Source organism: Chionomys nivalis, chromosome 6 (genome assembly GCF_950005125.1).
Source record: "Chionomys nivalis chromosome 6, mChiNiv1.1, whole genome shotgun sequence".
NCBI lineage: Eukaryota > Metazoa > Chordata > Mammalia > Rodentia > Cricetidae > Chionomys > Chionomys nivalis.
In genome coordinates this window covers 26762283-26834371 of record NC_080091.1, presented here as the reverse complement: position 1 = coordinate 26834371, position 72089 = coordinate 26762283, and the positions used below count along the sequence as shown (strand labels likewise).

Sequence of the window (72089 nt, the reverse complement as noted above, 5' to 3'; positions counted from 1 at the left end):
GAAATACCAGTGACTGTCCTTCTATAGGGAATTCTCAATAGCCCCACATTGTGCCAATACTTTGTAAGTCAGCCATTGGAAATAATACATAAAAAAATTCCTAAATCTATAATTTACCATTACATGGATACCATTTTGCTATCTGATTCAAACATGGATACTTTAGAAAGAATGTTTGAAGAAGTAAAGAAAGTTTTGCCAAAATGGGGGTTGCAAATTGCTCCTGAAAAAATAGAGTGTGGAGAGTCTGTCAATTATGTAGGTTATATAATAGGTCTACAGAAAAATTAGAACACAAAAGGCACAAATTAAGAGAGGCTGGTTGCAGACTCTTAATGACTTTCAAAGATTGTTAGGAGACATTTCTAGTCTATGACCTGCTATTGGGATAACACCTGATCTAATAGTTCATTTAAAGAAAACCTTAGATGGTGATAAAGACTGAATAGTCCCAGAGAATTAACAGTTGAAGCAGAAAAGGAATTGACAATTGTTGAGGAGAATTTACAGGAGGCACATGTGGATAGGGTGACTCAAAATCTTAATTATGTTCTAGTTATATTGCCTTCCAGAAATTCTCCTACAGGAATTTTAATGCAGAGGGAAGATATTATCTTAGAATGGATCTTTTTACCACTTAAACCAAGAAAAAAATTAAAAACTTATGTTGAAAACATCTCTGAATTAATTATAAAAGGTAAATTGAGACTTTGTCAATTAGCAGGGAAAGACCCAGCAGAGATTATAGTGCCTTATGCCATTGATGAAATAAAAAGGTTATAGGAAGACAATGAACCATGACAAAGAGCTTGTGCTAATTTTGGGGGAGAGATTAATAGCAATTATCTCAAAAGTGATTAACTTAACCTTATAAAGAGAACTTCTTGGATTCTTCCCCGAATTGTACATGATGCTCCAGTTACTGGAGCCTGTACATTTTATACTGATGCAAATAAATCAGGGAAGACAGGTTACAAATCAGAAGAATTAAGTAACATGGAACAAAGCCCTTATAATTCTGTCTAAAAGGCAGAATTATATGCTATTCTCATGGTGCTAAGGGATTTTAAAGAAGCTCTTAATATAGTTACTGATTCACAATATGCAGAAAGAGTTGTTTTGCATATTGAAACTGCTGAATTTATATCACATGATACAGAGTTGACTTCATTATTCATACAGGTTCAAGATATAATCAGGAATAGGCTTTCTACTATATACATAACACACATTTGATCCCATGTGGGTCTGCCAAGTCCTCTAGCACAAGGTAATGCAGAAATTGATTGATTACTGATTGGAAGTGTGTTGAAAGCCTCAGAATTCCATAAGAAACATCATGTCAATAGCAAAGGTCTAAAGAAAGAGCTTTCTATTACAGGGCAACAAGCTAAAGAGATTATAAAGAGATGTCATTTTTGCTCTTTCTATAACCAAACACCACTACCTGCAGGGACTAACCCAAAAGGTATTCAAAGCAATAAAATCTGGCAGATGGATGTGTTCCATTTTGCAGAATTTGGAAAATTAAAATATGTCCACCACACCATTGACACTTATTCAGGTTTTCAGTGGGCAACTGCTTTAAGCTCAGAAAAGACTGATTCGGTAATCACACATTTATTAGAAGTTATAACCATCATGAGTATACCTGCACAAATAAAAACAGATAATGGTCCAGCATATGTCTCTAAGAAAATGAAACAGTTTTTTGCTTATTATAATATAAAGCATATTACAGGTATGCCATACAATCCTACATGTCAGGCAGTTGTAGAAAGATCAAAGTGAACTATAAAGGATATGTTAAACAAACATAAAGGGTTGGAAAGTATCCCCAGAAATAGATTACATAATGTTTTATTAACCTTAAATTTTCTTAATGCTAATGAGAAAGGGACAACAGCAGCAGAGAGACACTGGATATGTCTCTCTTGGTTGAGGGTTGGGAGAGAAATTATGTAGGCTCAGGAATCTCTTTGGGAAAAAAGGGGGAATTGGATAGGATAATAGATTAGTGTGAGCTTACTCACACTAATAATAATAGTGAGTAATGGAATGAATACTTGTGAGCTACTATTTATAGGCAATTTACATTGTCATAGATTTTTGTATATTGCTAAAAGCTTAAATTATATTGAATATGTTCCTTTTGTCATCTACAATATTTGTATACCTAGAAAAAGTTATTTTCTCACACTGTATGCATGCATGATTCTACCTCTGCTTAAGACATTTTGTATATTAATACAATTTTAGGATATATTTATCATATTGTAATAAATGTTTCTACCTCTGATCAAGATACTTATACATTGTTTACATTTTGAGATTACTGTCCTCATTTGTTGCACAGTTGTTTAAAGATTGTTTAATATTCTAATATGAATTTGTAGTCATTAATTTATATAGATATTAAGATTCATAGGTCAATAGTCATCTATGTTTGTCATACCTATAGTTAGACTAATCAGGTTCTTTAGATACACAGAGATTGTATTCTACATAGATAGGTAATCTTCAACCACTTCAACAAGCTGTAGAATATGGCATTTAAATAACTTAGGGTTCTGTTGGAGAAGACATAATTGTTCCTGGCAGCACCAAACTATTCCTGAAAGAATGTTGATCACTGAAGACACTCCACTTGGAGCTTGTTTTTTTCTTGGCAAAAAATGGCCTTTGGGCAAGGAACTACCCATGTATTGACCACTGACAAAAATGCACGATGTCTGGACAGGACAAGCAGGATACAAGAAAAAAATACTGTCAAATCTTGCCAAGACAGGATAAGACTGTTTTGAAAATTTTCCTCCCTCTAAAAATGGTCTGTCAGTTACTCTAGGTCTTAGCCAAAGCTGGTTGCTCCAACATTACAAATGAGAATTTGGGTGATTGCCCAGGTAGCCAGTTGTCTCTGTCATTTGTTATACATTTTGGAAGTTGCTTGATTGCACTTTCTGCTTACTCAATAATATTATTTCCCTTCTTAGGTCTGTGATGGAGTTGAAGACTAGATAATTCTAGTTACTTTCCTCTCATGACTTGGTCAAGTTAATTATATACAAGACTTAAACTCATTAGGATAGGATAATTAATGAAATAGTTATCACATGTTTCTTGCTTTATATTGTTTATGCTGGTTGTAATACTAATTTTAAGATATCTGATATTTCTTCTTATTGTATATAACTTTGTATTAGGCTTACAACTTTCTAAACAAAACGGGGAGTTGCTGTAAGAATTTCTACCACCAGTAGCCTTTAAGTTACCTGCCCACTTGGGTGTGGCCTCTTAAGCTATTTATGCTGATGCGAAGCATGCATCTGGACTCTTTTCCAACTGCAGGATTCAATTGCTGTTCCCCATCCCAGCAGAGGACTGTATCTGTGAGTTTACCCCCTAAATAAATAATCTTTTATTATATGAAATTCTGAATTAGTGTAGGATTTCTTTTTTAGAGTCCTTCTTCACTGCAGATCAACCTATGTTTCTATTTTTGTGAAAATAAATGTTTGGTGACAATATTTAATGATAATAGGATAATACTACCACAAACTAATCCCTGAAGAATTAGAAAAGATATTAACATAGAAGGATCTTTGTTGTAGGACACCAATTACAAAGACACTAGAAATTGAATGGATGATTATTTTTGAAAGTATTACCAATCTACACAAGTACAGAAAACAAGCAAAACATTAGCTCTTGCATGACTCAATGCATTACACACACCAAAACAAACATCCTCTCACTATGCTCAGATACAGTAAAATTAAAATCAGGGCCTCCTTCCACATTGGAGTCATTCCAAAGCATTTTGTTCAATGTAACTTTGTTAGAACATAGATAAATCAAATATAAAACTCAAATAGTTTCTTTGGTCCCTTTCTCATACATATCTCAGGAACACAGTATCAAGAACCTACAGCAATTCTTATTTAGGCTTGTTTTAAACTAGCTCTGGTTTGTCTACAGATGTCACCACTTTTTGCTTCCTATTGATAAGAAAGCATGTTTCATGAAAGAGTATGTATATCTCCCTTGGGCTTCTCTAATCAATCAATGCTTAGGGCATAAAAGAGACACCAATGGCATCATGATGGAGGCTTATGGAAAGCAATTCATAGTCAAAATTTCGCTCACCTCAGTTCCCACATAGGATGTAGCCCTACCTTCTGTGCTACAGGGAGTCCATCCCCAGGATGGTTAAACATTCTTCACTTATGCTATACTTTCAAGTAATCTCTACTAAGGTAAACAAGATTGTCTCCTCCGATAAGTCCTCTCTCTTGCATGCATATGCACAAATAGACACCCACCCATACCCACAAATGCACAAACAAACATATATAATCCATCCTTTTAAAATCATTTTTTTAAAAAATGGCATAATGTCTTTAGGAGCTTTACTTACCATGGCTGCATTCTAACTTCAAAATATTGTAAACTTCAAATCATGGTACTTGGACCATAAACCACCTGTGATTATATGAAACTCTTGCAGTTCCATCTCAAACACAAAACATGTCTTTATTTTAAGATGATCTTACTTATTTGGTGCTTTACCACTGAACAAAATACCTCATGACTCACCATCATCCCTTAGGTACTTCAGCTAACAGATAAACATCATGCTTTAAAAATTCTATTTCTGAGGAGAGCCAAGGTACAATCCACAACCCCTGAGAGGGTAGGTAACAAGGAGGACAGTAAGAGAGTCATGCATCTATGCCCCTGAAAAGGGGAAATAGATAAAGATCTCCTGAGAAAATTGGGAGCACATGGGGAGAGGGGTGATGAAGGGAATGGAGGAGAAGAACATGAGGGAATGGGATGATTGAGTTGAGGAAGGGGCAGAGAGGGAAGGTAAGGAAAGAGGTATCTTGATAGAGGGGGGCATTATAGGGTTAGGGAGAAACCTGGTACTAGGAAAACTCCCAGAAATCCACAAGGATGACCCCAGATAAGACTACTAGCAATAGTAGAGAGAGCCAGAACTGGTCTTCGCCTGTAATAAAGTTGATGACCATCCTAATTGTCATCATAGAGCCTTCATCCATTAACTGATACAAGCAGATGCAGAGATCCACAGCTAAGCACTGGGTCAAGCTCCTGGAGTCCAGTCAAAGGGAGGAAAGAGGGATTATGTGAGTGAGGCAGTCCAGATCATGATGGGAAAACCCATAGGGACAATTGACCCAAGCTAATAGGAGCTCCTGGCTAAAGATTGACTGCTACATACGGAACCTGCATAGGACCAAACTAGGTCCTCTAAATGTGGGTGACAGTTCTTTGGCTTGGGCAGTTTGTGGGACCACTGGCAGTGAGATCAGGATTTATCCCATATGCATGAAATGGATTTTTGGAGACCATTTCCTATGGAGGGATACCTTGCTCAGCCTGAATACAGGGGAAGAGCTTTTTCCTCGACTTGATATGCCAGACCTACCATTTCGGAGGAATGGGGGTGGGTGGGTTGGGGAGATGTGGGGAGAAACAGGAGGAGGGGAAACAGGGGAAACTGTAGTTGGTATGTAAAATGAATTAAAAAATCAAAATTAAATAAAAATTTAAAATTCTCAAAGCTCAAAATGTGAGGGTTTTTATAATCTAAAGTGAACATATTTCAATTTTAGACTTCATTGTCTCCTTATGTATTTTGATATTACTTAAAGTTGTTACACCATAAAACAAACTCTCTTAGAAACTACCTCACACTCTTTTGTGTTTAGAAGATGTTTTACTCTACCACTCCCAAGACATTAGTCACTCGACTATTTCACAAATTCCATTTTCTACTCTGACACTTCCAAATGTGCTATCTCAGCCCCCTTTTCTCTCCCCTCTCAAACTCTGAGCCAGAGTGATTTTACTTCAATTTGTCTTCACCTCACTCAATGGGATTCCCTAAGTTTCTAAGCACACCTATTCTCCTAATACCCAGAAACATGAAAAGGTTAACCCATATACCTATTATCTATGCACCCTTGACCCTGTGAGGTCCTCTGTTGGGAAGACTATGGTGGCTCACAATTGTAATTTCTCCATATCCTGTTATTTACTCCTCTCTCCCCCTTCCATTACATGTGTGAAATTGATTGATGAAGCACACCATGCTCCCTCCTTCTCTCTCCCTTCCCCTCCCCTTTTCTCACTTTTGAGCAGAAAGGAGTCTACGCTTTAATGTCAGCAATCAAACTCTCCAAATACAGAGCAGGCTCCCGGAACTTCTCAAAGCTTCCATTGCTATTTTTTTTCACCTTTTTAAATTGCAGTGCATTTCCCAGGTTTAGTTTCCGATATTCACATTTCCCAAAATTCAGCGTGCTTTTGCTCCTTCTTAGCAACTATCAAGACTAAATTGATGATTCAGCCCAAACATCCACAGCTACTCCCACAGGGCCTAGTGGGCTCTCCAAAGAGAATGCGAACTGACTCTTACTCTCTGAATATAGAATAGTCTTGCTGGGATCAAACTTTCCTTTCATCCAACCTCAAATAGCCTCACACTACTGAATCCTGACCTATTCAAGCGGCCTTGCATTATCTTTCAGCTGTACCTTGCAAGCTTGCCTGTCGTGATCCTTAGCTTAATTCATCTAAGGCCCTCCCATACCTCTTTAACAAGTACAGTTATACTATGTTTTGTCCAAAACACACTGTACTCTGAAGCAAGGTGCCACTTCCTAAGGTGCTGGGACAGTTGCCATGAGTCAGGGCCTTTTCACTGGGTTCCCAATATTTAATCAACCTGAGATTCCAACGACAGTCCCTTAAATCTGGGGCTTTTAGAAGTTTAAGCACTTACAGTTTGATGAAGTATAGACCCTTATCTAAGTCACTGTTTTCCCATTTATCACCACATCAACTTTAATAAAGCTCATTAGCAAACAGAATCACTTAACAGCTGTTTACCTACATCCCTGGCTTGGATTTGGGGTAGGGGTTATGATGCCATTTATACTAAAGTTACACTAACACCCCTTCCCAAGAGAATTTTATTCTTGAATATGACTAAACTAACCATGCAATTGCATTTTAAGGGTTTTCTTTTATCTACATCTCGTGAATACAGTCTCAAGACCCAAGCAAAATTTATTTAGTCTATTTGTTTGAGCTAATTTCTGGTTTTTCTATTATTCAAATTCTTAATTACTACAGTACCAATAGAATATAATTTCCTTGTGTGCTTCTGGGACAGCTCAGAATATTCCTATATAGCACTCCTAAAGATGCCCCTCTGTAGTGCAATGAGACTTCTTTCATTTCATAGGAGTTGTATAAAACCTCAGATTCATGAGTATTTTTGAATAGCTCACACTTAGTTTTATTTTTTAATTAAAACAATATAATGTATTAGGTATCTTTATAATATCTTTGAACCAAGTGTGTTTTAGTAGGCCCATTCCCTTCTACTAAAAGAGCCCAATTTAAAATCTGAAATGATAAAACTATTAAAAGAAGAGATAGGAAATGAACTTTAAGGTATAGGTTTAAGCAAAAACGTTCTGAACATTACTCCAGTAGGACAGGGACTAGCTTCAAGGATGAAAAAAATAGGGTAAGCCGGGCGATGGTGGCGCACGCCTTTAATCCCAGCACTCGGGAGGCAGAGGCAGGCGGATCTCTGTGAGTTCGAGACCAGCCTGGTCTACAGAGCTAGTTCCAGGACAGGCTCCAAAGCCACAGAGAAACCCTGTCTCGAAAAACCAAAAAAAAAAAAAAAAAAAAAAAAAAAATAGGGTAAAAAACTATTAGCAGAGCAAACATACAACCCACAGAATACTAAAAAACTTATCTGTTATTTACAAAGCACTGCAAAGAATAAACGCACACACACACACACACACAAATACCAAAACTGTCATCCAAGATATAGGTTAATAAAATAAACAGATAATTCTCAAAAATCCAAATATTAATGGCCAATGATTTTTTAAGGTGACCAACATTTCTAGTTATCCCACCTGGGATAGAACGGCCATCGTCAGGAAATCTGACGTCCTAATGTATGCACTGTAATAAATCATGACCATAGTGTGCGGTATCCCATTGTATCAGCCCAAACAGTGAAACTAGAACTTTTCTTTGCAGGGAATGTGGTCCAGAGAGTTTATGTTGCTTGTTAAGGTTATAAAAGAACACATATTAAGAAAAACTTAATGCCAGATCTCTGACATTCAAAATGCATATTTAATTAGAAAACATACAAACGTAAAATATTCGACTAGTTAAATTCTACAAATTGCTTTTTCTTAAAAGTCGTTCCATAAACATACTTAAAACTTAACTGTTTATTTTCATCCAAATTGTAAACATTGACATAGAGTCATGGAAAAGCTTGGAAATTATGGATTCTACCAAAAACAATTCTTTTTTTCTTTGCTTTCATTTCCAGATAATTATCTGTTTCTCAAAATTAGGTGCATATTCTGGTTACTCACATATAATCAAACCCGCTGAATTTGAAATGAAAACCAAAAAACAACAGGGTTTGAGCTAGTAAATATTGAGTACAGTTCTGAGCTTTTACTAAAGAATAATTCTGAAGTGGAAACTCTCCTGAAAGAGTAACTTCAGAGGCAGAATCCTCAGCTTTTTTCCCCCTGCTAGCTAAAGGTGTTCTGAAGGGAAGATGTTAGTTCTTAACAGACATAACCTATGCTCCTATAAAAACATTTTAAGGAAAAGAAAGTGAATAGGAGGGGCTATGAAGAAATAGATTAATCCAGGCATGACATTTATATGGGGCAGCTAAGCAGACAGTGATGGTAACATTTAAAGAAAATGTGACTCAGTTGTTTGCTTTTTCCAGAGGTCACCTGTAAGCCAGACGTTACAGTTCTAAAATGACATAAGACGACCTCACGAATAATTTGTATTCTAATGTCATGAACTTCAATTACAAAGTTAAACAGAATTTCCCAGCGCAAAAGCCAGCTCTATATTTTGGTCATGTACAAGAGGGAGAGATAAAGGGGAGTACACCACCTGGGGGATCGGAACGAACAGTAGCTGTGCAGAAGCTGTGCAGTAGGCAGTTGGCATCCTTGAGCCACCGGTGCCATGCTTAGTCTCTTCCAGAGTCCACCCGTTATTCATGCTTCATATACTGTTCACTTTACAATGCGCAATCCACAAGGCAACATGAAGCTGTGTTAAAGAAAACTATCCCTGTCTTGAATGCCAAGTGACAAGTTAAGAATCTTGCTGTTTCTAAAGGTCTTTTCTCAGCTAACCTATAGAACCAAACCCATTTCGGACGTTTGAGATCTTGGCATCTTAGAGAAATAAATCAAGTGTTTGTTTTTGTAACACAGCCATGTCTTAGGACCAGTCCAGCAGGAAATGTTTGGAATACACAAAAGTTCAGAAGTAGACCCGGGTCTAATGATGATATGACCTGCTCATGTGCAGAAAGAGAAGTCACATTCCTTCTGTCATTACCATCCATTCCTAACTTCATAACATTTTTCCATTTCAACATACCAAGAAGATTTAATTGCAACATGACTAGGTTTGTGTAGTTCAGTGGAAATCAAATTTTTGAAGCTCATTTTTGATAACTCTCAGTTAGTGACTTTCCTCTTGATTCTTATTTTCTTCAGTTGAAATAAAATTTCTCTGTAAAAAAAAAAAATTTATCACGCTTCAACATTCAACCTTTGTAATACTTCCTTTTAGTTTCCCAAGCAAGAAATAAATGAATGCAAGCATAAGATTGTTAGAGAAAACATTTCTCCAGCAGCTTCATTGTCTCCAAAGAAAGTGTTCAAAAACACCATAGTGATGGCCCTCAAGGGTGCAAACTAAAAAGCTTGTGTACCCTGTTCAACTAAGTCAGGAAGATGCCAGCAGGAAGGCAAAAGAAGGCTTATCTTCTTGAATCCACAGGGATTAAGTTTGCTTCTACACGTGGCTATTTTAAATGTTTAAAAGACTAGTTGTGAAGAAAATGTCTATTTGTCTGTTATTAAATCATTCCAATTTTTTTTGCAAAATTTCATTTTGTACCCAGGACTCAGTTTAGGGAAAAAAATAACTGTAAGTATAAAATGGAAAATAAGTGCATCATGTGCCTATGAGAGCAGAATGCGGAGAACCCTTTCATGTACACTATGGAAAACTACCCTACATACCTTTCAGGATGAAGAGATTACATGGTTCCCTAGCCATAGGGTTCTTAGACCTTCCTCTCCTTTGGAGTCTCACTGATCAATAGCTCTAAAAGCTTATGCAAAAAAAAAAAAAAACCTTGTTTGAAAGACAAAGTTAAGCAAATTTGGATTTACAAAAAGAACATGAATGTAACCTAAATAAAAGGCTAATGCAAAACAGTAGAAAGATGTTCCAAGGATGCACACATTCCGATAATCTTCCATGGTGCAAACTTTGGAGAGAAGGACAGTTGTGGTAATATAAATGATTAAATATTTAGAAAGCAAAATAGTGACTGTTAAGTGACCTTAAGAGGACACTTCCTGTCATTTCTGTAAGACTACACATTAGCCATCTTTTTCAAGAGGAAGAATGGAAAAGAAATGCTCATTCCACACCTTGATTCAGGAAACCAGCCTTTCCTACAGTCTTGTAAAATACGGCATACTACAGTGACTGTTTCAGAGTGTTCATTTGTTCTACTAGTAACATTTACTTTTTAACAACAGCTTTCGTTTTTAATTCTCTAACATGTATTTTGTCTCTTATAAGGTAAATGATCATATTGAATGAAGCAAAGGTGTTTGTCAGCACTATTTATACTCTTTGTGAAGCAGGGATAAATATTTTAAAAATGCTTTGGCCTACACTGGAAAAACTGAAAATAAAATATCTATGAGGCAATTGTCTTAGAAGAATCTAATGTTTTTCCAGTTTTACCATTTTTCTGTTCTTTGCTCCCTCCCTCTTTACATAATATGAGTGCTATAACTTCTTGTTCATGAAGTTTGATGCTTTGTCAGTCTAATAATAGCTCTTTTCTTTCTTTGCATCTTCAAGCTTTTCCCATTGAACTTTTCCAGTTCCAGTGATCAGTTTCTCCATTTAAAGCTATGTGCCTTGCTAAACTGGTTCAGACCTCCTCCTTAAAATGGGTGCTCTTGACTGGTACTGGAAACTATTTCAGCAGCAGATAACCTTGAAGTTGGGTCATACCCAGAACACATTAAACTGTTTATGTTAAATGCTGTAAAGAAAGCTAAACCCCTGTAATTCCTTTCCACACGAGAAGTTAGGTAAAACATTTAAACTAGAAGATGACTTGCCAGATGAACGCTTAATATCTGCAATATATTGTTTGCTTTCAAAAAAAGAAATATTAGTTGGTATGGAGGAGGTGTCCTCACCTGTGTTGAGTTTCTGAATATACAGCACCTTCTTCAAGACAGAACTTTAGAACCAAAAAAGCTTTTTTTTTTCTTCAAGTATTACAAAGTTCAAAATCCTCTTTCCTCACTGATTGCAAGGCAGATGCAGAAAGAACATAAACAGAGGGAAAATGTCCCCCAAGTCTGTCTGTAACACTCCTATTCTGCCTCCATCCACAATGGCAGCAACTGTATCTTCACAAATTAAATCGTATTTCTATGAAGGCCTTGTGCCTTAGTTTCTTAATAAAGTTTCTACTGCATTTAGCTGTAGAAGACAAGTGGTTTTAAGACCCTACAGCCACGTTAGGGTTAAGTTTTTGTGGCAGGAAAGTAATCAGCCAAGTACAAACACAACTTCCAGAATGAAAATACATTAACTTCATTGGCTTTCTGGTAGCACTGTAAAACTAATACATATTTCCAATTAATACTGAAGAACTGAGGTATATATCTAAGTGGTAAAAATACTGAAAATATTTTACATTATTCTATGCTTTTTAATGAAAAATAAATCTTAAGAAGTAAGGTCATTAATTAATGGTTAGGTTTAACAAGAATTGATAAGAGTTTTTCAGATTTTGTTTGTTTGTTTAAGATCCTTAATTTTAAAAATACAGTATACATCTCAAGGTTTCCCAAGACAAATGACTAGTCTTGTTCCAAGCTCTGAAACTTACTGAAGATTTCTGCTTTGTTTGGGAGGGGGTGCTTAAAATAATATTCTTTATTCATATAATCCTACAGACTATTGTGTAATTACTATTATGCTAAAGAAATTGAACAAAACAAAAATAAATCTTGTAAAGAGAACCTTATTTATACTCTCTGAGAAGCGGGATTTGTAAAATGATTTGCGAAACCCCTCCCCCACCCGAAATACTGTGCGAAGAAGGCAAAGCAAGCAATGGGTATAAGAATAAAAAAGATGCTGCACATTGCATGGCAGAGTTTTCCTTCTGGAATATTCTCTCAGTACACGACTTGAGTACTTTTGTGCCTTCCCTTTGCCAGCTGGAGTGATCCGGTGCCTGAACGAATGGCCTCTGCTGGGCTGCAAGCTGCTCACAATACATCCTGGTGAAATAATAGCATGTGATCGCTCTAGTTGGAGCAGTTAATAACTGGTTAAGCAGCATTTCCCTCCAAGGGCTGTGTTCATCGCCCCAAAGCAGTCACTCCCAACCCATCCCATCCCTCCTCCGTCTTTAACAATGCCTCAACTTCCTTCTCAAATCCCTTGCTCCTATCCCTGAGCAAACGCCAAGCCCCTGTATTTGTCCTGTCCTCTTTGCACAAAGCCATCTGCTCCGGCGAAGCCCAAGCCCGCTAATGGGGATAAAAGCGGACGGGAGCGCAGTGGTCTGGCAGGGCCTCCCGGCCGGCAGGTGCGCAACCCCGGCGCGCACAGAGTTAAAGGCATCATCGCAGCCATTAGAGGCAAAGTTGGGCGCCGCGCGAGCCCAGTCCGCGCCGCCCCGCGCCCGCTCCACTCGCCGCCGGCTCGCTGGGCGTGGGGAGGGCGGCGAGCACGCAAGCCGAGCGGCTGACGTGGGACGAACTGCCAGGTAGCGGAAGCAGCCAGCCGCCGGCGGAGACACTTCGCAGCGTGGCAGCCCGGGTCTGCGCCTGAAGCCTCAGGATCCCAGCCAGCTTGGTCCAACCCTCGCCAGTCGCAATCCCCTGTGCCCAAGCCAATCTACGCTGAGAGCGGCAGCATGCATGCAGTGTCGCGCCCCGGGCTCTGAAAGCAGCCCGTGAACAAGCTTGGTTGCCTGTCTTTTTAGGTTTTGGGGCTCTTGGCTACACGGATGTGCCTCCCTCCCTTGGCATGATGGGGATCTTTTTGGCGTCTGTTGGATTTGTGTTCTTTTCCGTGTTATATGTACAGCAAGGGCTTTCTTCTCAAGGTAAGTCCGTTGCTTGTAGTGTGTATGTGGTGCTGTGTGTGTGTGTTTGTGTGTGTGTGTGTTGTACCAACTAGAAGAATGGACAGAAGGTTTGAGAGTGGCTCAAAGCAAGCCAACAGTGTTAGGTAGTATGACTAGTGTTCGGCTTGGCTTTTTTTTTTCTTTAAATTTCCTTCAAAGTTTATTAAATCGCAAGCTAACCAGGTTTCAAAGAAAATCTAATAGACACCAGACTGGCAATGGGGTGAGTTCCTTGGTGAGCACATACACAGGTGTGTGTGTGTGTGTGTGTGTGTGTGTGTGTGTTCCATGTGCATGAACAGGGCGATCACTCATGCACATACAGTCATTACTAATGCAGAGCTGCTGGTTGGAAGGGGCTTCCCTGTAGGCAAAAAGCTTTAGTCCCCTTCTCTGGTCCCTGTGACTTCTTTCCAATGCCTATTTACCAGAGTCCACAAGGAGGTCCTAATTGCATCATAAGCAGCAGCTGCCTGCTGGGCCCAGTTGTTCAGGACTTTGCAGGCTGCAGTGGTTGCTTCAGCACCATGAGCAGATCACAGTTTTGGCCTCCTGAAGACTGCATCACTTCTGTGAGCAGAAATAACCCCACTTTGCTGGCCGATGTGAGCAGAAAACCCTATTCAGATAAGCTGCCTTCTGATAGTGTCTATTCCCTTGAAACATAATCCGTCCCCTTTGGGATTTCATAAAATAGTGAAAAGAGACATCCAGATTCACTGTCTTTAAGTAATGAAGAAAAAGTGGCTGAAACCATTCCTGTCATCCTTTCAGCGACCCTCCTTTCATATGTGTGCCTTGTGGTTGTGCCCTTCTATCAACCACAAATAGAAAGCTCCTTCTAGAGAGCCATCAGCTCTTTGCAAAGTGCCCCTTAGACAGGCTAAGAACAGTCATCTAGTTAGCAAGAAAAACATCATCCCATGTTCAAGGAATGCCCTAAGGAGGAAGGGGCGGTTTATTTTTATGACTCTCACAAGAATCTATTAATCTTCCAAGCTGGCAGTGCCAAGGTTAGCCAAAGGGTCAGCCAGAGTCTCTATAGTGTCTTTCAAATCATCTTTGACCTGAGCTAAACACGGATGTATGATTTTTATGTTCCCTGACATATGTCAATTTATATGCCTTGAAGGGAACAAACGTGAAGGTTAACTTGCAGAGATAAAACCATACGCCTCTTAGGTAGTGTGCAACTTGTTTCCCTACTTGGGCTCCAGAACAAAATTTCTAACCACTATTTTGACATTTACATACCACCCATTTCTAACATGGAACACCTGGTTAATCATAGAGGGTTTAGAAACTTAAGAATCCAGAGGCTTTCTGGTATGTCAACTGGAAAGACGGTCTAAATTGCACCTCCCTGGATCTCTCAGTAAGTTTTAGGTAGTGCTGCAATCTGACAAAAGATGTTTGGCTCTAACTCTGGGCAACTTGGCTAGCAGAGGAGAGCTATTGGCAAGCTCGTTAACCTTTCCATTATCTGCACTTGATCAAGAACAAAGTGATGTAGGCATGATACCAAGAACAAGGCACGCAGAGGCAAAGCAATGGGGGACGGGGAGCCCTGCAGAGATGTCGGAAGGGTTGTTATTGCTGTTTTTATTTTCACCTTTCAAGGCCCACGAATAAAAGGCCAAACAAACAAAAACTTGTGTCGAGTTCTCCAGGAAAGATACATTGGCAAAGCTGGTAATATATAGATATGCCAAAATGATGCGTTTCTGTCTTGCAGCAAAATTTACCGAGTTTCCGCGGAACGTGACTGCGACCGAGGGACAAAATGTGGAGATGTCCTGTGCATTCCAAAGCGGCTCCGCTTCAGTGTACCTGGAGATCCAATGGTGGTTCCTTCGGGGACCAGAGGACCTGGAGCATGGAACCGAGGCGGCTGGCTCTCAGGTAGCCATGATGTAAAGCCCACAGAGCCTCTGCACGTTGGTTTCTTAGTTCTGTGCATTTCTCACCAGCTCCAGGGCCCAGGAGTCCAAGGGAGCCTTCCCTGATCTATGAGAGTGAGCAAGACTAAATTTGTCCTGGTTACAGTAAGTTAAAAGCACCTAGGAAGTCACACTAGAGGCGTACTTTTCCGATTTAGACCGGAATTAACCAGCTCTTAATCCCCGGTGCTATGGAACTGTTCAAATTGGCAATGCATCTCTGGTACAGACCAGGAGCACCCTTCACGAGCCTTCCTTCTGTCCCGACTCCCCCCCCCCCCATCAAGGGTAAGGGGAATCATCCAGTCATCCCTCTTCTTGCTCTCTCTCTCTCTCTCTCTCTCTCTCTCTCTCTCTCTCTCTCTCTCTCTCTCTCTCTCTCTTCCTCCCCCTCCCTTCCCCCTCGCCCCTCCTTCCCTCTCGCTCTCTTCTCCCTCTTTCTCTCTTTCCTCTCCTCCCTCTCCCTCTCTTCCCCTCTTTCTTTCCTCCCGCCCCCTTCTCTCTCTCTCATACACACGCACACAGAGGCAGAGGCGGAGGGTAGAGAAGGAGGGAGAGAGGGCAGGCAGGAGGGAAGAAAGGAAGAAGAGAGGGAAAGAAAAATGGGGAGAGGGAGAGATGGGGATAGGCATCAGAAAAACAGGGAGAGGCCCTGGACTGGCGATGAAAGTAGAGCAAGCAATGAGCAAGATAGAAGGGAGAAAGCAAGAAGAGAAGGAAAGCATAAAGAAGCTAAAAGAGTAGCGCCCTAGCCCTAAGAGTGGCAAAGAGAGACCCACGGAGCAAAAGAGGACTCGGGCATGAGACCTAGAGGGCAGAAACGAGAAAGTCTGTTGAAAAGAACCTGGGTACTGGTCAACAACGAGGGCAGAGATGCAGAAATTTTTCGGGGTAACTTCCTACCACAGTCCTGTCCTAGCCTGGTTTTGCGCCTGTCCCTACCCTTCCCTGAGCCTACGGACAGGGCAGACTGAACTGAGCGGAAGAAAACCTAGCCTCTCAGCGACTGTAGCCTCGGGCCAGCCAGGGGGAGCACAGCCTGAGGAGCTGCAGGGACCACAGGAACTCTCCAGGGTGTCGCTAGGATAAAGAAGACCGCAGGGACCTCAGGGACACTTGGGAACAACGGGGATCGTGGTGAGCATAGGAATGCTTGGGGACCACAGGGACTCTCCAGGGTGTTCCTTGGACAGTGGGAACCACAGGGACCTTAGGGATTCTCTAGGAGAGCCAAGATCACAGTAATATTCCGGGAAGACACGGAGACCCCAGGGACTGCTTGGAATCCGACGCGGGCAGAGGGGAACTTCAGGGAGGAGCGAGGGAAGCAATCCAGCCTGGCCTCAGTACTGAGTGCGGTAGGGACCTCGGTCGTGCTTCTTTTTGGCTCTTAAATTGCTTTGACTGAAACGTTTCAAGACCAGAAGGCTGGGATCTCTCCTGGTGGTTGCGCGGCTGCGGTATCGTGACGCCCGGGACTGGGGAACTCGGATGAGCATTTGCACTCTTGTCCTACAGGTGGAGCTCTTACCCGACAGAGACCCGGACAATGACGGGACCAAGATAAGTGTGAGTGTCACAGGGACAAGGGACAGGGGGATCATGCATTATAAATGGCCAAAAAGGCCCAAGGGGAACATTAATAGAAAACAGACTTTAGATTTAAAACCTGTTAAGTCATTGATCCTGAAAAGGTAATTTTATAAATTCTGGATGAGAGGCAGTTGTCTCTTTACCTCATGAAATGCCTAAAAATTGAGCTAAATTTAGAGTCCATGAATAAAATTGCATGTTTTACTCGTGTAAATAATTACAGATTGGCTAGGATATGAATCTGCTAGCTAATGGGATTATTGTACTGCTTTTCTTAATCTTTTTCAGTCACCTAAGTGTAGCAATGAAGGTCTGCAATACTTCAATATTAATAATGTTAATAATTCAAAGTAATGGGAGTACCTATTCTTAATAGAAAAAAATTGGAAGGCAGAAGCTAAGCCTTGCAATAGAATTTTCAAATGAATAAAAATATGACTCAATTTGGATATCATTCATAATGCAAATAAAGTATTTATAAATGTAGTATTCAAATAAATCACAAAAATATGAAACCAGAGCAGATATAAATCTACACTTGCTGTTAGTCCAGACTGACTTACTGATAATATGAAGAGGAGGCTACTTTGTAATAATTACAATGGTCATAGCTAGAATATCCTTCTTCATCAACCTTCATTTCTGTGTTTACATATTTAATCAGATCTTTAACCTGACAGATTTATGTCATTTTTCAGTCTCTCAATCATGGATTAACATATGATATATACCAATTTAACTGATATATATATATATATATATATATATGCCACATGGATTACATAATATATAGTTAATATTATACATTAGACATGTGAGCTTACTATTACTCTGGGATAAAGTAACTAAAATAAATAATGTTGACTTCAGTCTTGAAAATCGAATCAATGTTCAATCAATAGCATCCCAAGTTTGTATAATGACATGGGCATATACAATGAGCCTTGATTTCAGATGCTATTTCTCGGTAGCCTGAGCCCTGCAATGCTCTGTTAATAGGCAACTGAGAAAAAAAATATTTCTATCCAAGTTACCAACTTTTTTTTTGTGGCCCTGGATTTAAAAGAGTTGTCTTATAGCCATACCAAAAAAAAAGGGGGGGGGGTCTATTCCAGAAATCTTTACTCAATGTTTCATTCAGCCGTGTTAACTAAGCAGAGGCCAATCCCATGTTGAAAAACTAACAGAGCTGTTATGGGAATCTGGGAAGTGTGGACAGCTGGGCCACTCAGGCACTGCTTAAACTGATCTTCTGACCTTTCAAGTCTGTGGATGAGACTTTAGATTTGTGCTACGCAGACCCTTTACTCCCAACATTAGCAAGTGTAAGAGAGTGTGAATAAAATTCTTCAGTGTAAAACTTGGCTTTTTCCCTGCAATTTTTCAGACAGTGAAAGTCCAAGGCAATGACATCTCCCACAAGCTTCAGATTTCCAAAGTGAGGAAAAAGGATGAAGGCTTATATGAGTGCAGGGTGACAGATGCCAACTACGGGGAGCTACAGGAACACAAGGCCCAGGCCTACCTGAAAGTCAATGCCAACAGCCATGCGCGGAGAATGCAGGCCTTTGAAGCCTCGCCCATGTGGCTACAAGACATGAAGCCTCGAAAGAATGTGTCATCCGTGGTTCCCAGCAGCATCCACAGCTCTGCCAACCAACGAACGCACTCCACCTCCAGCCCTCAAGCGGTAGCCAAAATCCCCAAACAAAGTCCACAATCAGGTATGGAAATCCATTTTGAGCCTTTCATTTTCTCACTCACAAACCTTCCACCAAAAGGGGCAGTTGAATAGCATAGACAGATTAATGTTAGACGGCATTTCAAATAGGAGACTGAGTTCGATTGAAATGAGGGGACATGAGCCATTGAGAGCAGGAGGCTGGACGTTCAGGATGAGTTTGCTCCATTAGTCCCTGGCACTGTTTCATATCCCAGGGATCTGAGAGCTGGACTCTTTTATTCTCCCCCTTCTTTCTGTATTTACACATTATAAGAACAATAAATCTTGTAATGTTGGTTACATTATAAATGCATGTTCATTTTCTCTACAGATTTATGTATCAATTATGACCCAAATTAAGAGGCTTTCACTTAATCAAAATGGAAATGAAAAAGACTCATGATAATCTTCCATACATTTAGTGACCTATGGCTTTAAGCAGAACTATTCCCCAAGGGCTTTTGATTTTGAAGCAGAAACTTCCACGGCCTGTGATGAAATGGATGGTGATAATGACAGGAAGTGAGGTGGGGAGAAGGAAGTGTTGGAGAGACAAGGCAGCTCCTACAGATGTGCTGCGGATGCCAATTTGGGAGCTTAGTCACACATCTCTCAGTCAGCTGTGCAAGTTAAAGCAATTCTGAATGGCATTAATTTATATAATAACTCCACCAATGGAAACTCACTGAACTTCTAACCTTGATGTGGGATCAAGGCTGCCTGGGTTGAGCAGTTGTGTACAAGAACCACCACCACCCCCCAGTCTTATCTTCTCAAATGCTTTGCCTGAAATATGATTAGAGGAACCTCCTGATCAAGCACATAACTGATATACATGGAATCACTTGATGTGGTCATTTACTGTTTTTTTTTTTTTTCACCTGTAATTTTTCAGACAGCTAAGTTGGAGATACCCACCAAAAGCTTCAGCTTTCTGAAGTGGGGCAGAAGGGTAAGGGTCTGTAGCAGTGCAGGGTGACTGATACCAGTTAAAGAGAAAGAGCAGCAGCCTCCCAGGCCCCTCAGAAAATCGTTGGCAATAGCCAACGCACACCTCTAAATCCCTGCTGGTTAACAAAATGCTTAAAAAATAGATGTGTCAGGTCCGGGGTTTATATAGCACAGCCGTATACTACTTGATTACTTTGTATAAAACCCAGGATTCAATCTCCAGCATCATAGAAAAAAAGTAAAATAATCAATAATAACTAATAAAATAATGTATGCCCACATGCATTTCCTCTTTATGCTTTTTGTTTGAATAGATGTGTTTGAGTAGATTCTGCAGGATGCCTGGCTAGGGTCCTGTGCAGTCCTGTTGTTTAAGTGCTGATGAGGCTTCCTGTTATGTTTTAGTCTTGGTAATACAGCAGTCTGCTAAGTGGTGACTGAGCGTTTTTGAAGTCCAGCTTTTGTGGCTTTGTATCACTTTTTCTCTTTGTGATCTCCTTGGTTTTCAAATTCAGGAACAAAGTCGGTAGAGCTGATAATGTTTGTTATTGTATGTTGAAGTACAAAAATGCCTAAGTATCAGTCACAAATTTTAACTATTATTTTACAGATTTAGTGCCTGTTGGGGTTGTGACCCTTTCATCTTCTTTAACATTATAATACTAAGAGGCTGGACACTACCTATAGAATCACAGAGTGTCCTCAGCAGTCAATTTACAGCATAATTAGTGAGAACTCTAAACCCTGAAAGAGAAATTAGTAGCATACATAAGAATATTCTGAGCTGGGCACCAAAAATCCAGCTATGAGGTAATGTCAAACGAAGCAATTCGTCTTTTAAATGACTAAAGAGAATGAAGTATTCCATTTCTAAGTTATTGTACTCACTTTATGATACAAAATAATATACTTTTAAAAATATCTGCATTCTTTGGCTATGTCTCTTAGAGCTGTGACAGAAACTAAATTTTCAAGTAGAATTACTTACTGCTCATTTTGCAATTTGCCACCATCCTTCTCCTTATGTACAAAACTGTTTTTCCTAAAAGTTAAAGAGAAGAACAATTTTAGTAGTACACTGTCTCCTTCCTGATTATAGCAAAAAAAAATAAAAATTATTCATATATATATTCATATATAAACATTCAATATTTCTTTTCTACCAGGCATATACTGGAAAATCTTTCATGTACTTTTATCACAATCTCTAACAGCCCCTTCAGCAGCTCAGGTTTCCTAGTCACTCTAGTATGCTGTGTGAGTTTCATGCTTTTAAGGTCATTTCTTAGAGTACAGTAATTGGGGTGATAATTATAAATTATATACATTATACATGTGTTAACCATAACCCAGTTGGTAATAAAACTTATTTCAATTCTTCATTTTTTTCATTCACTTATTCACCTCTCATCTCTTCAAGGCATAGCAAACTCAGGAACACAAAAATGAAGGCACAATTCCTCCCTCTCCAAGGTTTGGTCAGTTTGCCATAAAATGGGATACTCGTTGATTCCATATAGTGTACAATATTTATGGTGAAGACATAAAAATTAAAATCTTCTTCTGAGTAGCAAAGGGCTTTGGTAGCTTTTCATATTTTATCCACTGATAGAAGGAGGCCTACTATATATGGCAGTGTCATATTTTCTTGTGCTATAATAAACTAATTTATTTGGCCCTTTATTTTTATTACACTCTTTGGCTTACTTGGCCAGATTCACAAACTCAACTCTAAATTCATACAATTTTCCTGTCAAATATTTTTTATTTCTTTATGAAGAAAACATATTATCTGAAAATAACTTTACATAATATCTTCAAATTGTCTTAAAAATTAATTTAACTCTAAAGCAATATCAACTTGAAAAGTAAGAGAGGAAAGATAACCTGTAACATTCCATATACAACCAGATGTGGGTTTGATAATAATTTAGTCTAACTAGTCCTGTTTTTTTTTTTTTTTTTTTTTTTTTTTGGTTTTTCGAGACAGGGTTTCTCTATGGTTTTTGGAGCCTGTCCTGGAACTAGCTCTTGTAGACCAGGCTGGACTCGAACTCACAGAGATCCACCTGCCCCTGCCTCCCAAGTGCTGGGATTAAAGGCGTTGTTTTTTTTTTTTTTTTTTTCCTCAAAAATTTCCTCAAAGCTAATGACTATATGCTGTCCTTTCTTGCTGGCAAGGACTTTCTTTCTCTTTATAAATTATGCTATAAATGATAAATAATTATAAATCCCTAATATTTAACATTATTTAAATTTTATCTTCATTTTATAATCAACAATTAGAAATGAAATAATAAAGAAAATATAATGCAAACAGATAAGCAAAACTTTCTTACAAATTTCTTAAGTTCTTTAGAGTCCTCCAGTTCTGTGTACACAAGATAGAAGTTCATATCAAACCCATCATAGTTTTGTTATGCTATGTTTTATTTTTATTGTACACAAATCTTGGAAAGAAAAAAGAAATACCATCAAATATAATACATGAGACAATCAAAGCATGGAATTAGAAGATAAGAAATGTTCTACAGATGTTCTGAGAAGGAAGCCATCCTCTTTCTTCCTCTCTGAACCAACAAAGGCTCCCTGGGAGAAGGGGTTCAACAGGGGTTGGGTTTACATCTTCACAGCAGAGACAGTCAAGAGACTTCTCAGAGAAGAGCGTGGGTGGACCAGAATGGGAAATCCAGGACCACTGTCAGGGTAGAATGCCTTAAATCCATGCTCCAGAAAGTTGAAGACTATTCTAGTTCCCTCCTCCCTCTTCATATCAAATGCACCAACCTTGCTTTCCTTCTGCTCCCTGTCTCCTCCATTTCTCACCTCCAATCTTTCAGAAGCTAGATTTCTCCTACACTAACCAAGTCCATGTATCTCCTTCCTCCTGTTTTCTGCTCTTCCACTGATCATTCCAAGCCACCCAACCAAAAGGCAAATAAAACAGGAATCCATTCCCTGCCTCTGTGTTCTCACTGGGCAGAGCTGTGAGTGTTTGCCCAGCCTATACCAGTTCCTCCCAGAAGGGCAGTATTATGCTCTGTCCTCCTTTTCTGACCTCAGTCCCAAGGAGTATTGCTTTGTTAATGCTACTGCTGATATGTCCTGAGAAGTTACGATGTCTACTGAACATTCCTTTGTAAGTCATCCTTTCCAACATCTAGGCAGCACTGGTTTCCACCCATTTCTGACATTTTGACCTCTCCTACATTCAGAGACTGCTTCCCTGTCCCTTGCTTCTCTGCTTTATTTTCTCCCTTGCATCAGTTTCTTTCATAATGCTATCCTTTTATCATTTATAACTTCTTGACTTTATCCTGTGGTTTTGACTGCTAATCTTCTTTTGATAATATCTCCATTCACATTTCTCCTTCTGATTACTTTCAGGAGACCCAGACTAGTATACATAATTGTCTCCTAAACATTTCTGAATGTGGGTCTTCAAATCTTGTGGCAAATATAAGCTAGAGACACATTTATTGATACTCCAGTGCTGAGAAGTAGAGTCTGTGTTTCTTTACCTGGAGTTTGAGTTGGCCTGGGATCATATAACTAATAAAGATTGGGGAAACTATACTATTCCAATTCTAGGTCTTATAAGGACTCACAGCCTATGTCCTTCCCTCTTGGAGCCCAATGACCAGGAGGAAGTCATCTTGAACACCAAAATCCCAAGTCATCATCTAACATCAGCCCCAATTCCATCTTTTGATACCAGTGCCCAGTTCAACCCAGGTATCATACAGATCAGGAAGAGATAATAATTAACTGCCATTGTTTTCAAGACTGGGTATGGGGGAGTTTCTTCCACAGTAGTACTTTCCCACATAGGCCACTAGAACTAGAACTCTGATATTCCGAGCTATCTGTTGTTATCTGAGCTTATTCACTAAAAAGAAATGTTCTTCCTCTTTTTCCCAAACATCCAATAGTATCATCATAATGATAGCTCCTGTAAAAGCTTTGGAAATATCTTATTGCTCCCTCTATTACTTGCCAACTCAATTAGTCATTTTGTCCTATTAATTTTCTTCCAAAGATGTCCCTTGAAAATTGCATGTTTTTCTATTCCACAACACTGATTTTATTCTGAACATGTCCTCCTTGCTTCCTTTATCCTAAATCTCTTAACAGCTTCTGTGTTTCAATTCCAACATTATGAATGTATCACAACAGTCCATATTTTATTTCTAAAAGTCATTATTCCTACAAAAAAAGAATTACTTCTAAAGTGCCAACCACTATCTTTTATAGTCTCATTTCCTGTTTCTTCAGTCAAAAACCTGGCCCTTACTCTTCATGCTTAGTATTTCCTGAGTGTTTCCACATACTCTCTTGCCTCTATAACCCTGGAAATGTTTTTTCCCCTCTGTGTGGGTCTTTCTTTGATTGTGAATTCTTACACATCCCTTTATGCTACTCTCTCCTGCTCCCTGATCAGGAGAGAAAATCTATTGTTTCCCCAGTCAGGTCTCCTTCATCAATGTGGTCATACTTGCTGTTAAACCACTGGTGTACCTTATGTCACAAAACATGCCTCTTTCAGCTCTGTAAATCTCAGATTCAGGCCAACTAGGACAGATGTCACAATGACTGTAACTTGGCAACAGATAGTAGGTAATGCAAGAATTTAAGAGGATTCAACATGCTTAGAAGTGAATATTTATACTACATTGTTTCAAGCAATGTAAACTATTTACAGTGATTCTTCAAGTGAATCCTGCACCCTCCCTATGCAAGAGTCCACAGGAGAGCTTGTGAAGCTTTCCTGTGCTAACACCCCACCCAGCCCCTATTCACTTATAGCCCTTGAGGATGGATTCAGAAAGGAACATCTTTACGCTTGTAGACTATAAGAATCACTAGTTTTCAAAAATCCTTCGAAACAACAAAAGAATTATAACTCTATCAGTGTTCGGGTGGTACCTCAATATGCTCTACAGCCTTTGTTTTGGCTACTGTATTTTTCTAATGTTGGCAAGGACTTGCAAAGCTCTTTTCTTCGCTCCTGGGTTGAACAGCTGGGAGTGGGAAGACAGCCGGCAGTGGTTAGGGATGCTGTTAGTCTTGTTGCTACATATGCAGCCTCTAGTCACTCAGTGGGAATGTAGTTTCTCTGAACTCAAACATGATTTTTGTGTGCCCACCATGATATTATCCTTAGAGCTGAGAGTCAGCTGTTGCTAACAGCTGCCAGAAACCCAGGGCTCTCTGGAGCTCCTCTGCTGCTGATAAATACGGGAGCTCTCCAAGTGTGGCCACATTCAAACATCCTTAAATCAGAATTTCAGAGTAAACGAGATGGTGGGATAAAAAGTTGAGGCCCTTCATGAAGATGTAACACATGAGTAAGTGCTGTTCCACACTGAGGTACCGAACCATCGCACAGTCCCGATGTCATGTCAATATTTAGGGTAGGTTAATTTGTTCATGGCTATTCCATCAACAAAATGGCTGCCAGGTAAAGGGGTTGTCAATGGAAAAGGAGAAAAACAGATGGGAGGCAACAATTTGGATACCACAGGCCAAAGAATCTTCAAGAGCTGTCAGAGTAGGAATAATGTAGACGGTTAACTTCTCCAGAAACCATTAGCAGATTTTGCTAAGGAAATCTCAGTACTCCTGCCTGGATAGGCTTTTCAGATCACAGTGAAGGCTCATTTGTGATTATTAGGTCATCTCTAACAGAGGAGACCCTCAGTACTCTGGGCTGTGCTTCAAATGATGTATCAGATAAATCTTGGAAATTCAAGAAGCAGCTGTTGCAATGTGAGCATCTTCCTGCATAGATGACCAGAAGGTTAGAAAGGTGCTGGAAATAACTCACCCTTAGGTCAAAGGAACACATATCCTAAAAGAGAAATAAAAAGCAGTACCATTCCTCCAAGAAATACTGCTGCCATGAAGAATAAGCTAATAGGCAGCTAGTGTATATCTCAGATGAGAAGGCCTAGAGGCTAATGCCTTGACTCTGATGCCAGCAGAGGAATAATGTACAACAGGAAAGAAGATCAGGCCATGATCAAAGATGTATAGTTCTATGATTCTCTTTCCTCGTTCTCTGAAATCGAACTATGGCACAGTTGTCAGACTTCTGAGAATTATACATTAAAGGCTTGGTACTTAATGATTTCTTAATAAATCATAACCAATTACAGTGCAGGCATGACTTTAACTACATGTAGCTGTGTTTTATTACCAGCAAAAAGTAATGAGAGCATACTTGTCCATCCTAATCTTCTAATACTCATGAAACTTGAAGTAACCTGAACTCTATAAATGCTATTCTCTTCCTTTGTGTACCTACTGATAACACAGTTTAATTTGTAAATAAAACATAGGAAGAGATTACCAAAAATAATCAGAAAGTTAGAGCAACTTTAAAATAGCCATGACAATGTGGTCTCCCTTTCTAAAAAGTCAAGACAAATATTTTTAATATTTTTCCTTTATTTTAATTTTACGTATATGGCTGTTTTGACTGTTTGCATATCTGTGTAGCACATGAATACAGTGCCCAGGGACTGGAGTTTCAGATGCTTGTGAATGCTTTCTGGGTTTTCTAAATCAAACCCTGAAAGGGCAATCGGTACTCTTAACCACTGAGCAGTCTTCCCAGGCACATAAGTCAAACATTAATTTTTGGAGAATAGTTGACCTTGGGTAATTGAAACAGAGAAAGAGAAACTATAGATTGAGAGAAAGGGTGTAAATGTCTGGCTCTATGAGGCAGATACATTTCTTCAGAGGCAGGTGATGTGCTACGGTAAGGAGGGAAGTCTATCTTCATGTCTTGTTACTTGTCATTCTCAAGCTTTCTTTCCCCTTCTGCTGTAATTCAATTAATAAGTAGTAGGTTTCTGTCTATAGAATTGCATCATATCGACCAGCAGCTATTTTGCCCCAGGTGGTAATTAGATCCTTATTTTAAAGTGAAACAAATTTCTAAAGAACTTGAAGAAAAGGACCTGAATAAGTAGCAAGGATTTTAAGACTGTAGGTATATAGACCTTCTGTTTCTTAAATCCAATTCAAGTTTTCAAAACAGCCTTTGAAAGAATTTAGATGATTAGAGATGCAGATAAAAAAATACAGAAATGAAGATATTTTCAAACACTTTAATAGCAAAGAAAAACAAAAGTCAATAATGAAAGTCTGGTTTATGATCCTGGGTGAGTAGAAATTGGTTGCTAGATTCACATTCCACCAGCTTCTCATTGCCAATGGTTTGCCCAGAGAATCTCTCTGAAGTTTAGAAAATTTCTTCTTCTTTATAAAAACTGAGATGGCAATGCTCATCTCCCTGGTCATTTCTCAGCCTTGAGTGAAATCATGAATCGTAAACATTTAACAAATAAACCTAGCCTTTGGGTGAGGTCAAATTTCCTACCCTCTTCATCTTTCCTGAAAGACTGTATCAAATAGCCACCTTTAAGAAGAAATCAAAGAAACACAAATAGGAATAGAGAAAACCAAGATAGTGAAATTTAAATTTGTGTGAAACAATGAAAGTTGGAAACCAAAATTAAGGAGAAATTAAAAGAAGCAAAAAAACCATTTCACCACAATTTAGGATCTATTTCCAAATGAAAATAAAACCAAAAGTAGGAATATCAAATCAGAGATCTGAGGCTTTGAAATAATTTGTGGATGAAAATATTTTACTATAAGTAACTTAAACACTTGTAAAATTAATGAAAACTTGTGTCAATGTGCAAGGTAATATTTTTGTATAACTCTTAGGGACAGAAGGAAGCATGTTAATACTGAATTGTGCTGTGATTATGAGACCCACACAGGAGGATATCATTGAATGATGTGGTTTAAAAACTAGACTAATGTTCAAATTTAATTCAATCTTCTATCAAAATACAGTAGCCAAGGAGGAAAAGTCAGATTATAATGCAGAATCCTCAGTAGTACCCCAAAGAAAAGATGTAAAAGAGTCATTTTTGAAAAGTATAATAAATAATAATAGGTAGCATAAATGTGAATAGAGCAACTTATTGAGATAATTTAGGACTGAATAAATGAACATGCTGTGCATTTGGCTGGCTAGACTCAACACTGCAATTGACAGACTTCTTACAGGTATTCATGTTTAATGAAGTTCAAAATTTCTGGTAATTTTTCTAAAATTTGACAGACATAAATGTGGCACATACTGTTTATGAGAATGAGAGTCTCACAGTCCCCAGCACTCTGCACTGAAATGGAACATCCCTTCCCAAGGACAATTTGACTTAACAGGAAAGGTCAAACATGGGGCTTTAGATCCATGCTCTCTAATAGTACATGTGGAAAGAAATGTCTAGATCAGTAGTGAATCATATGTGTATTTCTTACCAGTCATATTCATGACAGATTTTCATATGACGTAAGATACACAGTGACTAAAACCAAAAAAGTCAACTATGAATGTAGTAGAGCAAATTTTAAATATTATACAGCTTCTAAAACCATATTTCAAAGAACATTTAATGACAATAGGAATATTTAATATCCACTATAACATGAGAAACTATAGTATACAAACCCTTAAGTGAAAACACATAATATGTAAAACTTTAAATCTATCTTATCTATGTTCATAGAAAACTAATAAAAATGATACATGAAAATGCACATCAGAATGTCAAGATGTTGACATTTGACTTTGTATTTATACTGATAGTATAATAACTTGATAGTTTGCTATAATAAAAAACAATTTAGTATTTAAAATGTGAATGGTTCAAAAATAAAAGGAGGCATCTCATGACAGCACAAGTGAAGAAAATGTGACTGTGGAGTTCATGACGAATTTAAAGTTAGTACATGGATGTACGTGTTTGTAATGAAGAACTGCTATGAAAGCTTTATAGTGAGAAATTGCCCGTAGGATAAAATTAGGAATATTACATCCATATTGTATTTTACATATATATATGTACACCAAATAGATAATTTGACTATTATGTTATAGTTTATAAGCAAAATGACTTGATGAATTCATAAGTCAAGCATGCATAATATCCATAAATAAATATGCAGTCCTATGCCCTCTCCATGGCATTGTTCAGCCTCACAATTTAAGGAAATAGTAAGATGGTGGTTAATGTGTGATTACTGGGAATATCAAAAGAATCCATGCACAGAAAGATTTATAAACAAGGGACATGAGTGTTTAACCTGACTGCTTCACAGTCTCCTTGTTTGACTTAAAGCAAATTGTGCAGTCAGGATTTCCAATTCCAGGTTCCATTAGGCAGACAACTATGGAACTTGAGAAAAATTAAGGCATGAAATGAAATTAAAGGAAGCAACGTTATCTTCAAAGTCAATAATAATAACGTTTTAGTGAAGATTAAATAATGTAATCAGATACTCTCGAATGTATCTGTGGAAAGGTGTGTGCAAAGCTGTGGCAGGGTATACTCGTACATCAGATATTTCTTGAATAATTTAGATATCTTACAGACAAATATGTGGAAGTTGTATTGGTGGCTTGAAAAATGTTTCACTTTTAGATTTAATAAATTCATGTTGGTTCAAGGTAAAGCTCTCATTTCTAGCCTTTAAATAATTAATGTGAACAATCGCTGCATTAAAGGAGCAATCAATAGAATTATAACCACTAAATATACTTTTAAAAAGCTTACATAATCTGAAAATTCCATTTCAAACCATCTAAAGCAGCAGTTCACAACCTTTCTGGGGGATCAAAGGATGCTTTTTACAGGGGTCACCTAAGACCATCAGAAAACACAAATATTTACATTCTGATTTATAACAATAGCAAAATTACAGTTATAAAATGGTAACAAAAATAATTTTATGGATGAGGATCACCATACCATGAGGAAACTGTATTAAAGAGTTGCAGCATTAGGAAGGTTGAGAAACATTGATCTAAAGTATATACAAGATTTGAAGCTACAAATTATGCCTTGATGCTTTTAATGCTACAGTAGTCCCTAGCACTGTTTAGCTGATATAATTAGGATAAAATGAATGCTTAGGATTTGAATATTTATATTTTTCTGCAATGCAAACCATAAAGATACATTACTGTTAATAAGATGCATAGATTTTTATATAAATTGGTTAGTATTTAAGAAAAACAACTTCAGATCACTTATATAGTAATGGTCAGAGACAATTGGAAAACAGCACTTGGCCCACCCACCCTTCATTCCATACTTAATGATAGAAGTCACACCAGTATTTCAAGTGACAAGTTTTATCTAGGACGTTAGATGTACATTCTCTGGTACCAAGATGTGTTGATACTTTGATTTACATGTCTTGATAAGAAGCAATTCTTAAAAATATTCACATTAGAATATCTAATATTGACAGCTAAGAAGATTATATAAATCTCTGCTTTACAAATAGCTTATAAAACCTCTTAATTCATAAAATTTTAAAACAGTTACATTCACAAAATGCTAACTCATTGCACTAATTGAAAAATGCACAAAAACTTACCCCTTTGCTATATGTTGAATAAGTGAATTGTGAAGGAAATGAGGCTGATGGTTTCTTTGTATTGTTGGCACTGGGGGCTGCAATAGTTACCATCTCAAAATCAAAAATTGCTGAACAGCAAAAATTAAATTTTACGTTGTGCAAAGTTATCATTTCCCAAATTATGGTGATATCATTTCAATTTATTTAAGAAGACATGCATGTAATTTATGAAATTTGAAGTTGTGTCTTGACAGCTGTTTCTCTTCTTTTACTTCTTCATTCTGAATTCCTCAGTTGTCTTTTTTTTAAAAGATATGAGGTGTTTTCTTTCTCTGGTAAGGAATTTATCTTGATGGTCTTCAGGATTTAGGTCTAAAGAATACAGAAAATGGATGAGACATTCTATATTTCACCAGTTAATGAATAAGTACCTAAATATTCACATCAATGTCTACTTTTTCAACGCAGACATCATTAAAGTGCATTTCTCTGAACTGCTACAATTAGCATTCAACCATTCTAGCAGTGGTACATCTTGTATTGGCTTTCTAACTCAGGGTCCGTGTTCTTGCTGCTCTTGGTAGGTGAAGCATGTGCATAGTTCGGGTCATCACATTCCAATGCCAACTGTCCTGCCATTGTCTCTAGTACGTTCCTCACTTTGAGTGCATCTATATAATCGCTCCATTAAATTTGGAACTATTCAATTTTATCAGTGTAGAAAAACTACATGTGTGGAATGTGACTATTCAGAGAATCTGAATTGATATCTAACTTCACATTATAAAAGTTTGCTAACTAATTATAAAAGCACACATACAGAAAACATAAATTCTATGAGTAGATAATTTTAAGCACATTAGCAGTATTTATTCACATGCCAGGAAAGAGTATTAATTATATGTGATTCTTATTTATGAATTAGAATTGTTATTAAAATGGGATATTCAAGCTTCCTTCTTTGGAACCTTCTGGTTATCTACCAAGTCTTATTCTTTTTGATTCCATTTTGTCAAAGCCACTCCTGTTCCCCTCTATTTTCAGCAGTCAGAATTGGGAAAGTTTAGTGTTTTCAGGTACATGGAATTCCCATATCAGATAATGGAATGCACGAGCTGGCAGCATCTGAGTTCTGAATTTAATATAACCTGAATTAGAACTCAGTGCCACTGACTATCAGCTGAGTAAACCTGAACAAATTGCAAAAATCCTCTCAATAAAACGTTATGGCAACTTCACAGGGCCATAGCCAGAGGTAAAAAGACGTGCCCAAGAAATATTAGCTTGTCCTGTCATAATCTGTCATGTCATGGTTACAAGATGATTGGCAAGATCAGTGTGACCTGGGTGGGCACATCATCATGAAAATGTGCTCAGTTAAGATGCTCTATGACAGCAGGCTGGAAGTTTGCTCAGAAATTAGAGTAATTCTGTGCAAGCGTAAAGCATAGACTTCAGGACTGGGGAATTGACTCAGTGGATAAAAGTGCTTCCCGTGCAAACATGTAGCAGTATCCATATAAGTGGTAGGCAGGGTGTGATAGATTCTTATAATCCCAACACATTGTAATTAGAAACAGGGGAAACGTAGGACAAGCTGGCTCTTTAAATTAGATGAACCGGTGAGCTCTGGGCTCACTATAAAAGGTGGAAATTGATGGAGGAATACGCCCAGTGTCAACCTCTGGCCTCCACATCCATGTGCACACACAGTCTCCTCTGCACACACACACATGTACCCACTCTGCACATACGCAGTGAATAAATAGATAAACATTATAAACGATGGACTCTGATCTTCGTTGGAGGGAAGCAACATTCCTCTTACTGTTCCAGTCTCCGTTAGACAGTAGATATCTAAAAACACTGAAGAGACTGATTTTATGTAAAGGTCATTCCATGGTGACTAAGGTAGTATCCAAATGGCTTGTTAATTTAGACCTGGAATGGAGGGGCAGGTATATTTTCTCCCTGGTCCTCAATACAAAGCACTCTAACAAAGGGCCATAATTTTCTGACCAGAGGAAAGCAAGAGAAGCTGCCACTACCAGCATGCCAGGGCACAACAAAGGAAGCAATTTATATATTAAGTCAAAATGATGCTAACTTCTTTTCAAAAGCTGGAATTCTAAAAGAAATTGTCCCTGGATGCTTAGAATTTCTAATAGAAAGGGATTCTCCTAACATATTCTAGGATAAAAGTCACACTATTATTTGATCTTTCCTCTTAGTAGTGACTTATCACAAACTAAACTGAATAAAATTTCCATCAAAAGTTAGCTCAAATTTTCTTCCAGTCATTTTCACTTCTTAAACCTGACATCTGTAATAAAGAAAAGCATGTCAAAGAGGTCCCTCTGCTATGGAGCTTAAAGGACATAGAGGCACGGACTTCATAGACAACAGAGAACCAGGCTATTGTTGCATTTATCTTAGAGGAATTATGATCGTGCGATGAGCATCTCCGATATTCATTCCTGCCAAATTAATATTCTACATTCTCACTAGTGGAGCCACACAGGGAGAGAATTTCTTTCTTCTCTTTTCTTGTTCCTTCCCTTTGATGATATTAGGTGGTCAGGGAGAAAAAGAAGAGGAGGCTCTCAGACATCACACATAGCGTGTCCAACAGACGCCCTCAATAGGGGTGCTTCTTGTTTCTATAGCAAGTAAAAGTCATATGCATAAGAAAGTAATGCATAAAATATTCAAAGTCGATAGGAAGTGGATATTTTAATATAATTTACATGCATTCAATTTGGAGATACTTCTTTTCACTTCCCACTTGTTTATTTGATACTCATAGCTGGTGATATTTTTTCAAGTCATGAGTTTTCCTATTCTTTCTACTGTAGCCTACTAATAATGACATGTTCAACACTCAACCTGCCCTTTCTTGGTCTTAAAGCAAAACCTTGGAAAATGTTCTTAGCTAAGGGGATGTCAGAATGATGGTGAAAGACAGCGCACTGAAGGACATAAGAAACTGAGGAAACTTTAAACCCTAAAAGTTTATGAATTGAAAAGTTCAAAACATTGTCTCATATACTATCTGATATATATTGAGCTAGCCAAAGTTCACTTAGGACCTATTGATATTTTCCATATCTGGTATTTGTCAGTTTATAGCTAGAGGAAAGTAAAATTTATGTGAGATGGGTATATCTCCCAAGCATACACTTCAAGTGATGACCTCACACAAGTGATGATCTGGAAGCAGTTTCACTGCCCCAGGATTCAGGCAGGAGCATGCCAGGGCTCTTTGCTGGCCCTGCACTGGGGCTTCACACCTACGCCTTTGCCTTAATCTGTTTTCTGTATAACTCAGAGTGAGCAACTTTCCTGTCTCTGAGTATTGTTTTCTTAATCTGTGCATTACACATCTGGGATTGTTCTGAGGCATGAGACTGTGTCTTTAACTGTTTGTTGTACGTATACATAGTAGTTCCCCATACATCTTAGCTACTTTGGAGATCATAAGCAGAGCTGGATGTGCAATACAAATAAATACTAATGAGAGGAGCTGAATTCTTCTATCTGGCAGGGGAGAATGGCAAGGAACAAAAAAAGGAGACAATTTAACTACTTCTAACGCATGAGAGATGGATGGAGGCCAAACCTCTTTAGGAATGTGATTCTTGTTGACGACCTGGGCCATTGCATAGATGTCGGGACAGATGATGTTAGCAGCCTATTGAACACATACCATTTCTGACTCAACTGACGGAGTTTGCCAAGTCTTGGTTACTGAGCTTGGATTATTTTTATTTTTACTAAAAATAAACATGCAGAAATTCTATGATAATATGTAGCAATCATGATGATGATGATGACGATGATGACAGAATTGTTGAGTCTCTCTTATGCATTGCTCCTTGGTCAGATTCATTTCTCACACTTGAGAATTGTGGGTTTGTCTTTGTCTGTGGACAATGCCAAAACCATGAGAACTCATAGGAGACGAGAATGGAAGACTTCTGTATTACACGGGCTTTTATGACTGCTTGAATACTTCTTTTATACTTACAGTGGAGAAAATATCTCTACTGACTTCACACCTAAAAGTGCCCTATGAACATCTTTAGGCAATGAGGAGTGGGGGCAAATGCCATTATTGGCTAACTACAAGCCAAGTGACAAAACTAGGTGCATTCTGAACCTGGAAGAAAACCCTATCAGATCTGACCTTGCTCAGCCTAGACATACCACCTGCACATTTTTTTCAGTAGTTAGATAATAATAAATCTCTTTTTCTCAGCATAGTCTATGTTAGAAGCAAGTTTAAAACCCCTAAAGGCTTTGTTTTTTATATAAACAGTCTGTTTAACAATTGCTCAAAACAATTCCATTTTTTTTAATGAATTGTAAATGTGGTAAGTGAGATAAAACATACAGATAAGTAATTGCAAACAATGTAAACTCTGTGAAGAAACGAGAGAAGCATAACCGAAATACATGAAAAGTTCAGAGGCTAAAGAGAGTCCCATCTTCTGGAGACAAAAGATGCTGTGGACAGCAACATTGTCTGAGGGCAATGGTTGCTGAAATGTATAATTCTTTCGGGCAAGTAGTGGGTTGCATGGTTGACGGGAGAAGAGAGGAAAAGAAACTAATGAAACAAAGGAGGTGAATCTATTCTAAGGCAGATCAGGCTTACTAATATGAAAAAGCTAAAAAATTATAATACATGCACAGTTAGGCTCATTTTAGAAAACTGGAATCAATAAGTGTGTCACTGGAAATCTCAGAGGTGAATGGCAGCAGAAGTGGGAACTCAAGACTTTTGACTACAGTCTTGGTTTACTGATTCACAGAAGTGAAATGTTTCTGTACAGGGGAGAAGAGAGAGTGTCTGGGGAGTTGCTGGTTTGTTCTTGACGAAAAACAATTGCTTCTGATATTTATATGTAATAAAAAAGAGTATGTTGGCTGACAATATTGTTTTCTGAAATTAGTATAAATCTTCATAAAATGCCAGTGTTGTTAATTTGGTACAATTACGTAAGACAGACTACAGCATTTTAGAGTCTCAAATTCCACTGTCTTCAAGGCTGCAAAAAGAGCAGTCCATCTCTCCTCACTCAGGACACAAATGAAAATCCAGAAATAAAATGAAACAACTCTGTGATGTGATGAAACAGAATGTGGAATTTACCACATAGAACGAAGTCCTTATGATTGTCCTGGTAGAAATAAATCCATTTAATTAGATAAGTGCTGGCGAATGCATGCAACTAGAGAGGATGAAAGCTTTCAACCTGGAAAAAAAGGAAGTTCTGTGTTCCAATGGTGGATTGTGCCTCTGAAGGCAATTCAAATCTCCGACGACTTTCAAATATTTTCAACCATGTCAGACTGGCTTGATTTCATGTAAATTATGCTTTAACTTGCACATGCTAGACATATCACAGAAAATGCTGAGTCAAAATGCAACAGCTGTTCCTTCCTTAATGTGTGAGAGATGATAGGCCAGGCCTGTTCTGAAAAGGGTAGATCTAAGAAAGGAGTTCCAAGAACCAAAATTTCAGTTAGAACCCAACTTTTAACATTCACCCTGGAAAGGAAACTGCTGCATCACAAAATAACTCCTAGAGTGAACCCTTTTCCCAAGATTTTTCCACTTTCATCATTTTAAAACTTCTCTGGGTAGCATATATATTTGTGTCAAATCAAGTGCAATCAGCGATTTAGAGAACTGGGTAGTAATTTGTCTTTTTCTTTCTGTCAAAGAATCTTGCTTCAAAATCTCACAGGAATACATGCTTAGTTACAAACAGAGGATTTGAATGCATGTTTGATTTGCGTGTTCTCTGTATTTAGAGCCCCAAGGGACTGAGAGTAACATTTTCACACAAGCTGAATACAGGACACCTAGTAAGTCTGCAGTCCTTAGGTTGATGGAAGGATGTACCATACAACATGCACAGGCCACCTCCCAGAAAAGCGAATCAGGGTCAGAACCAAAGCCACCTGACAAAAAAGCAGCGAAGTTGCTCTTTCCACAAGCCATTCCAAAGTCTCACATGCCTATTGCACAGCAGCTGTTTGAGGGCGTCACTTTCTATTCCCGCGATTAAGGGAGCCAACCTGATTGAGCTGAAATGTTGAACAATTTGAATTCTCACCCTTTTTTCTTTTCAATTCCTTTAATCGTTCTCCAACTAAACGAAGGAAGAAGAAAGAGTGCTTTTGTCCCTCATCATGTTTTTGGATTTTACTATTAGTTGCTATTATGTCATTAAAGCTAGAAGCTGATTGGATACTAAAGAAAGAATTATGACTGCAGTTTCATCCCCTCTCCACCACATCCAATTAGTTGCAGAGCTGATTCAGTTAGTTCCTGGCATTGCTAGCTCTCCCCCAGACTTGAGAGATAAAAGCTTGAGAAAGGTCAATCCCCACGAGGCAGTAGCCTCCAAAAGAGTCCTCAGCACTGAGCAGCATGGTGCCCTTAAACTTTGGATTTCTCCTGCACTTTTACACTAACACACTAGTGAAATAGGGAATGTGCTCTCAGGGACACGGGTGGGAACAACCAAACGATCACAAGAAGTGATTCTCGTGCCGTTTCTTAAGGAAAACGTGTCTGAGTGCATTTGCTCTGTGAGTTCCCCGCTGTGGGATGGCATTGTTTAAAATCAGACACCACCAGCTTCGTGGGACTGAAATGTTTTGTATGTGTTGTTGTTTGCAGTGCATGCCAAGACATTCATGAGCACCAGAGCCAAGCTGGCGAGCTAATTAAATATATATATGTATGTGTTTAAAACAGCCTAATAAGGAGCATTGGAAATCTTCAAGATGAGCGAATATCTTATAACTTCTTCCGCAGGTGCGAGGATAGCTACAAGCCATGGACTTTCTGTCCTGCTTCTTGTTTGTGGCTTTGTGAAGGGTGCTTTGCTTTAATCTAAAGTGCTGACTTTTTTCCAATATCACTTTCTCTTCTTAAAGCAAAGAGCAAATCGCCTGTAAAATCTACGGAGCGGACAGCAAAGTTGACCCTAAACTCCAAGCACCATTCTGCACCCCTGTACTCTAGTTACCTACACAAGGAACATCAGCTTCCGGAAGCATAAGTGAAGAGGCTATTACACGCTTTATTGATAGTATTTTCTTTGGGAAGTCGCTGATCTTTTATTTGAAGAGAATTAATGTGAAGCGATAGGACATTTTTCTAATAACAAGATCTGGTTTTTTGTTTTGTTTTGTTTTCTTTCAACAAATAAAATCTACATTTCACTAACTGCTCAGGAGTTGGCCTGAAAGTCATCAGTATTGTAGATAGTTCCATGGATTCCATCAGTTTCCTACTAAGGGACACCTAATCCGAATGAAGCAAACAAAGATGGCAAGCCTAAAACATGCAAACTATCTTCAAGCAGCACCCCATCGGGGGAAACAAAAAAACAAAATGCTGGACACTGCGGATCAACAACATGCAAATTTATTTTACATAAGGAAGAATCAGAGTAATTTTTTTTTTGGAAAAAAAAAACCAACTTTTTTTTCCCCCGTGGAATTTTTCTTGGAGTTTCTCTTCTTTTCCTTGATTGCCGTTCTTGTTCCGTGGTAGCAAGTGCCAATTATGGCCAATCCTAGTCAATCCTGGGAGGTTTATATTCATACATATTGAGTGTGCTATATTTCAATGTATTTTAATTCATTTTGCAATTTCTGTATATGCAAACCTGGCAAATTCTGTAAATTGCTTCTAGTATGTGTGATATGACTTCAAGGTAGATAGATACGACCCTCATGCAAGCTGATTTTCTTCATTCTATATGCAAATATATCCATGAGCATATATTAGGCCACGAGCTTCTTTTCCTAAAGCATTATTTTTCTTTTATAACTCACGTATTGTGTGAATTCTGTAGTGTGTTTCTCTGTTCCACTGGTTTCATAGCTACGGTTTGTCTCTGTTGTCCTCTGCTTCCTCCTGGAAAATGCATATTTAAATTGTATATGTCTCTGATAAATGAATTAATTTTGTTGTGTGTGTACCATGTTGGAATTTGCTGCGTTCTTTTATATGTGTGTTTATTGAGGTTTGGGGATCTCGAGTCCGAAGAATGCACATCCTGGTTTTGACAGATCTCCTCATGTTATCAATATTCTGTCTCAGAAAAAGAATGAGGCCAAGTGGGAAAACTGGAGAAGATATTTTGACTCAGGTTCCTGGAAGAGCATGTCACACTCAGACTAAATAACGCTGCTTCCTTTGTTCTTCAAGAATTTTTTAGCTTTGTCATTCTGTTATTTGCTGCTAATTATATTTTAATGTCTACTAATTAAAATTTAAAATGTGATTGTTGGCTGAATAGAATATGCAAATGACTGCAAACCCCATACTAAAGAAGATAGGTGTTCAATCGTCACTCATTAATCATAGTTTTAAATATTCTGTTGTTATTTTTGACTTTATTAATGTTACTTAGACCCATTCTAAATCAATCTTTCTCTGGCAAAGAAAGATATAACAATTAATACAGTCCCTCTTACAAAATAGAATAGTTATGGTTTGAGAAAAAACACATCCAGATAGTCTTCTAGAGAGATTATTGTATTTCCTTTCAGTATAAATTCAGAACACCATCTGTGTAGGAATGGTCCATTCCCAGCTTAAGGTTCGAAACTGAAGCTTGAAGGCCATGAATGCCTTTACTTTTTTTTAGGTAAAGGGGGGGACTCTGCCATTCTATAAGCAATGTGTATATTTTCATAACATTCTTGATATTCTCTTTTAAGAAGTATTGTTTTATGCTAAATCTTTCCTTGCCATTTTTTTTTGTTTCATTTGATTCATTATTTCATTCTAGTGAGAAAAATAAAAGTTTAGTTGTGATATTTTATTAACACACAAATATATTTTCTTTCAAAGTTAAATATCTGAAAGTTGTTTAGAATGATAGGTAAACATTACCTGTTAAGTCTCTTTGAGCTTAAAGGATGCCATACATTAAGGCATATATTAATATTCTGATTTAAAATCAACCATACTTGGAAAAACTATCATGTATTCTATTTTTACTCAATGTCCAATTAATGATATCAGCCAATTCTACGTAAGCCAAACTTGTACCCATATCAGCAATGTTCATCCTGCTTGTAATAAAAGAGCACATGCTAGTTTGGGAAGAATGTTCACTAGATTCATTGTATCAGTGTCCAAAATGATAAAGACCTGTGCATCACTGTGTGACCAAAGTCCAGCCAGCCCTCCACTTGCATGAAGGAAGATGGCATACTATCTGTTTGTTCTAAACTCAAAAAAGTATGGAACTTTCAACATTAGAGCAGAAAATACAGCTGTTAATGAGACCTTGTAAACAGCCGTACCTTAAGTTATATTCATTTGGGACTATATTTTTTTATGTAGCCATGATTATGGAAATGTATAGAAATGCAAAAGTATCTGGCTTTCTCAACCTTGTCTCCAAGGTTGTATAGTATCTTTTATAAGATAGTTAGAAAAAGTTGAAATTGCTTACATAAGTTTAAGCCAGAGATTTTATTTCTTAAAGACTTATAGGCCGTTAACAAAACAAAGGAGGCAAATGAAAATCCTACCGAACAAAATAAGATACTGGAATTTTCTAAAACAGAGCTGTAATCTGAGTTAGTAAGGAAGCTTCATGGAGAACCAGCACCGTTGACAGTCAGCCCTGCATGTCCTTCAGCAGCACACTGGGGCAACTAACTATTCGTGCGGTGTTTATGCTGTATTAGGCATAGCAATTAGAGATGATTTAACATGCAGCAGAAGGTGTTTATCATTTTCAAATGCTATGTCACTTTAGCTAAGAGACTCGAGTACCCACAATATTCTGATATCCAATGACAGGCCTGTATAGCCATCTATCTACAGATGCTAGGGGGAGATCTATATGTGGATGGTTTTTCTGATATTCATTTTATAGACATAGTCCTTGGCATGTTTACTTATAAAAAGTCATTTAGTCATGGTTTCCTCGCCTGAGACAGAAATACATAAATGATTTTTGGGAGCCTAAGAAGTCCTCATTACTATGTGTTTGAAGTTGTTTACCTTCAAGTTCTCAGAAACAAAATGTATTCAAGTAAACATATTAGTACACACAGAGACACACATATTTGACAAATAAACTATATATTTTTAAGCCTAGAAAACAATTTAAATTTATTATACATGAGTATAATATATACAGAGTATCATTTGTTGACTTCTTACAAAAGATGCTAATAAAAAAAAAAGGAATAGTGAAACATTCCTGTAACCACAAGACTTAGCAGGTTTGAATAGGAAAATCATGAATTCAAGTCTAACCTGTCTACATAGTGAAACCCTGAATCAGTAAAAAATTAAAAAATATATATGGTTTATTTTTTTCAAAAATGCACATATATTGTTCCTGTATTAATCTTATATAGGAAATAATATATTAGCAGTCATATTAATTTGTATAAAAAATAATCACAAGATAAAAGCAATCTTTCTTGAGATAACACATAAGTTGATGATTGAATTGAGACTATGAAGCAAAAAGTCACGAGTCTTTTAAGTTTCAAGTATTTATACCAAGCAGTTTTATATTTAAAATGGTTCATTAATAAAGGGAGCTCTCTGTCATTCAGGAAATGTCAGCCATGAAGTAGATAAGGTCATTCCCTCTGTGAAGTGAGAGACAAGAGAAAAGCATTCAAAAACAAGAAATTGTGCAATGCCGATACATTCTGTGAAGACCCAAGAGGAGGAGAATAAAGGAGAGTGACTAGGAAGTTATGGGAGGTTGCTCTGGGGGTGCAGTTGTGCAATCATAAGAAGCGGATTTGGGAGAAGTATCTTCAAGGAGAAGGAACAGACCATGCCAGCCTCCTAAAGCAAACATCAGGTAGAGTTGTCCAAGGGCTAGTCTGTGAACACAGGCCAGCAGAGAAAGAAAGGGAGGGGGAACCTGAATAGAGTCTGAGGCAGGATTTCACAAGGAATCTTCAGAGGGCACTGAACCTAGGGGAACTAACCAAGTGGAGCTAGTGCTTACCGCTCCACTTAGAGGTGTGATTCTGCTCTCAAGAGACAGGCTTTTTCTGTCATCCTAAAGCTTAGTCACAGTTTATCATGTTAACAACACTCTTTGGAAACAACACTGAAATTTCCAAATTGTTTGTATTTGTGTGTGTGTGTGAGAGTGTGTGTGTGTGTGTGTGTCTGTGTGTATGATTGTGTGTATGTGGCTGTGGGTGTGTGTATAGTTGTGTATCTATGTGTGTGTGTGGCTATGTGGGTGTGTATGGCTGGGTGTGTGGCTGTGTGTGGGTGTGTGTGTTGCTATGTTTGTGTGTGTGTATGTGGCTATGTGTATGGCTGTGTGTATGTGTATGTGTGTGTGTGTGTGTGTGTGTGGCTGTATGTGTGTGTGTGTGTATGGCCGAGTGTTCATATGTGCCTATTGAGGACAGAGAGTCTGCTGTGTGTCATGGTCTGTCATTCTCTATCTTATTTCCTTGAGACAGGGTCGCTCCCTGAACCTGGAACCTTGCTGGAAGAGAGCAAACCCCAAGAATCCTCCCATCCCCTGTGTTTACAGCATTCTCAGTCACACCAATACTTGTGCAGTATGTGATTTACCCATTGAATCATCACCCTAAAACCAAATTGCTTATACTTTTATACTGATACTGTGTAACTTCAGAATATGTGAGACATTCTATTCAAGGACAAGACAGGAGATTGAAAACGTAATCGGGACTGTTTGGAATATGTAATGAACTAGTTACTGTAACTGCATTCATGATTTAAAGTAAAAGCATGGGTACATTAGCCTTCCTCTAGTTTAAGTTACCTGCTGTCAACCATTCTTTGAAAATAGTAAATGGAAAATTCCCAAACCATTTATGAATTTAAAGTGTATGTTATTCTGAGTAGTGTAATAAACTACACATCACTCTATGAATCAATCTTTTATTCAAGAACTACATTCCATTAGGTACTTAGCCATCCTAGCTACCAGATGCACTGTGGTGGTTTACTGGGGCTTATGTTCAACTGATTACTGTCACAAGAGAAACGATAATAGCAATTCAGTTATGACAAAGAGAAGCTGTGAAATGCTTACTTTAAGTAAAAAGATAAAAGTTCTCTATTATGTCAAAGATGAGTATATATAGGAAAAACAGTATATAAAATATTCTGTACTAACCATGGCATTAGGTATCTACTGGGGGGGGGGTTGGAACATATCCACCTCTGCAACCAAAAAGAGGAGGGACTACCTTATTCTAATGGAAAGAGAAGGCAGATTAGAAGACATTCCTAGACGTTTATTGGAAAGATATTTTTTAAAAAGTAGAGTGAAGAGAATTCATTATACCACATACATATACCCACAAGGTTATTTTTAAATATCAGAAATTAAGATCTTAGAATTCTCCACAATAAAAATCTCAGAAGACAATAGATAAAATGGTAAGGATCTTTGAGTGCTTGCTAAGAATGCACGCCTGAAGACCAAGGCAGGAAAATCACAAATTCATTGGCAGCCTAAACTTGAAAATGAAAACCTTCCCTAAACAAACAAAACAAAAGATTACAGTGTTTTCAAGGGAAAATTTGTCTCAAACCCTTATGTTGTATGATATTTTCATTGATAAAACAATAAAATCATTATGAGGTAGACAAAGTTCTTTGAAAAATAATATGTATGGACTCTTAAGATTTATTTTTTATTTTCATTGTGTGTATATGTATGTGTGTATACACGTGAGTGAACATGCCCGTGAAAGACAGAAAAGGTCTTTGGACCTTCTTGAGCTCTAGTTGCCTGTACAGGTGCCCAACATGGATACTGAGTACCAAATTTAGGTCTTCTGAAATCTCACTGCACATTCTTTTGTCATCTTGCCAGCCCAGATGTGGGAACACTTATAAGCAATGCTTTGCTGTGTGCCCCAACTGCAGCGATAACCACACATGATGTTGTAAATGAGTACCAATAAGATTAACTATAAACCATAGGAAATTTGAAATTGTGCTAAATATAAAGAATATTTTATTGTATTTCACTATATATGAAAGGATTTACACAATAATCCCATTATTTTGTTCATGCATGTTAGTATTTTCAGTTTTGTTCTGTTTTATTCATGTAGATTATTACGCATTAATTTTACTTTACAGACATACTTTACAAAACAATCACAGGTATGTTTCGTTCTAAAGAATAATTAAATGCCGAATATAATCTAAACTCACACTATATTATTAAAAAGATGGACAGTCGAAGATGAACCACATAAAGAAAGGCTCTTTGCCCTCTGCTGGTGACTGTAAGTAACCAGGGTTGGGGTTCTTCTTCATGTCTGTAGTCTGTGCTTCATCTGGGTTCTGTTCCAGGCTGCTAAACTAAGTCTAGTTGGCAGCAGACTTTTCCTCTAAGATTTGAAGAGTACCCAAGTGAGCAATATGGCAGTACTCAAGCTGGCTTCCATCCTGCCCCTGTTGCCCAAAGAAAGAGACATAGACATCAGTACTTAGCCATTCCCGTGGCCTAGTTTGAATGGTGGATTGACTGTGGAGTCTTGAAGGAAGCAGAAGGATGCCTTTCTTGAATCCTCACTAGGTTCCCATGACCTGATAAAACAATTTCTCCATTCCTTGACTTGAAAGCAGACATCTAAACACTATAATAAAATCACAGCCTACCATCAAAGTCATCATGAAGTCACGGCCCCACACAAGCCTACCACCAAAGTCATCATGAAATCACGGCCCCACCCAAGCCCACCACCAAAGTCATCATGAAATCACGGCCCCACCCAAGCCCACCACCAAAGTCATCATGAAGGCCCAGCCCTACTGAAGCCCATCACCAAAGTCATCATGAAGTCACAGCCCCACTGAAGTCCACCACCAAAATCATTTCATGAACCCAGAACACTGTATGGAAGAAAGTACTGACCCTAAAAATATTTTATGGCACTCCTAACAGAAATATTTCTGTCAGCCTTACTTCAAAGTGAAGCTTTTTAAGTACAATACCAGAAAAGGAGAAATGCCTATATCTTACTAGGTTCTCAAACTATGGTTCAGGACTACCATTATAGTCTATGGACTCTGGAGTAATCTATTCAGTAACTTGGGGGATACGTCAGAGTTGTAGTCCTAAAGAGGCCACTGTGTCTATAAGCTCCCCTAGTTTGTAACACACAGGTGAAATATGTAGCTTTAGAAATGGAAAAAAAATTCCACATAGATTTTTCTGCCCTACCAGGCAGTGACTAAGTTCTAGAAAAGACCCAGAAATTTCTCCTCTGTACCAAATTTGTCAACTGAAAACAACTCATTTTCTCTGGAAAAATGAAGAACTCTTACCCTATCAGTTTCAAGGATAATGCTTTCATATCTGTCCTTGGTGGTATGAGAGGCAGCTGAGCCTTGAGGATAGATAATCATAGCATAATCACGTGCTGCATGCAAGTCTCGTTGTGGGTCCAGGTGTGGATCACTTCCTGGGGAAATGAGCAGCACACCCAACACCTGCATGCAGTCAGTCATTGATTCACCTTCTGCTTTATTGTAAATGGAATTTTTAAAAAGAAGATATTTTAAAACCTGGCAGGTATTCAATTACTGCCGCTTTATCAAGTATTTCACCTCAATGTTGCGATGACTCTTAGCCACACAGTAGTCTGCTTGGCCAGATCCTATAATAATGTACTAAAGACATCCAGAAATCAGAAATACATAGCACCTTACAGGCCTCAGAACACATATATAAACCTATAAGATAGTATAAAACTATGGACAAGAGTTGCCTGCAAATTCATGTTTAAATATCCAACAAAATAATAATTCTACTTTTATACAACTTATCAGTGCATACAAAACTATGGACCATTCCCCAGTTCTGTTGGAAAATCTTGCTGGTCAGAGATTACAGTCTGTCCTGACCTGGCAGCTTTTTCCAAAACTCAAGGACATGGGAACTCCCTTCTCAGGGAGACTTCCAGCTTTCTACCTGACCCTGGACCCTGGAGGACTGTCCCTATCTAAAAGTTGTCTCTAATCCTGGTTGCCCGATTTATCTTTAGCATGACCTTTGTCAATTCTTGGCTAGAAGCCCCTGCTATACATAAGGTTACTAGGAGTTCTGCTATAGGACCCCACTGCCTCATACAAAGCTTTATGATAGGAGCATGTCACTTAATGCAAATTGGGTGATGTCTCAACCATTGTCCCCAACCTTTATATTCCCCTTTCTTTCTGGAATAAAACAGAGTTATAACACTTAAATCATCTCCCCAGGGAGCTGGCTCCACTAACTCACAAGCCACCCTACCCTGGTCCCTCACTTTGACTTTCTACCCCCTCGCTGAGGTGGCTGGCAATTGGAGAAAGAAGTAGACCCTCAAGCTCATTTGTGAGACTCATATTACCTTGCTAGAAAATTTGATGATGACAGTGTGGAAAAAAAATGGAAATTCTGACTCACTCTAGCTCACTACTATAGGCACTAAACCCCATAGAATAATAACAAAACACAACCAGCAAAATGTAATGCATCATATAAAATAAACATGGTGCACTCGAGAGAAGTCAATTGGAAAAGCCACCAATGACATTCTCAGTCCCACCAAGACACAAGATGAAGACTTGCTTCTAATTAACCTATTTAGCAAGGTCAGTACGATGCATAGACAAAGAAGAAATACAAAGCCAGAATATATTGGCAAAGGCATTTCACCTCATGGGAAACTACAGATAGTATAAACTCCACTGCCTTAACCGGAGCACAGCAATACCTGTGCAGCTTCCAAGACTCCATCCAGTGACAGAATTGTTGACTTTGACAGCTGGAGATATGTTTGCACATAATGAACTACTAAGGTAGATATGAGCTGTAACAGTTCCTGCTGCATGGTGGGCGGTGCTGGCGCACGCCTTTAATCCCAGGACTCTGGAGGCAGAGGCAGACGGATTTCTGTGAATTTGAGGCCAGCCTGGTCTACAAGAGCTAGTTCCAGGGAAAGCTCCAAAACTACAGAGAAACCCTGTCTCAAAAAAAAAAAATCAAACAAACAAACAAAAAAAGTTCTTGCTACAACAATTTTTCTCACAACAGGTGAGAAAAACAGATATATATCTGAGGGAAGGAAAAAATATTTGATGAAACATTTGTTTTTGATTAGATACTTGCCCTTTTATGTAGAACATGACAAAAATGTTCAGTTCCCATATCTATGGGAAGCATTTATTTAAATAATCCTAGTTTAAAAATTACATGGAAGATCATTATAGGATAACATACAAATCATAGGTTTGTTTAGCCAAGAGAAACTGGAAAGCAAAAATAAATAAATAAATAAACAAAAACTATCTACAACTTAAATTATGGATGAATCTTCAAGACATCTTGACTGTTTAAAATAATAAATAAATATACACAATCTGGTTTAATTTATACATTTCTGGATATTCTCTCCCTCCCCCTTCCCCCACTCTGCACTTGAGTTTGTGGTATATATACATATGCACGCTAGATTCCTGTTTGTATTTTTTACTAATTAAACAGAAATAGGACTGAGGAAATTGCTTCCTTGACAAAATGCCTACCATGCAAGCACAAGGGTCTAAGTTCGTATTCTCAGAAATTCTCAGAATCTACATTAAATGTCAGGCAAGATGAAGTGTGCCTATAACCCCAACTCTGAGAGAGCAGGGCAGAGGTAGATTCCTGGAGCTCACTGGCTATCCTATATACTTTAATTCACGAGTTTAGGGGCTCATTTATATATTCTTTCTCAAAAAATTAAACATAAAGAGCAATCAAGGAAAGACACCCAACATCAACTACCATGGGCTTCCATATATATTTCATATCTGGGCATATACGCCCACAAATTTACACCCTCCTACCCTCAACCATCTTCACACATACACAGAGAGGAAGGGAGGGAGGGAAGAAGACAGGAAGAGAGAGAGAGAGAGAGAGAGAGAGAGAGAGAGAGAGAGAGAGAATAACCAGAATCATGCAAATTATTTAGATGCTAAAGCATGTCCGAAAATTTGGCACCCTGTCTGCTCTACCACTGAAAGTAGACACAGGCTTATGCTTCCCTGTGTATTCTGAAAAAATACATAAAAATACATACTACCATCAGGTGAATGCTTGGTCTGTTTTTTTGTGGGTTTTTTTTTTTTTTTTTTGACCTGGAAGCTTGCCAACTTTCAAGGCAAACCAGAAAAATAAGGGTCATAAACCTGGCCCAAGTCATGATAAAAACATGATAGGTGCTATGGAGTCCAAAGTGTCTCATTAGCAACAGCAGCAAACTGTCCAGGGCTAGAGAGATGATTCCATGACTAAGAGCACTGGCGGCTCTTGCAGAGGTCCTGAGTTCAATTCCCAGCAACCACACAATACCTCACACCAGCATGCAATGATATCTGGTGCCCTCTTCTGGCGTGCCAGCCTACATACAGTCAGAACACTATATACATAATAAATAAACCTTTGAGCAGGGTGGCACTAATCTTTATACTCAGGAGGTAGAGCAGGCAGATCTCTGTGAGTTGAAAGCCAGCCTGGTCGCTGGCCAAAAGAGCTAGTTCCAGGACAGCTAGGGCTGTTACACAGAAAAACCCTGTCTTGACAAAAAACAAAAACAAACAAACAAACAAATGGCAAGCCATCCAAGACCACTGACATCTTACTGACAATGAAGACAAGCACATTGTTGGGGCGCAGTTCTGTGTTCTGCAGCAAGTAACTGACCTACCTTAATTAACATCAAAGCACTGTTGTTAGTTAGGAAGTAAATAGGAAAGAGTAGGTAGGATATCAAGATACACATAGTTTTCACAAATAGGTATAAGCCTCAGAGTATCTGTTCCTGTTACACTGTCGGTCCTGAGGCTGTCTGCCCTATAGCACCTTGAAAACCTGCTATTTATGAAGGAAATATTGTAAACCTAACCTACCCATGGGTTTGTAACCAGCAAAATCTCTTCCTTTAAAATATCTGAGGACATATAAAATGTGACAAAATACTAAACAGATCTTAAACAAACGTAAAAATTGAAATTAGAGGATGAGAAAGAGAAAGGGGAAGGGGAAGGAAGAGAACAAGAAAATAATTAATGAGAATATCTCAGATGACTGAGGGAAATTATTCCATAATTTAGCCCTGTAGTAATTGACTATTTGGGGGAAAAACCAAAGAAAGTGAAAACCAAGTAAAACAAGATTAAGTCACAGTGTAACACGTCCTGGGCCCTTAACACAACTGATGCCATGTGGAAGGCACCATTCTGATCTTAAAACTGTCCAGGTAGACCTGACACCCATCAAATGGTAACAAAGACATAACCCATTAAAGACATAGTCAGTAGTTCCAGGATCCAGGAAAGTCCCTAAGTGTACTCCTCTTCCTTTTGGGCTTCTGTAGTTTTATTCCTCACTAGCTTTTCTCTCTAACTGAAGTGTGTCAACTAGAATAATGGATTTTGTGCACAAAACACAAAGACTCACAACTGCATGAATTTGGAAAGTTTCCTGTCTAGCCAGTAGTCAGAGATAAAAACTGCTATTCCACTTTAAGAGTGTCCAAGAGTGTTCTCTGGTGAAGTTATTTTTCAAAAACAGTGCAGAACTTAAAGTTTAGGTAATGGTTCAAATTAAAGGTGAATTAAAGACAAAGCTCCTCTTCAATACACATGACAATCCAAAAATCAATATCTGGCATATTTTTAAATGTAATTTAGGATACAAATAAAATAATCTCTGTTACTTAAACAATGGGCAAATGATTATAATTTTTAAGAAGCATAAATAACCAACATAGATGTATATGAACATGAAAATATTCGTTTTCATTGAAACGAAAGGAAATAACTACAACTAGATTATGATAAGTAAGTGTTTTTTTTTCTTTCATGTTCTAACTCCTGTATGAGATCATAAAGTCAGAGACCCATGAGTGGGATTAGTCACCTTTATAGAGGAGACTTGAAAGAGCATAGACTTCTCTTTCCTCTTTAACCCTCCACACCAGCATATCTCTCTCTCTCTCTCTCTCTCTCTCTCTCTCTCTCTCTCTCTCTCTCTCTCACACACACACACACACACACACACACACATTGTGAGGGCAGAGCAAGAAGATAGCCTTGTCTGACCCAGGAAGCAGCTCTCCAAAAACATCATCTTTGATGCTACTCTTTCCAGAACTATGAAGGATAAACCCTTATGTTTAAAATCATCTTGTCTAGCATTCTTAGCAGTCCAAATGGAGTGAGAAAAGACTATGCTTTACATACAGAAATAGAAACTTCAGAAAAATAGATATCCTCAAGTATTTTGGTATTAAATAAGGAAATTGTGTAAGTGATATTTCTATCTAAGAAGGTTAAAAAGAACTAGTTAAGTGAAACAGAATATAAGAAGTAAAAATAAAAAAGAGCTCAAATAATCAATTATGCTAAAAAAGCATCAAGGAGTAAATGTAAGACAATTTTATCAAGCAACTAATAAAACAAGCATAATTTCTAGCAATACAATATGTTGAAGAAGAAAGTGGATGAAAATAGAAATGTGTTTAAATCAAAAAGAGATCAGCTACAAATATCATAAGATTATGTAATTTGTATATCATGATAACCTACAATAGATTTGGGAGTGTGAGGATGTCAACGGGAAGATAGCAACCCTAACTGCAGATTCAGTGATTTCTTTTCCTCTTAATGGAGAGATATGCATGCCCTAAGAGCTAAGACTCTGTCGCTGAACCTACATATTTGTATTACTTTAAGACTAGAAAGAACTATAATAAGGCTAAAATAGAGTGATCACTTTTACAGATAAGACACGGAACTTATGTAGCTCAAAATTCACTAAACACACACACACATAAACTTGCTATATTTAAATTTCAAACTCTCACCAAGGCAAAAGAAGTAAACCTTAAGCTGACATTTAAGCACTATGAACACTTTATTCATCTTATAAACCTATCCAGGATCTCCAATACTATTTAAAATATAATAGTTACCTGATTATTGAACCAATAAAAATGACAAAAGTAAGAAAAAAACTAGAAATAATATAATTATTATAAGTTCCAGGGGGCATAAGTAACGAATGAAAAGCATAAGAGAAGCTGACAACTTTTCCGACTAGTAATTGCCTATATGGGGAAAGATAGAATATTAATACACCAAACATGGCTTTTCCTTGTTATAAACATAATGGAAATGAAAACATCTACAGAAATAAACAACAATAACAATACCAACAGTAAAAGCTACTCATAACTCTTTCAGGAATATCATGAGTTACTTCCTCAGCTCTGCTGGGAAGAAAAACCAGAAATTTTTCAGGGATGTGACCCCTGAGAGGATATACATCATCCAGTCGATGGTCCTTGTCCCATGCAAATACACCCAGCACTAGATGAATTCATTGGGTTTAAAACAAAGCACATGAATTGATGGGAGGGGTTATTGGGTGGATAGAGAGAGAAATGGAGAGGAAGGAATACGGAGTAGATTTGATCAAAATATATTCCATCAGAGCATGAAATATTCAAATAATAGAAAAGAATAAAATTAGCAAGAACTATGCCAGACCTGAAGGAGTCCACAAAATAATATTAGCCACTGGAAAATCTTCCAGAATGAGTCTCTGTTCAGACAGCATTCCTTCCTGAAAGGGCCGAGCAGATGCCGCACAGGCTGCTTAGTCTTCTCTCAGAGATCAGCCTCCATTTCAGTTTCCTGAGACTGAACAAGCAGTTTCTAAGGAAAAGCCACAAATAAAGGGCAACCAATCGTTAATACCCGCAACAGCAAGGAGGGGGAGTGGTCCGTGCAGTACTAGGCCAGGCGAGGCCAGGCCTGAGCCAGTCTCCACAATCAGAAGGTCAAGGAGATAACCAAATAGAAGCAAAGACTGGGACTTGTCCAGGTCTGCCCTGAAATGTAAAACTGTAGCCCTGAAGAGCCCCAAACTGGCCCTAGCCAATTAGTACATGAGAATATGATTGCCATTTGTAAGTCAATCATATCTGAGATGAACTAATTGCCTAGGACCTCCCTTTGACTGTGCTTTAAATGAGCCTGTGAACTCCTCTCAGGGTTGTTGCCATCTTGCCTCTGTGTAGGATGGTCGGCCCCCACAGACCGGAATAATAAACGCTCTTGCTAATTGTATACGTGGATGGAGGTCTTCTGTCAGACTTCTCCAGAACCCTAACACTTCTCACAGCTGAAACATATTCTAGGTTGTTAGGGGAGGGGGAGCAGACATGGAAATCTTGTCAAATTAAACTTGATCTTTGAGAGGCATAAGATGGAAAGGTATAAAGATTGGTGAAAGTTTAATCATTAAAACAATGTGACGATGGCCTAATATTCACACACAGGGACCTGGATGCCCAGAAGAACAGGAAAGGCAAAAATCAAAGCAAGTTCAACTTGGGCTCCGACCCGGGAAATGAGACGGAGGGTCCACCAAGAAGACTAGGAATCTCATTTTCAAACATCTCCACCCAGCTCCACAGCTACAGTTCTGCCTTATCTGCCAGTGATTTCCATATTCTAGCACCCCTTCCCCTGAAGAGCTAGTGCCTGTTTATATAATGCTAGCTCAAGGCAGCAGGTCAATACTCCCCCTAGCTGCCCATACCTTGCTACCATTTTGCATCGACTCCTCATTTTTTCCTTTATCTTTTCCCACACCCATTCTTACTACCACATCTCCCAAAGCCCCGAAGCTCATCTGGTTTACCATATCTACATGCATAGCTTTACCTTTTTGGTAGTTGGACCACTAATCAAAATTCCACATCTCTACTTCAGATTTTCCCCTTCATCCTTTGAACAACCTAATATCTAGTCTCACCGTGACTGCTTACCTCTTCTTTCCTTTTCCTTCTGATTCATCCTCACATATCGGCATGCTCAGTACTATCTGGGACACTTTGCCAGCTAAACCAATTGGTACCTAACAAAACTTGCACTCAGTTTTCAGAGTGGGCTAACTGCTGAGAAGTAGTTGTTGCTGCAAACAATATTCAGTCATTAAGAATGGATGTTTGCTAGATTCTGGTGCCCGGAACACTAATATAATAATATATGAAAACATAGTCTTTCTCAACACTGCAAATACATGCACTCAATGAAGTGAGCCTGACTTAAATACCAATAAAAGTTTTAACTAACTAGCGATTAATAAACCACTATTCTGTTTAAGACATTTAAAGCATCCCACTCCTTGATGGAAGCCATTCCTGATACTGATGAAGAGACCAAGAACCTGAGACTAGGTGACAGGTGTATGGGAAATAAAATAACACTATTATTTTGCCTAAAGTAACACAGCAGTAAAATGACTCCTAATGACATACATGCTATGCATGTAGATCAATGCCTCACCCAGCCATCACCAGAGGAGCTCTTCCTGCTGTAGATGTTCAGCTGGAAACATGCAGGCAATGAAAAACTTTTAAGCACTCAGTCCTAATTGGGATAACGTCATTAAATCCTTCACCTCAAGGGTCAGCAATCCATGAGAAAGAGGACACAGAAAGATTGTAAAAGCCAGAGGGGATGGATAACTTCAAGGAACTGTTTTCCAGATATAACAGGACTGGTACTCATATGAATTTGTAGAGACTATGGCAGCATGCACCAGACTTCCACAGTTTTCAGCAAGACAGAGAGTCCCAGCATGGAGGGGGGTAGTACATATGGGCCCCTAATCCTAACCATGAAGCTGTCTGTCACTGGTACCCTGTTGTAGGAGACTACCTTTTTGTTTCCCGGATGACTGGCAGTTCAGATCCGAAATAATCAAACAGAAACTATATTATTTAAAACACTTCTTGGCCTATTGGATTTAACTTCTTATTGGCTAATACTTTTATATCTTAATTTAACCCATTTCTAGTAATATGTATATTGCCGTATGGCTGTGGCTTACCGGGTAAAGCTACCAGCATCTGTCTCTGGAGAGACTACATGGCTTCTCTCTTACTGTTCCTTCTTTCTCCCAGCATTCAGTTTAGTTTTCCCTGCCTAGATAAGCTCTGCCCTGCTATAGGTCCAAAGCAGTTTTTTTATTCATCAATGGTATTCACAATATACAGAAGGGACCCCACATCAGTACCCAGTGACAACAGGAAATATTTTATTTTCCAATGAAGTGTCACTGAGTGTATCACTCACAAGACAGGGCAGTCTCCCTACGCAGGAGTAGTTGACAACACAGAATTAAGTCAATTGTCTTTGTGTGGACTTTTTGTTATGTTTTGTCATTTGTTGTTGTCGTTGTTGTATTGATTTTTTTACCTGTTTGTTTTGGTTTTTATTTTAGAGAGATGGATAATTTGTTTATTTTTGCTTGTTTCTTACTTGTTTTTTAAGAAAGAGGTAAAACAAAGTTGCACATAACTCTCTCTCTCTCTCTCACACACACACATACACACACACACAGAGAGAGAGAGAGAGAGAGAGAGAGAGAGAGCTTTCCCTCTTTCTCTTTTTCTCTTTTCCTACATACATTCTTCAACTTACAAGTCCAGAATCTGATCTGGTTTACAATATCTGGATATTTATCTTTACTTTTTTTGGAAGAGAGAGAACAAGATAAATTTGGGTGAATAGGGAGGTGGGGAGGATCTGAAGAGAGTTGGAGGAAATGAAGAAACATGATCAAAATGTATTATATGAAATAATTTTAATAAAAAAAAATCTAGCAGAGCATGAGTCAATGAGTGAACCAGCAAGCAACATTCCCACATGGTTGGTGTGCAACATCCTATTTAAGTTCTGCCCTGATTTTCTCACTGCTAGATTATGACCTGGGATTTAGGACAAATAAATCCATTCCTCAAAAAAGAAATGAAAACAATAACACCAACAAAAAGTAACAATCTAAAATCCAGATGGGCAAATCCCAACCAAAAGACACAACTCTCTCCTCAAGAATTTACCAACCCAAGAGCAATGAAGCTATGGGAACAAGGTAGACAAAATTCCAGACACAGAACTCAGAGAAACTAATTATAAATATGATCAAACAATTAAAGGCATGGACGTTTTCAGGGAAACACAAATAGCTTAACAGAAGTAGATGACAAGATTCAAAATTAAATTTTAATAAATAGAGAGAATTAATTAAGAAAAGCAACCTGAAATGGTGATGGAAATAAAAGCCACAACAGGACAAATAAAAAGTTCAGTAGAAAAACCTCACCAATAGAATGCAGAAGGCAAAATATCAAGATATCAAAACAAAGTAGAGGAATTAGATCATTCGGGTAAGGTCTTCGGACACAATTAAGATAAAAGCTCATAAATTACAGGAAACAATTTCATGCAGAAGGAATACAAAATATTTTTAATAAACCATAGACAAAAAGCTTTCTAAATATAGGAGAAGAAGAGTCACTTAGAAACAGGGGATACAGGGCCAGAAAAAAAACTGTCTGTGTCATAATGTACTTAAACACTCAATATACAGAATAAAGAAAGTACCTTGAAAGCTGCAAAAAAAAAAAAAAAAAAGTTAAATCATCCCCAAAGGCAAGCCTGTCAGAATGGTGCTGGCTTATCAGTCCAAACCTTGAGAGCAAGAGGGGCTTGTAATGATGCATTTCAAACTTTGACAGAAGATTCTGCCAGTTCAGTCCAATACTGATAAGTCCAATACACTAGATAAGATCCCAATAAGCGAAGGTGAATGTAAAACTTCACTTGGTGAAAGCAGCTAGGGAATTTGGGACCACCACGTGAACTCTACAGAAGATACTGGAAGGAAAACTTAAGCATGAAGAGAATAATAAATACAATCAAGAGACTACAGAAAATACAAATAAAAAGGTAAATAAGAAATTTCTGAAAGCTATAAAATCAGGAAGGTGACAGGGAGCATTACACACCTCTCAGTAATAACTGAAAATTAATGCTCCGGAATCCTCATCAAAAGACACAGAGTAGAAGATTGAATTAGAAATAAAATTCTTTTTATTTCTTCCAAGAAATACTGCCCTAGTGTAAGGATGGAAATAGGTAGAACTGGGAGAAAATACACAGAGTGAGGCAGATCAGCCAAATACTCTCTCTCAGACATGGGTCCAAGTGTCAAAGCTTTAAATGTGCTTAGCATAAAGAACCTAGAAAGTGGTCATAGGAAGACAGAAGAAAGATTTGGGGGGAGGTTGCAGCATGGCCGATTGTCATCGCTATTGGTTACAAATCAGAACTCAAAGGTAAAATATCACACACTTTTATTATCACATATGGAGGAAGCAGCCTGTTACCACCCGAAAACTTCCTCTGTGTTGGTAAATATCAGTAGTACCTGTACATGTTGGAGGATAAAACTCAAAAAGTCAGTGTGTGTGCGTGTGTGTGTGTGTGTGTGTGTGTGTGTGCACATGGAGGGAGGGAAGGGAAGGGGGAAGGGCGAGGGGGATAAAGAGATAGAGATATATCCAGGATCTTCTATGTGGCTCCCCTTTGAAACTATCCACTGGAGCCTGGTGGGCTCAGCATGGCATACAACTGAAGGTGCTGACTGCCTTCTCCCTGTCTCCAAATTCATCAGTTGCCAAGGGTAAAGCAAGGAAGGCTACTGACCTCATGAGCTCCTCTTTGATCCATAATTAGCCATTGAGGGGCCCAGTCTTGTGCAGACTCAGGGCAGGCAAGCACAGCTGCTTTAAGACTCTGTTTCAATAGCTGGCATTCCATGAAGACAGAACTTGGCATTTCTCTCTATCTTCCAACTTTTATATTCTCCGGGCTCCCCCTTTCAGAAGGTCCCCTTAGCCTTAGGGAGATTGGTATAAATGCCCTGTTTAGGACTGAGAACTCAGCTATCATTTGTTCTAAGCATCATAAGCAGCCCTGCGTGGGAAGCTAATCTCAAAGCATGACGGGAAAAAACTCAACACAAGTTCTCTAAAACTAAAATACTAATTATATTGTGGAGAAGCTAGAAGAGACAAAGGTTCTGTCCTCACCCTTCAGCTCACAGAAAAGGAAACCTCCAAAGTGAGTCCTGGCACATTCCAGTTTGTGATAGGCACAGTGTTGCTCTCCCCAGAGCACATGGGAGAGAATGTTACCCTGACAACTTTCATAAATAGCCACAATATGCTTATTTTAATCAGCATCCTTACAATAAACCTCCAGTAAATTAAAAATCATAATTACAGCAATGTATGATTGACATTATGTAAATAATTCAGATTTTAAAGTGCGTCATTTTTTCTTGCTATACGAGTGTGCCATATCTAACAAATGTACAGCAAATGATCCCACTTAATATTGCCAATCTTTCTCATTTGTCTAGACCATACATTGTTACAGAGAAACACTGTCTCCAAAAAAACAAAACAAAACAAAAACAAAGCAAAACAAACAAAAAAATTATCTAAGCAAGTGATTGGAATTCTTTCCATCCTGGGCTCACCCTCTGATTCCAGATCCTTCCAACATTGGTTTTACAAAACACCCGCAAGTCCAACAGAACCCTATTTATCATGTCCCAATGCCCAGCATGTTGTCATTAGCAACAAACAGCCCAGCAACACATCATTCAAGCCCCAGGCTGCACAGATCAAGCTATTTTTAAAGTGTGTTTTCCTGCAGCTTATTCAATTCTTTTGATTAAAAAAGAAGAAAGAAAGAAAGGCTATAATGTCCTAGACAATGAACCCCGCATGGCTCATCACTAAATATGTCTCATGGCTTTGGTTGATGGTATGTACAACTGAAGGCTTCAACAAAGAAAACCAATGCAAATAATAATGGCAATTTCCTTTTCCCTACATTTTCATCATTCATTTTGGCCTGACTAGCCCTTTCTGCCTTACCTACTCTCTGTGTGCCTTACTAGTTGCGTCTTCAAGAAGCCTTAGGAGCTTGTATTTACCATGTCCCTGACACTCAGTGTGGTTTGCTTTGGGTGTCTCATTTAATGACACAGACCAGGGATTTTAAACAGCATGCCCAAGGTACCTTAGAATATGGAGATGACAAAGCTCGAGGCACTGCCTCCTAAGCAGGTTCCCACCCCTGTCCACAATGACACCTTCTGCCAAAGAAGGAGTGTGGTGGTAATGAGCCACTTAACCCCGCTGGCCCTCAATCTCTTCCCTTGTCAGAGGAAGTAATGAGTTCTGCCCTGCCTATTTCACGTGGCAGCTACAGGAAGCAAATAAGACAACGTATGTGAAGGAATTTCTGAAATGCTAATAAAAGATTAAAAGTGTCGTTTTATTATCTTCACAGAGAAGACAGCTAAAGAGCCCTGGAATCTGATACAGCAGATTTAACCTCTTACCAACTGTGTTACTGTGGACAGTAGTGAAAGTTCTATAAACAGAATGTCTTCTAAACAATGAAGCAAAGACGTTGAAAACGATCACGAAGTCCCTGCTAGGGATCCAGTCAAGATTTACATTAAACTTAACCCGAGTCACAACTTCCCAAAATGCAGCTGAAATTGTCTCTAGATATTAAAGAAGTAGTGAATTTTCAAAAGTTTAAGGATTTAAGGATTCTTAGAAAATCATCTCCCTGCAATTACTGTTCCTTTGGATTTTGAGAAGAAAAAAAATAATGGTGCCTAGATTAAAACTGAAATCTCACTCAAAACTTCTGAAATTGTGCCTAAGCTGAACGATGGCAACTCATTCTGTCTGCAAAAGCTAAGACTGAGTTAGTGTTTTGCCAGAGTTTGGAAGAATATTACACTAGTTACAGCCCCAGTGAATCTGGATTTCAAAGGGCTCTTGGCAGTCTCAGTCTCTGATCCTCCACTGACTGCCACAGCCAAATGTGCCAGTTTGTCCCCCACCAAGGAGTAAGTTTCTCTCTTCCCACACCCACGGCAGCTTTTACTGTTATTCTGATTTTTGTTTTCAGCCATTTTGACTGCAGCAAAATGAAATCTCAAAGTAATTTAACATTAATTTCCCTGATAGCGAAGGGTGTTGAGCTTAAAAAAATTAGTTCTCAAATGTTTATATTTCTTCTTCTGAAAACTCTGTTTAGCTCTATATTACAAGTTTTAACTGGATTGTTTTCTTGGTGTTTTTTATTTTACATTTTTCAAAAATTATTTTTTTTTTAAAAATCATCCATATAATCCATATATATTTACGTGGCTGTATGTCCCCAGCCCCTCAACCCCCTCATCCGCCCCTTTGCTTCTCACTCAACTTTCCCTTTTCTTTCACACCCTATAGCCAGACATGGCTCTGCTTTTGCAAAATCTAGAAAATAAAAACGAGAGAAAATACATGATATTTGTCTTTCTGATGTGGGATTCCCCTCTGTATGCTGTGAATACCATTGGTTAATAAAGAAACTGTCGTGGGCCTGCGCAGGGAATAGAGGTAGGCGTAGGGGGAGAACTAAACCGAATGGTGGGAGGGAGAAGGAAAAGCCAAGGAGAAGCCATATAGCCCTGCTGGAGACAACGCCTGATGGAACTTTCCAGGTAAGCCACAGCCACATGGCGATACACAGATTAATAGAGATGGGTTAGTCTAGAATATGAGTTAGCCAGAAATATGCTTAAGCAACTGTTGGCCAAACAGTATTGCAAATAATATGGTTTCTGTGTGATTATTTCGGGGCTGAGAAGTCGGGAAATGAACAAGTTGCCTCCATACATCTTTCTATGATTGAATTAATTGGTTAAAAATTGTACTATTCAGTAACACCTATTTTCATGTAAATCACATAGCTCATTCCTGGTTCTGAACAAAATTCTATTATACATATATATGTATATATACAATATATACGCACATGAATATAAGTATAATAATACACACATATAATGTATTTATATTTTCTTTATCTATTTGTTTTTATTTTAACATTTTTAATTTTAAATATTTAATTATTAATTAATATTAAATATTAAGAATTCTGTTGAATGGATAAAGAAAATGTAGTGCATTTACACAATGGAGTACTACTCAGTGGTAAAAAACAATGACAAATTGAAATTTGCAGGCAAATGGATAGCACTAGAAAAAAAAATCCTGAGTAAGGTAAACCAGACCCAAAAAGACAAACACGTTATGTACTCACTCTTAAGTGGGTATTAGATGTAAAAGAAAGGATAACCAGGCTACAACCCACAACCCCAGAGAAGTCATGTTAAAAAAAAGGACCCTAAGAGGGACAAACATGGAGGACCCCAGGAAAAGAAAATAGTTAAGATCTCCTGGGAAGCTGGGAAGGGGAGTAGAAGGGAGGAGTTGAAGGATAGGAACATGAGGGATCCAGATGACCAAGTTGGGAAAGCGACTGAGAGGGGAAGCAATGAAAGAGATACCTTGAAAGAAGGTACCCTAGTGGGGTTAGGGAGAAACCAAGTGCTAGAAAAATTCCCAGGAATCAGCAAGGATGACCCCAGCTAAGACTTCTAGCAATAATGGAGAGGGTGTCTGAACTGGTGTTCACCTATAATCAGATTACTGACTACCGTAATTGACATCATAGAACCTACATTCAGTAACTCATGGAAGCAGATGCAGTGATCCACAATAAAGCACTGGGCTGAGCTCCTGCAGCTTAGTTGAAGAGAAGAAGGAGGGATCATATGGGGGGGGGGGGCATGGATCAAGATCATGATTGGGCAAACCACAGAGACAGCTGACCCTAGCTAGTGGGAGCTCACAGACTCTTTACTGACAACTGTGATCCTGCATGGGACTGAACTAAGCGCTCTGAAAGTGGGTGGCAGTTATGTGGTTTGATCTGTTGGGAGGGCCCATAGCAATGGGACCAGGACTTCTCCCGGGTGTATGAACTGGCTTTTTGGAGCCCATTCCCTATGGTGAGATACCCTTGCTCAGCCTTAGTGGCCTTAACTTGGTATATCAGACTTTGTTGACTCCCCAAGGAAGGCCTTACCTCCTCTGAGGAGGGGATGGGGAGTGAGATGGGGGGAAGTGGAGAAGCAGGAGAAGGGGAGGGAGGGGGAAGTGGGGCTAGTCTCTAAAATTTAAAATATTTTAAATAAAAATAATTTGCTTCTGAAAAACAAAATTAAAAGTTTTATCTAAAAATTATTCTCCATCCAAGAGAGAAAAATCTAAATAAGATGAATATACACTCTATGAAAGACATCATCTATATAACTGCATGGCAAGATTAAAATAGACTTTACTTTCTTTACAAGAATATATTTGTTGGCTCAATGATTCTTCTCTTACCACTTATCTCACTTCTATAGCTGATTTTCCCTTTTTTAATTTAGAAGGTTTTCATCCTTTTAATTTCAGTCATATTTTCAATCATATAAAAAGAAATAGCAATACATTTTAGTATCAGAAATATGATAGACAATGCATTCAAACCAGAAGAGATAAGAGTGAAACCATTATTAATATTGAGATAAATGTAACAGATAGTTGATGATAAAAGGAATTGCAATGCTTTCAAGATGAAGCAATTAAACACAACCTAAACTCTTCCCACAGAATGCATGATGCAAACACACACTCAGATACCCATGCATTAGGACCACTCTTGTTCTTACTATGGCTATACAGCTTGAGGCCTAGGGAAGGTTCTTAGCCTTCACATCCCAATATTCTTCCTCCATCATAAAAAAAAAAAAAAAAGATTAGTATGACATGGGAAGTGGGGTTGTTGTGAGGATTTATAAAAGGATACGTAAATAAAATAGTGCTAATGTGAAATTATTAATTAGAATAGCACCTATGGAGTAAGTGTTCATGTGATACATAAAACTATTGTTATCAAAAAAATCATCATGTAACATTGCACAGAAACCCTACAGGTCCAGCAGCAGCACACATACCTTGGTTGTAATCAACAGCTCTCTAATCGTACTTAAGACCTGTTGAACAGATGGGATACCATAACAACTGGTTTGGGAATCCTAGCTAACTAACCAGTGCTGAAGCAATAATGGTTACAGAATCAGAATCTTCAACTATTAAATCACCAATTCCCAACAACAATCCATAAACTAAACATTTGTCCTTAAACCCACAGATAAGTATAGAGTTCACCTCTCATCAAGGAAACTTCTCTTTGCAACAGATGGAGACTACTACTGAAAACCACAACCAAATCAATATACAGAGTTGTGGAGCCCAGTTCCAGTGAACATACCTTCAAATAATCTCCCAAACTTAAGACTCAGGGATTATTACAGAAGAGGCAGGGAGACATTGTAAGAGCCAGAGGGTCAGGAAGTTTGCTGTGAGATTGTTTTTCCTAGTAATATCAGAAGTTACACAAATAAAGTCTTGGCAGTCAGACTGCCCAATCATGAGCTCGACAAGGAGGACACCAACAAATATGCCAAACAAGAAGCCTTTGGGGCCTTAATCCTATACAAAGAACTATGGGTAACTGAGGAAAATTGGGAGCAGGGGAGGTTGTCTTGCCCAGGGAAGAGAACATCAATTGGCTATTAACCCACCTCCATCAGGCTATCCAGTACCAAATGGTGCCCTGAAAATAAACCTACAAGTATCAACATATGGATATATGTTGATAAATATATACATATTTAAGAATATATATTCATATATATACTATAAGCAATATATGCATGCAATAGCAATTTTTTTAAAAAAAGAGGTTATGCATACAGAAGAGTTGGGAGGGGTATATGAGAGAGCGTGGAGAGAAGAAAAGAAATGTTTTAAATGTTAAATGTCGAAAATACAATCTCTAAAAGAAGCAACACCCAACAGAAACAGCACAGCAGTCATTTAGAATAGATAGCAGCAGGACTTTCTGCTCCCACAGCAGTAGCTCCCTGGGCAAGAGCACAAGGTGATTTAGGATGAGAGTTAGCTAGATAGACACCATGCTTCTGCTCAAAATGTGTTGCTCAGGTTCACAGGAGCTTAATCACCCGAAAGCTTGTTACAAAGGCAGAATCCCTGTAAGTCATGAATCAAAATCTGGAATCCAACAAGACTTCCCAAGAGAACAAATGCACATTCTTATAGGACACTATGATTCCAAACACAAAAGTGATGGGTTACTAGGTGATTAATGCTAAAGCCCCAAGGTCACCTACTAGAGTCGTGGTCTTCTGCCCTCCTTTGTTTTTTTTTTTTTTTTCTGGGTGTTTAAGAGCAAGAACTGTAGATTTCCTTTGGTGAAAAGAACTTTCTGCCAAACCTGAACTGAACTGGCCAAGAGAAACAGTCACCTCTCTCACTAATTCATGTGCATATCAATTACAACCCCAGAGCAAAAAAAAAAAAAAGAAAGAAAAGAAAGAAAAAAAACCGAACATGTAAAATTTTGATTCTGTTTTATTTCTATTGCAAATTGCTTCCATCAGATCAACAAAAAATTTCTTAGCCACAGTAACATAAAAGGATATGCTTTACTGAATTACGCTGTCAGCTGGAAATTGGCCATTGACCTGTGAATCCTTTTTTAATAAGAACATTTTGCTGGTATTGATTTATAGGGAACATTATTTCCTGTTGCAATATGAGTGGTAATAATTTTTCCTCCGAGACACCTTATGTTTTGAGAGTTCCTATAACAAATGAGATTTTAACAAGGCAGGAGTGATTTGATGTGATTGGAGACTGTTTGCTATGCATTGGTGATTTGTTTAATTGAACACGATCTAGAAGACTCCCTTATTACAAATACACACTAGCAACAACTGCCTTACGTGCTTCTGAAGATGGAAATGGGACGTGAGACTACAGAATGTCCTCAAGCAGAAAGGGAATCCAATTTAAACTTGGAACTATTTTACATGCCCTAAAACAACTTAAGTTTTTACACTAGAATCTTGGCTAGTAAATGTTTAACTTTCTTGAGTAACTGCGTTTTATAGACATTAGTAGGTGCTAGAGTCCTTGGATTAGAACTCGTGTCTTAGAAAAACTGTGATTTTCTAACAATCATTTACCAGCCAGCCTCTGTGGTATCACTCTGCTTTCCAGGATCATATCTGTCTGTAATGAACATCTTACTGAAGTACATAAACACACATCTGCATCCAGGCAATATATTTCTTATTCTCAAGCTTCAACAGAGAACATCAACTCTACCCACAAGGCAGTGTGTGAAACACCTTATGAACTCTGCACCTAGTGAAAGATATCACTTGTGTAGGCCCAATCAACCTGTATGTCAGGGACAAAAGATGGAGCTTATTGCTACCTACTACTAACTAAAAGTTTTGTAGAGAAAAACCACACATTAGGGAAAGAATTGTTGTTTTCCCAGGAGGTGACTCTTGACCTCCAAATAAAAGGAAATCAGACAGGACAGCATCAGGACCTATGCGAATTGAAAACAACATCACTGCAATATGACAGCACGTACATTTAATGAGTGTCCTGTGGAAAAACTATAAATGGATAATATAAAACTAGCCTTCCTAGAATAATTTTATGTGAAGCAAGCAGTGATTTCTGCTTAAAGGAATTCCACTCTAGCGTTTATAACATCTTGGTTAATAGGATGGGGTAGCACACTCCTTTAATCAAAGCACTAAGAAGGCAAAGGCATGAATTCTCCATGAGTTTGAGACCATCCCAAGCTACATAATGTAGTAGAATTTCATATGTGTTTTAATAAATAAAGCTTGCCTGAAGATCAGAGAGTAGAACAGCCCAACTGCTCAGCCTTATGACCAGGCAGCGGTAACACACACCCTTAACCCCAGTAGCCACACTAGTTGCTATAGAAAGCAGGTAGTGCATGTCTTTAATCCCAATGCCTTTAATACCAGTCCTAGAAAGGAATATGAAATGGGAGAAGAATAAGTGGTTTTTAAACATAAAGCAAAGAAAACCAGCCTATAAGTCACAAACCCAGAGAACCTAGACAACAATAAGGACCCTAAGAAAGACATACATGGTTCTAATTTACATAGGAAGTATGAAAAGACAAGATCTCCTGAGTAAATTGGGAGCATGGGAACCATAGGAAAGGATTGAAGGGAAGGGGAGACGAGAGAGGAGCAGAGAAAAATGTATAGCTTAGTAAAATCTGTTGCGGGAGCTCCTTCCCCTCCTTCAGCCAATAGCCGCTAAGATACCAGCCCATTGGGGTGTGGTCTCTCTTTCTTTAAAAAAGCGGCCACTTCCCTCTCTGCTCTCTCTTACTTCCTGCTCTGCTTCCGGCGACTAGACTCCCTTCCTGATTGCGCAGAGGGCTGTTGTCTGGGACGGTGATCTGTAAGTTTTTTTCCCCTTTAAATAAATAACCATTCTATTAATCATAATTCCAAACTGGTGTGGGATTGTTTGTGACTTATGCCTTCGCCTTCAAAAATGATTCAAAAATAAAAATAAATAAAATGGGAGTAGACAGCTCACAATTTCAGCCTCATTCTGAGTTTCCAGGAGGCAGGATCACCATTTTTAGGCTGAGAAAGAGGTAAGAGCCAGTGGGTGGCTGCTTTGTTTTTCTGGTCTTCAGGTTGAACCCCAATATCTGTCTCCGTGTTTTTATTAATTGTGCTACAATATAACAAATTCCTGGCCAACTCTGGCTACACAGAGAGATCTTTATTTTTTAACTTCTGTTTTTTTTTTTATTTTTTTTTAAACTGTCTTTTTTCTTTATGCATACCAATCTAAGCTCCCACTCCTTCCCCTCCTCCCATTCCCTCCACTTACTGCCACTACTGCACCCCCCATCCATTCCTCAGAAAGGGTAAGGCACATTGCTTTGGAGAAAGTCCAAGGCCCTCCCTACCATATCTAGGACTGAGCAAGGTATCCATCCAAAGAGAATAGGTTCCCAAAAAGTCAGTACAAATCAGTAGGGATAAATCCTGGAGCCACTGCCAGTGGCCCCTCAGTCTACCCGAGCCATGTAACTTTCCACAACACTCAGAGAGACTAGTTTGGTCCTATGATTGCTCGTTCACAGTCTTACTGGTGTTGGTGATCTCCCATTAGGTTACATAGACTGCTTCAGTGTGTGTACCCATCATGGTCTTGACTTCTTTGCTCATATTCCCATTCCTCCCCCTCATATTCCCATTCCTCCCACTTTTCAACTGGACTTTGGGTGGTCAACCGAGTGTTGTGATGCAGGTTACTGCCTCTGTTTCCATCTGTTGCTGGATGAAGGTTCTATGGCTATATTTAAGATAGTCAGCAGTCTGACTACAGAGCAAAGCCTCTTCGGACCCCCTCTCCTCCACTGCTTAGGCTCTTAGCTGGGGTCATCCTTGTGGATTCCTGAAAATTTCTCTAGAACCAGGTTTCTTCCTAGGCCCATAATGACTCCCTCAATCAAGATATTTCTTTCCTTGCTTTCATCTTATAGCTAGATCTTGTGAACAACAACAAAAATATCAAACTCAATTGTACCCTACCTGAATGTTTAGCTAACTTTTAGCTTCTGGTATGAACTGCCATGGGTACTCAACTGTACACAATCTGAATGTTTAGCTGACTTTTAGCTCCTGGCATGGATTGCCATGGGTGCTATATTGTACATCATCTGAATGTTTAGTTGATTTTTAGCTCCTGGAAGTGGACTGTCATGGGTTTCTCTTTTCTTTTTATCTGTTGGAAGTTGGTGATTGACCCAGTTTATTCATCTTTGCCTCATTCCTGCACCATTCGATGCCTTTTTTGTTAGTTTATTATCTCCTTTGGCAGTTGTACTTTTGAACACTTATCATTTTTGGAGTCTTGTTTTCATTGCCGATGGCAAAAGTATTTTATGAAAAGAGGTGCAGACGCGGCGGGAGACCCAGCGCGCACAGACGCGGCAGGAGACGCTAGGGTCCAAGCATAAAACAGTGAAGCCCACACTGAGAGTAGATCGTCCCACTACAATTAAATCAAGTAGGTTCTTTGGTGGCTGGCCTGCAGAGTAGTAGGCCTTTTGTAGGCGAGGTCCCTGGCGAACGGGGAGCCTGGTCCTGTCCCTGAAGACCCTCCTGAGTGGTGAGAGTGTTCTTGGCCCACGGTGGGACCCAGGAAACGAAGCGGGGGCATTCTCCGACCCCCTTGTCTCCCCGGTCATTCTGCAGGGGCTGCCCTCTTCTGCTGGGGCTGCTCCTCCTCTGCTACGACCTCTCTCTCCCTGGCACATCCCATCTTGTGCCCAGGAGCTTCCTTCCTTCTCCCTCCCTTCCACGGGCCGCGGGATCACCCAGTTCAGCCTGTTTGGGCGCTGGGTCAGGTGCTCTCGGGGCAGAGGGCAGCAGGAGTTTCTTTGTTTTGGTGGCTGGCCTGCAGAGTGGGAAGCCTATTGTTGGCGAGGTCCCTGGCAAATGGGGAGCCTGGTCCTGTTCCTGAAGACCCTTCTGAGTGGTAAGAGGGATCTTGGCCCCCTGCGGGAGCCAGGAAACAGAGCGGGGCATTTTGTAAGCATGGCCCCTGGCCAGCAGGGAAACCTGATCCTGTTTAAGAAGACCCATTAGAAGCATCGGTAGGAAGAGATGGGCAGGTGCCAAGGCAAGAATTCACCCAACAATCTGAAAAACAACATGAAAACACCACAACCCAATGATCTTACAACAGAAGGACTTGAACACCCTAACACAGAAGAAATGGAAAAAATTGACTTTATGAAAGCAATAGAGTCCCTTAAACATCATGTAAAAAATGCCCTTATAGAAATGGATGAGAAGTATAACAAAAAGTTTGAAGAAATGAGTAAATACGTAAATGATACCCTGGGAAACCAAGAGAAGAGACGTGACATGTAGAGTAAGTGAGGGCAGGGAAGATGAGTGCCAGACACTCTTTTAGACAGACCTATTAAAAAATGCTTCTCTGTATCTCATTAGGCACCCTAAGTTTTTTAATATTCATTGTTTTGTGTGTATTTTGCCTGCATGTACATATACATGCCATGTGCAAAGCTAGTGTCAAATGGATGTCACAAAAGGGAATCAAAACCCCTGAAACTGGAATAACAGAAAGCCATTGTCTGGGTGCTAGGAATCAACTTTAGATCTTATATAAGAATAACAAAAGCCTCAGTGCAGGAGCAGGAACTGTTCCTGGGCCACACTGATGAAATCTTCCATATCACCATAGAACCTGGCGATGGATGGAGATAGAGACAGAGACCCACATTGGAGCACTGGGCTGAGCTCCCAAGGTCCAAATGAGGAGCAGAAGAAGGGAGAACATGAGCAAGGAAGTCAGGACCATGAGGAGTGCGTCTACCCACTGAGACGGTGGGACTGATCTAATGGGAGCTCACCAAGGACAGCTGGACTGGGACTGATGGAGCATGTGATCAAACTGGACTCTCTGAATGTGGCTGACAATGAGGGCTGACTGAGAAGCCAAGGACAATGGCACTGAGTTTTGATTCTACTGCATGGACTGGCCTTGTGGGAACCTAGTCTGTTTGGATGCTCACCTTCCTAGACCTGGATAGACGGGGGAGGACCTTGGACTTCCCACAAGGCAGGTAACCCTGACGTCTCTTAGAACTGGAAAGGGGGGGGGGAGTGGGGGAAGTGGGAGGAAAATGGGAGCAGGTGGATATTTTTAATAAATAAATAAATAAAAGAATAACAAAAGCTCTCTGAGCCATGTCTCCAGGTTTGCATCCTAAGTGCTTATTAAACCAAAGTGTATGAATAAAGCAAGAAGAAATTTGCTTGACTATAAAACTCTTTATGCCTAAAACAAATGAGAGAATTTAAAAAAGAGTGAAGATCTAGGCATATAATTGAGTAGAAGGTTATCTGTCTGGCATCGACAATGGTCCTGTGTTCAATATCTGGTACAATAAAGAGAAGGAAAGAAGGTAAGAAGGGGGAGGGTTCCTAAAATAAATGAAGAAGTTGAAGAGAGAAAGAATAATATGGTTGCTAGCTTAATTTTCATTGTGAATCTGACAAGGTTTAGAATCACCACGGAAGCAGACTTTAGGTATGTCTTTGAGGGTGTCTCCCAAAAGGTTTAGCTGAAGAAAGGAAGCATTGTATATGGGGATAATGCCATGCCATGGCCTGGAGATCAGGACTATATTAAAAGGAGAACACAAGTGGAGGTAAAGTATTCAACTCTCTCTGATTCCTAACAATGTGATCACTGCCTTATGTTCCTGCTGTCAAGATGTCTAAGCCATCATGAACTTCACTCTCCACTGTCAGCAAAACTGATCCATTTTGGAGAAGAGTTTACCAGGAAAATCTAGAGGTAATTGGTAACTGTAAGTAACAAGTAGATAATTTAGAGGCCTAAGCACAAGATTTCATTATGCAACATTAACACCAATTCTTGAAAAGAGTCATTTCCAATAACAACAACAAAAAATTGAATTCGGAAGAAAACCAGTCACTTGTGAATGTATGCTAAAGTTGTTCAATAGAATAAAAATACTCAATAAAGTACTAGAAAACCAAATCCAAGAATGCATTGAAAAGATCATCCACCATGATCAAATGGACTTCATCCCTGAGATGTAGGGATGGTTCAACATAGGACAATCTGTCAATATAACCCACAACACAAAAAAAACTGAAAGAAAAAAAGAATAACATGATCATCTAATAAGATGCTGAAAGAGCCATTGACAAGATCCAACATCCCTTGATGATAAAAAGTCTTGAACAGATCAAGGATACAAGGGACATACCTAATTTCAAATATGATAATTGCCAACATCAAATTAAATGGAGAGAAACTCAGGGCAATTCCACTAAAATAAGGAACAAGACAAGGCTGTCCATTCTCTTCATATCTATTCTATATAGACCTATAACAGGCAAAGAAATAGAAACAGTCATCAAAAGTCTCCCAACAAAAAAAAGTCCAGGACCACCAGATGGTTTCAGACCAGAACTCTACAAGATTTTCAAAGAAGTACATTTACACAATGAAATACCACATAGAAGAAAAAAATAATGACATCTTGCAATTTGTGGACAAATGGATGGATCTAGAAAACATCATATTGAGTGAAGTAGCCTAGATCCAGAAAGACAAATATCAAAAATACTCACTCATAAGTGGATTTTAGACATAAAGCAAAGAAAAACCAGCCTGTAATTCACAATCCCAAAGGACCTAGAAAACTAAGAGGACCCTAAGAGAAACATACATGAACTTAATATACATGGGAAGTAGAAAAAGACAAGATATCCTGAGTGTATTGGGAACACGGGGATCCTGGGGAGAGTAGCAGGGAAGAGGGGAGGAAAAGAGGGGAGCAGAGAAAAATATATAGATCAATAAAAAATTAAAAAAAGCCTCCCCCAAAAAACTCAAATTCAGGTAGATAAAAGGCCTCAACATAAATACCGTTACACTAAACATTAAGGGAATGGGGGAAATAGCATTAAGCAAATTAGGACAGGAGGTAACTTCCTGAACACAACACCAATAGCATAGAGACTAAGATAAACAATTAATAAGTGGGACCTCATGTAACTGAAAAGTTTCTGTAGGACAAAGGACACCATCAAAAAAAAGCTGTAAAGCTAAGGACAAAGCAGCAGCCTACAGAACTGGAAAAGATCTTCATCTTCCCCACATCTGACAGAGGATCGATTCCCAAAATATATAAAGAACTCAAGAAACTAAACATGAAAAACCCAAATAATCAATTTAAAAATGGGGTGCAGATCTAAACATAGAATTCTCAGAAGAAGAATCTCAAATGGCTGAGAAACACCTAGGAAATATTTTCAACATTCTTAGCTACCAGAAAAATACAAATTAAAATGTCTCTGAGATTCTACCTCACACCTGTCAGCATGGCTAACATCATCCACAAGTGACAGCTCATGCTGAAGAGGATGTGCGGCAAAATGAATACTGGGAGTGCAGACTTTTATAGCCATGTTGGAAATCAATATGGCAGTTTCTCAGAAAATTGGGAATCAATCTACCTCAATATCCAGCTATACCATTCTTGGGTGTATACCCAAAGGATGCTCAATCATTCCACAAGGGCACCTGTTCAACTGTATTCATAGCAGCCTTATTTATAGTAGCCAGAACCTGAAAACAACCTAGATATCCTTCACCCAAGAAATGGATAAAGAAAATGTGTGTTTACACAATGGAGTATTACTCGGCTCTTAAAAATAGTGACATCATGAAATTCAAAGACAATTAGATGGAACTAGAAAAACAAATCAGCCTGAGTGAGGTATCTCAGACCCAGAAAGACAAACATGGCATGCATTCTCTTATAAGTGGATATGAGATGTAAAGGATAACTATGCTACAATCTACTGACCCAAAGAGGTAACAAGGAGCACCTAAGTGTGACATTCAGATCTCCCTGGGATGAGATTTCCTGGGTGAACTAGGGATGGGTGGGGATCAGAACATAAGGAATCTGGTGGTTGGGGCAGAGTACTGAAAGAGCCGACTGTAAAAGTAGGGTGCTTCAGACTCAGGTAGGAAAGAAAACTGGTGCAAGAGAAAATCCCAGAAATCTACAAGGATGACCCAAACTGACTCCTAGCATTAGTGGATGCATAGCCTTAACTGGACATCTCCTGTGACCAAGCAAGACTTTCAGTGGCGGGACTGGGACACCAACCCAGGCACACAAATTTTGACCTATAGTCAGTCCTGCCTATGGGATGTGATGGGGTAGTAGTGGTACAGAGATTGTGGGAGTGGCCAAGCGATGACTGATCCATCCTAATTTCCATGCCACCAATGACTGATCCAGCCTGATTTTCATGACACAAGAGTGAGCCCACCCCTGACACCACCTGGAGTTCTAGGACAAGAGGGTGGATGATCAGAGTCTTGGGACAAAACCAAACAATACTGTAGGGAAAACAATTTCAGTGCAATGATGTCTAATGATACTCTGCTGTACTCATAGATTTGTGCTTAGCCCAATAGTCACCACAGAAACTTCATCCAGCAACTGGAGAAAACAGATGTAGATGGCCACAGCCAAACATCAGACCAAACTCAAGGAATACTGCTGAAGAGATAAAGCCTAGAAAGACTGTAGGCCATAGTGGTGAAGGACATCACACAAGAAAACCACAGAATCAACTAACCTGGGCTCATTGGAGCTCACAGATAGCTGACAACCAGGGAGTCTACATAGGACTGACCTAGGCCTTCTGCATTTATGCGATGGTTATGTAGTTGGTCTTCTTATAGGACTTCTAACAGTGGGAGTAGTGGCTGTCTCTGACTCTTTTGCTGTCTTTTGGGACCCTAGTCCTCATACTGGGTTACCTTGCCCCACCTTAATATAAGGAAAGTTCTTAGTCTTACTGCAACTTGATACACTATCTTTTCTTGATATCCATGGATGCCTGCCCTTTTCTAAATAGAAATGAAGGAGGAGTGGATGGGAGGGGAGAGAGACTTGGAGAAGAGGAGGGAGGAGAAACTACAGTAGAGTTGTAAAATAAATAAATGTAAAAAAATAAATAAAATAAGAAAAATGGAACAAAGAAAACTATAGAACAAGATAGTATTATTATAAACCTAAATTGAGATATGAAAATGGAGAGGAAATAGTGTCCATGTCTGGAAAGACTACATGCTGTAAAGAAGACAATACTTACCTAATAAATCATATATTCAATGTAATTATACTAAAAATTTCAAGGTTTTCCATGAATTTAGCCAAACTGTCCAAAGAATGGAGGTATTCCACTTGCACATTCATCATTGTGGAGTTTCAGATGAGGCTATAGAATAAATCTGAATCAGCAATCAATGGGGCATTCAAATTTCTAGGATCATTTGTGAGGTCAGAAAGCAATGTGGCAGGGTTCAAGGTGTAACATTTCAAAACTAAGAACAGAAGAAAACCTCCCACTCTTCCTTCCATGAAGTTAGTTGAGAACACATTTCATTGGAGAAGGGAAGTGAATCAGGAAATTGGAAATTAGGTCTGTGTAGAAACAAAGGAAGATGAAGTATGAGAGAGGCAAGGCTGAGAAGCCTAGAAGTATTGCTGCCTAGAAAAAGCCTGGTGAGCATTATACCTAAAGTAATGTTCTCAAAGAGCGTTCACCTATGGCTACAGCAAAAATCTAAATTCCTATTGTTTTCCTTAGACCTATTGAGTCAAAATTCCTTTGGGGGTCCATTCTGCCAATTGTATATGTTCTCTAATTTCTTTTCTGATGCAAACCAAGTGCAAGGACCACCAGTCCTGCATTCCCGACACTCAACTGTT

The 72089-nt window shown here is 38.7% G+C and overlaps 1 protein-coding gene across 4 annotated transcripts; it reads left to right on the top strand.

Annotated features, from left to right (window-relative positions):
• The first annotated feature begins 12827 nt into the window (after positions 1-12827).
• Vstm2a (V-set and transmembrane domain containing 2A) lies at positions 12828-67107 on the top strand. Of its 4 annotated transcripts, none has more exons than XM_057772986.1 (5): positions 12828-13279; positions 15036-15202; positions 16759-16809; positions 18221-18557; positions 66998-67107. In XM_057772986.1, the coding sequence occupies exons 1-5, from the start codon at positions 13201-13203 to the stop codon at positions 67018-67020; spliced, it is 657 nt and encodes a 218-aa protein (XP_057628969.1). In that variant the 5' UTR covers positions 12828-13200; the 3' UTR covers positions 67021-67107. The 4 variants fall into 4 exon arrangements, with proteins under 4 accessions (XP_057628969.1, XP_057628967.1, XP_057628968.1 ...); XM_057772984.1 differs by lacking the exon at positions 66998-67107 and adding an exon at positions 36792-37057; XM_057772985.1 differs by lacking the exon at positions 66998-67107 and adding an exon at positions 36654-36774.
• The last annotated feature ends 4982 nt before the right edge of the window (positions 67108-72089 follow it).

Excerpts from the sequence above, each read along its gene's own strand:
- Vstm2a (XM_057772983.1), top strand. The coding sequence starts at position 13,201 with ATGATGGGGATCTTTTTGGCGTCTGTTGGATTTGTGTTCTTTTCCGTG. Across the intron at positions 15,203-16,758 it reads CCGAGGCGGCTGGCTCTCAG|GTGGAGCTCTTACCCGACAG; the intron begins GTAGCCATGATG and ends CTTGTCCTACAG. Across the intron at positions 18,558-36,913 it reads CAAACAAAGTCCACAATCAG|CAAAGAGCAAATCGCCTGTA; the intron begins GTATGGAAATCC and ends CTCTTCTTAAAG.